Below are 63,245 nucleotides of genomic sequence, written 5' to 3' on the forward strand. Positions count from 1 at the left end.
TACTCCTTCCTCTCCTCATTTACCTATGGTATCACACTTTATGTCTAAATCATGTATGTATTTTGATGTTATTTTGGTATACAGTTGTAAGATGTTGGTCCATGCCTAGTTTCTTCCATACTGTCTTCCAGTTTTCCCAGCAGTTTTTCTCAAATACTGAATTCCTATCCCAGAAGCTGAAATCTTTAGGTTTTTCAAACAGTAGATTACTATAGTCATGTACTACTGTATCTCCTGTGCCTAACTTATTCCATTGATCCACCACTCTATTTCTTAGCCATTACCAAAAGGTTTTGATGACTGCTGCTTTATAGTATAACTTCAGATTTGGTATAGCTAGCTCACCTTCCTGTGCATTTTTTCCATTATTTCCCTTGATATTCTTGACTTTTTGCTCTTACATATGACTTTTCAAATTAATTTTTCTAATTCTACAAAATAATTTTTAGATAGTCTGATTCATACAGCACTGAATAAGTAAATTAAGGTAATTTTATTAATTACCTACCAATTCCTATTTGGGACAACTTATAAATGAAAATCAATTTTTGCCATTTCTGGAATTTTCCAGTCATCAGCCCATTCAGAGGTAATCATTTCTGTTCTCAAAGATTGCCTAGGAATCAAACAGGGTGATTTTCAGGAAATGCCAAGATCTGCCCTTTGGAGTCTCAGGCACCCTCTGCTCTAATATCCCTTCTTCTCCTACCACCTTCCTTCTCTTCCCTATGGCTATACCAGGACATGGGCTAAAACCCACCTGTTCCTGACAATTTCCATGCTCTGCTCCTGAAGATTTCCCACTCTCCCACTACTAGTTCCTAGGAACAGTGACCTGAGAGACTCTACTGCTAAATCAAGCTCAGGATTCTGGGAACAAAATTTCAATTAAGCCCCTAAAGTCTGTGTTCCAGTGCTCTTCATTGTCACTTATTCTGGCTTCACTTGCCACTCCTCATTAGGACATTCAGAGGCAGGATTCAATTTTTATCTCAGAAATTCTTTTTCTCTGCTATTAACTGCTTTCAACATTGGCACGTGAAGGGTAACCTGAACCCTAAACTTTTATTGATTTCAGGACCATAAGACATGATGTTTTTGGTTCTGAAGCCATAGCCTGATCACTTGTGTCTGGCTATTGTTTTTCCTTCAATAAATTGAATTATAAGTACAATGTACACTGGTCTTACTGATATTTTGACTTCAAATAGAATTCTTCCTAAAAAGCTCTCTGTTCTGAGCATTTGGCCTTTTGCTAGAAAATTGTCCAATATTCATTTTTCTCAGCTCAATCTTTGTTCCTCTTGGACCATAGCATACAAAGTCCTTGCCACCACAAAGAAAGCAACTTTGAATATTTTTGTCTGTGTGGGTCCATTCCCCCACATAGTCTTTTCAAGTTCTGTTCATTATTTACATAACACCATCAATTCATCTCTTCTTCTGCCATCTGCTTTTTCTTTTGCCTTCAATCTTTCCCAAAGCAGGGTCTTTACCAGTGAGTCCCATCTGCTCACTATGTGGTCCAAGTATTAAAGCTTTGGGATTAAGATTAGGGATGCCAATCAATCTTTGATGTGGGTGATATTTTATACTCTGAAACACATTCCAGAGCAGATGGATGATGTTCTTAGACATCCTAGCTATCCCGTACAGTGGTTTCTAAGCCAGTCAAAGTTCTGACCTTTGGTGTAAAAAGAGATTGCCTCTCTCTATTTTCCCTACTTCTCAGTGTTCTACCTCTTTCATTCTCTTTTCCATGGGTATTGCAAGTCCCATTATTCTATGTGGTCAAATCCCACAGATGCTGACCATTTCCTTGAACAATCCAAGAACAACTCCTTCTCTATCTGTTCTAGTAAGTCCCAGCACTGACTTTCTGGCTTCCTCACCGCTTCTGCTTGAGGATTCTGGGGTCAATATTTCCTTCTAGCTCAGACATTCTAAATTCTATGTGTCTTCCCCAATCTAATCCTTTGCCTTCACTTGCCATTCCAAATTGATGCCTTAAGAAGGAATTATTGACATGGAAAGACAACATTCTCATCTCTAAGCTCTCAGCCACCTCCCACATACTTCCTTGAAATGTGAGTGAAAGCCCACATATTCAGTGTTCTAAGGACCTTCCAAGTCCTGACATTTTGGCTTCTGACTCCATACTATTCTATGATCTGTAAGGGTTTTTTAAAAGTATTTAAAATTGATAACAATATTATTACAGTGCACAGGAGCATTGCTAATATCTGGATTTTGAAACATAAGTCTTGACCCTTTTCATTCCTCATTATATCACACTTTGGTTTTGTTTTGTTATTTTGTTTGGTTTTTGGAGAAAGACCCTCCATTTATTAGCATTAATAAGAATATCAGTAGCAGTCTTTACCAAAGAAGGAATTTCATGGAATTGCATTAGTTTTGATGTGCAAGTTTTTCGAGATTTTGAAGTGTTTTTTTTTTAGTAGAGGTTACTAGTCATCAAGTACACAGTACTTTCATGATATCCTTTTTCCTTATGTTTAAAGATTTGAGATTTTCTTTTAATCATAATATAATTTTAATTGAATTAAAAGACTGATCTCCTATGAAAAATATAAAATTTACTTGTTTTTTTCCTTCAAGTTGTCCAATATTGAACCATGAATATATATGACCATAATGCATGGAAATTATATATATATATATATATATATATATATATATATATATATTGCTCTGAGGCCCTTTCCAGACCATATGATTTATATTCTCAGAACACTCCCATATACGGCTAATCTAGGTTTTTAGGACAGTCCAGGTCTGCCCTTTTATCTTCTAAGAGCTCTCCTCTCTCTGATCTGGCTTCTTCCAAGTGCTCCTACTTCTCTCCTTCCCTTCCCCATGGCTATGCTCAAGTCTGCCATTGTCTTTGCTAAAATCCTATAGTTTTGGTGAATTGCCTTCCCAGTCTCTGAATATCTTCTACCTTTTATGGGAGTCAATCAGAGTTCATTAACTTGCTCAAGGTCAAACAGCAAGTTTCTGAGGCCATATTGAAGTCAAGTCCTCCTGACTCCAGTGCTAGTGCTCTTAGCCACTGCCCCACATCTCCCATTTTCTCTGTTCCAATGTCTCACCATACTGGCATTGCAAATTTTACATTCTAAAAAGCTCCATAATCTGCATTAGAAATGTCCATCAGTAGAATCCTAGAGAATCAACTAAAAAATTACTTGAAACAATTATCCTAACCTCTTAAGCTTTATTGATTTCAGGACCATTCAAGACATGACATCTTTGGTTCCAAAGCCATATCTGATAACTTGTGTCTGGCTATCATTTTTCATTTTATAAATTGAATTATGATTATAATGTGCTTTGTTCTTACTGATAATCTGACTTCAAATAAGTCTCCCTAGAAAGCTCTCTATTCTTAACATCTAACTTTTTGCTAGAAAATTGTTCAATATTCATTTTTCCTAATAGCAATAAAAAAGCAATCATTACTAAGAAAAGAATTACATTCAGTTTGATATGGTTTGGTGTGCAGATATTGTGGTTTTGAGGGGGGGGGTTAGCTAGTACTGAAATTGGCACTCATTTCACCAGACACTTGTCAGAGGAGTGGAGCCTCGTGGTTTTCTTTTCTGTTTCTTTGTTTTTCTTATGGAGGACTGATGTCCAATAAAAATTCTGTTAGAATAGAGCATTATCTATGAAAGTTCTACTTTTCTCTTATTTGTATAAATTAGTTAAAAATGGATCTTCAACTGGCCCATTCAGGATATACATAAAAATAAATCCTTCCTTAGACCCCTTTGCCACTACTTGATTTTTTCCCCCTGAACCCTCCAAACTATAGCATACAGTGGTTTAGACTACACCATAAGATTTGGCCCTTTTTTTTACCCTAAGGACCATCTTTTGTCTGATCCCTTCCTCTATGGGCACTGCTCACTCTCTCATTTTCATCTCTATGGCAAATCCCAGACCTGACACTCTATGTGCTCAAATCTTCCTTGTTCTGAAAATGTCCCTCCCCAGCCCCTGTACTTCTCTCTTCTCTAGGCCCTCACCATTCTGGCCTTGCAGATTCTGCTGTCTCATCCAGCTCAAGGGCCTGAATTCCACATTTCCTTCACACTCATACATTGTATGTTCCATGAGCCGTCCCCCATCTAGTACTGGTCCTCAGATTTCTACTTAAAATCTGGGCATTCGGAGGCAGGATTTATCCCCCAGTTAGGAAATTATGTATTCTCAGCTCCAGGACTCCTCCAACATATACCTGTGAAAGAACCTGGGAAGCCCAAGGCTTCAGTTTTCCAAGGGACTATGAAGACCTTAAGTTTTGGCTTTTAAGGCCATAACATCCTATCATCTTTAAGGATTTTTCTTTCTATTTTAATTTGATAATTATTAGAATGCCCATGCATTTTACTGATATGCACATTTCTAAACCTGACCCGTGGCTCCTCAAAGTGTCTATTATGCTACACCTTCACATTGTTATGCAAATATGCTCACCATTCATTGAATTCATAGAAATATCCATAAAAGGCATGAACAAAGCAGGACTAAGAAGCAATTACCTTTGTTTTGGTGTCCAAGTGATTTCAGTTCCAGGGCAGGATTTTTTTTTTCACTTGTCAAAAAGTAGACAATGCTCTCAACTCAGTCTTTTGGCTGTGTTGTTGTGAAAGGGTGATTTGTTTACAAGCATTGCTGTGGCAGAATATAAATGACATTGGCAGAAAGAATTCATTGTATCCTCCAAATTTTCCTTGTTTTTAAAAGTGTTAACCTGTAAATCAATGAAACATTCAATATGGGAGAAATAAGGTCTTTAATAGAGGCAGAGGAACTTATAGTTCCTGTTATTGCAAAGCGAGAAGGAATACCCAAAGATGGGAACCAAGGACAGAGTTTTCATGGGGTAACAGAATAAAAGGGAACTAAAAAACTACTCCAGAGTCACATACAACTGCTTAATGTAAATGAACCTTTTGCAAAAGACACTATAGAACTGTTCCTGCAGTAAGTATAAACTACTTAACCCTAAATAGAAACTATTTAATGTAGGTGGACCTTTTTACATAATAACATAAAGTCCAAGGGAGTAAGGTGGGGAATCATTGGGAGGGGATAGTTTTTTGGGGGGAGATCCATAAGTCACTCAACAGTCTGGAATTGACAAAGTTTGGTTAGCCCCAGACTAACCTGGGAATTGGCCTGGGAATGGAGAGTGGGTGGGGATCAGTCAGTTCCCAGTAAATTTGTAGTTATCATTAGTCACTAGAAATATACCACATTTGTGGTCACTTAGAATATATATGAAAAGGACTCTTTGACATTTATAATTTTTTGCATTCTAAGGCTTCTACTACAGCTGATTCTGATTCCTGTTCTCAGAAGGCTTCCAGCTTCAAAGGGTGGTTTGTAGGCCATTCCAAGGTCTGACTTTAGTGTTCTATGGTTTGGTTTGCTCTCATATCCCCATTCCAAACAGTCACATTCAGTGTTGGGACTTATGTCTACCTTCAGTTCAGTATGCTACCTCTCAATTGACCTTTTTTTATTTTATTTTTTTTAGGCAATGGGGGTTAAGTGACTTGCCCATGGTCACACAGCTAGTAAGTGTCAAGTGTCTGAGGCTGGATTTGAACTCAGGTACTCCTGAATCCTGGGCTTTAACCACTGCGCCATCTAGCTGCCCCCTCTCAATTGACCTTTTTTTGTTTTTGTTTTTGTTTTTGTTTTTGTTTTTGTTTTTGTTTTTGTTTTTGTTTTGCAGGGCAGTGGGGGTTAAGTGACTTGCCCAAGGTCACACAGCTAGTAAGTGTCAAGTGTCTGAGGCCGGATTTGAACTCAGGAACTCCTGAATCCAGGGCTGGTGCTTTATCCACTGCGCCACCTAGCTGCCCCAGAGATTTTTTTTTTAAATTTTTTTTTTTTTTGGTGGGGCAATGAGGGTTAAGTGACTTGCCCAAGGTCCCACAGCTACTAAGTGTCAAGTGTCTGAGGTTGGATTTGAACTCAGGTCCTCCTAAATCCAGGGCAGGTGCTTTATCCACAGCACCACCTAGCTGCCCCCTCAATTGACCTTTAAAGGCAACTGACAGCTCAGGCATTTAGAGTGCTAAGGACATTCAAAGACATGATACTTTTGGTTCCAAAGAAATGCCAGTCTATGATTTTAAAGTGCTTTTTTGTTTTTGTTTTTTTTAATCATAAAAGTATTTTATTATTTTCCAATTACATGTAAAGATAATTTTCAACATTTTATAAGATTTTTAGTTCCAAATTTTTCTCCCTCTCCCTTCCCTCCCTCCTCCCCAAGACAAAGCCATCTGATATGTTATATATGTATAATAACATTAAACATTTTTCTGCATTAGTTATGTTTTTTAAGTAAATATTTTTATTTAAAATTAAAAAAAAAAACCTTAGGTGAGAAGCAGCAGTACAGAACTAGAAACAATGGGTCCAAATTTTGTAGAGCGGATAAGTTGGTGTAAAGAAAAAAACATACATCATATTGACATGACAAAATGGGATGCTTTGGAAAGCAGTAGTTTCCCAATCGCTAAAGGTCTTCCAAAAAAGCTCAATTATAACTTGTTTGGGTTTTTAAATTTAATGCCGCTTTTCAAAAGCATAGAGAATTTCCATCCATAAATCAAAACATGCAAAAAATAGGACTGTATATGAAATTGTGAATTCTCTCATACCAGTTGCTCTAAGTATATAATACTATACTTTTATTTTTAAAGTTCTGCATGTCATGCTATTTGATCTTCCCTTGAGTGAATTTGAAATATTACAATGACCCCTTAAGACATTAGTATTACATTATTACTACCTACACCTCCCATTAACCTTCCTTTCTTCCTCCCAACTTAAAAACACAAATGGGGGAGGAGAGGTTAATCTACACTGTGGCCACATCAAAAAATGCTCCCCTTTCAATCTGGTGTACATCCCTTCTGTCTGAAAAAGGGTAACATGTTTACAGTATTTCCAGGTCTCCTGGAGACTTGCTTCTTTGTATTCATTGGTTTCAAAATTATTTTCTCTTTATGTTGTCCTTATACTGGTTTAAATTTTTCTCACTCTGCTTATTTTACTTTGCATCAATCAGTTCATACTACCCACAATTCTATGAAATCACCTCTCATCACTTCCTATAATGAAATAATATTCTATTTCATTCATATATAACCATTTGTTGAACCATTTTCCCAATTATATAAGAGGCTATCTAAAAGACCTTAGGTACTACTTAACTTTTAATCCCCACTTTAGGATAGGGACAAGTTTTTCTTATGACACTTACCTCCCCAGTATTTTTACCTTCTTCATGAAGTGATCCCTGTTCCCATTTGAGTTTGAGAAATCACATTTTCATTAACCTTTGTTTTATATACTTCTACACCAAAACTTTTTTACATCAATGATCAATCTCCTTTGTCTATTTATATACACTTCTCATGTACCTCAATTATGAGAAATAAAAAGGTTCACCTTTCCTTTCTACTACATTTTTTTACCCACCCTTGGTCGTATCACTCTTCAAACCCTAAGACTAGAACTAATCCACCCCCCCCCAACATCCTCTGAAGACATTAATGTTCTAAAGGCCTACCTATAAGTTTCCTCCTCCCCCTATCCCCATTAAAATGTTATCACTAAACTGATTCAATCATCCTGGAGAGCAATTTGGAACTGTGCCCAAAGGGCCATGGGGCTGAGCATACCCTTTGACCCAGCAACACCACCACTAGATCTGTATCCCAAAGAGATCATAGAAAAGGGAAAAGGACCCACATGTACAAAAAATATTCATAGCAGCTCTCTTTGTGGTGGCAAAGAACTAGAAATTGAGGGAATGCCCATCAACTAGGGAATGCAATGGAACACTATTGTGCTATAAGAAACGATGAGCAAGCAGATTTCAGAAAAACCTGGACTTAAGTGGACTGATACTGAGGGAAGTGAGCAGAATCAGAACATTGCACACCAACATTGTGTGATGATCAACTGAGATAGACTTAGCTCTTCCCAGCAATACAATGATCCAAGACAATTCCAAAAGACTCATGATGGAAAATGCTCTCCACATCCAGAAAAAAAGCATTGTGGAATCTGAATGCAGATTGAACCATACTGTTTTCTATTTTTATTTATTTTTTTCATTTTTCATTTTTTCCCCTTTTGTTCTGCTTCCTCTTCCACAACATGACCAATGGAGAAATCTCTTTCATATGATTGTACATATACAACCCGTATCAAATTGTCCCCCATCTTAGGGAAGGGGGAAGGAAGGGAGGGAGAAAAATTTGGAACTGAAAGTCTCCTAAAAACAAATGTTGAAAAATCCTTACATAGGTCATGGGGGGAAATGGGGTGCGGGGTTTGGGGTAGGGATAGGGGTTCTTAGGAATTCCTCTTTAAAGAATTATACCCTCTTGCACACAAAAGCAGTTAGAATAAGGTGGTAGTTTATTTAGGGGCAAGGGAAGGGAAGGGTGGGGGGAGGGAAACCATGAAAGAAATCCTTGGACTTCTCATGGGGAGATAGGTATGGAACAAAGCACATGGCTCTGAGGTACGTTTTATAGGGGACTGATGGGGGTGTGACCATCTGCCTGTGGAAAGTTCCTTTAGTGAGGGAGGACCATCCCCCACTGGTGGTGGCTAGAGGGGTGGCTACAGATCTCTCAAGCCTTTTCTCTCTCTTCAGGACACAAAGGCCACAGCCACACCCAAACTTATCTACCCCGGGGTAAGGGAGATCAGAATGAAGGGTGGAGGTCCCGAAGCTAGCTAGGTCAGATCTGGTTCTGCTTATCTCTCTAGGCGTATCTGTCCTCTAGTTTAGCTTCTCAAGGAGAAGATTCCTCGATGTGCCCCAGAGAACTTCTGGGGTGCTCTGCACCCTCAACACATATAACTGGAAAATAAAAAAAAATGCTTTTAAGATTAAAAAAAGTTAGCACTATATCATACAACTCCTTTCAATTATGTCAATAAATTGACCACACACACACACACACACACACATATATATTTACAGTCAAATTGTGTGCATATATATGTATATGTGTGTACAATCACAGTTATATATGTACAATCAGAACAAGCATATTACTGCATTAGTCATATTGTGAAAGAAGAATCAGAACACAAAGGAAAAACCTCAAAAAAGATGAAAAAACAACAAAAAGTAGAAACAGTATGGTTGAATCTACATTCAGAATCCACAGTTCTTTTTTCTGGATGTGGACAACATTTTCTATCATGAGTTCTTTGGAATGTTTGGATCATTGCATTGCTGAGAAGAGCCAAATTTATCACAGTTGATCATCACACATTGTTGCTGTCACTGTGTACAATGTTCTCCCGGTTTTGCTCATTTCACTCAATATCAGTACATTTAAGTCTTTCTAGTGTTAACCTGTAAATTAAGGAAACAATCAGTATAGGAGAAATAAGGTCTTTAATCAGGGCAGAGGAACTATAGCTGGTGGTATGGCAAAGCTCGGGAAGCTAGGGATACATAAAGATGGGAAATGAGGACAGGGTTTTTATGGGGTAACAGAACAGAAGGGAACCAAAAGATTGTTCCAGAGTCATGTACAACTACTTAATGTAAATGAACCTTTAGCAAAAGAAACCATAGAACTGCAGCTGAGTTAAGTATAGATACTACTAACTCTAAATAGAAACTACTTAATGTAGTTGGGCCCTTTTTACATAACAACATAAAGTCCAGGGAGTAAGGCAGGAATCATTTTGCTTGGGGGAAGGTCCATAAATCGATCAAGAATCTGGAATTGACAAAAGATTGGTTAGCCCCAGGGCAATTCACCTGCCTGGGTAGGGGGGACTGGGTGGGGAATTAGTTCTCAGTAAATTTTGTTGTTATCATTCCCTCCTCTTGGTCAAGACCCATTCTAATATTTGTCTATTGATTTGTTGATGACCAAAAAATAGTGTTGGAGCATGAAACTGGATTCTCAGGCCACGACCAGGCATATTGGGAAAGCAAAGCTGTCTACCCTGCTGCCATCCACTACTTTTTCCTGGTCAGAGGAAGCTTCGTGTCCCTTGTAGTGTGTCTGGCCATGCTTTCAGGGGTTTCAGCCTTCTTCGGATGTAATAAGTGGATCCAGCTGTCAATTCCTTTGTTTCACACCAGAAGGGTTGGTCAGCAGCACTTGGTAGGGAATCCTTTTCCAATAGACCCAGTCTCCAGATTCCAGCTGTAGGTTAGACTGAATTAAAGTTGAGCCTCTAGAAAATGACTGAGAGACAAGATGATTAAGGTGATGAAGAGTTTGGGTGAGTCTTTTACAATAGGACAGAAGGGAGGCCTTAATAGAGAGGGAGTCACTTGAGGGAGGAAAGAGAGAGGCCTAGGAAGCCCAGTGATGATTTCAAAAGGTGAAAGAGAATATTTACCAAAAGGGTACCCTAAGGTTCAGAAGAACTAGGCTTTTGGCTATGGCAGACCTTCCATAAACTTGCCAGGATTAACTTTAATGATCCCATTTATATGTTCTATCAAACCTGAGGATTGGGGGTGGTAAGCACAAGTGTAAATGTTGAAGTACTAGCCAGGAAGCTAACAATTGGGAGACAATTGAACCAGTAAAAGAAGTACCTCTGTCAGTGTGAACTTCATTAGAATTCCCCAGGTGGGAAATTATTTTTCTGATAAGCACTTGGCTACTGCTGTTGCAATAGCTTTCCTGAAAGGGAAAGCTTCTACTAAGTGGGAGAACATGCAGAATATAACTAATACAAATGTATAACTGGAAGAGGACAGAAGTTGAATAAAATCAATCTGTCAGACTTTAAAAGGGGTGAAGGAAATTTCCTAGGGGTAAGTTTTGTGGGCTTCCTTACATTATATTTAGGACAGATCTCACATTGTAGATAAATGTCATATGCAGCTCATCTCAATTTTACTACCAATATTTGCGGCCTAAACTAAGCAGTTTGTCAGGACTCCAGTAACAGAGAGTGAAGGTATTCCATCATAGGTTAATGGAAAGAGTTGTGAAGGACTGGGCATCCATTTGGCTCCTACCAGAGCCCAGAATTTATCCTTTTTTGCACCCTTCTAGTCTTGGCCTGTCTTGGATGGGATTGCACATGGTCCTTTGGACTACAGCAAGCTCTGCTAGGGTCAGTGTTAATTTGGGGCCAGGTCCTGGGGATGTAATGGAAGATAGACTAATAGGGAGTGGAGTTTGGGGTTTTCTGAGGAGCCTTCTTGGCATGCAGGTCAGCAAGGGCATTACCCCAGGCATGGGGAAAATCTTTATGGGAGTGTCCTGGCATTTTAACAATCACTGCTGCTAGCAACAAAAGGGAGTCAAGCAATCTCTAGATATGTGGGACTGCCAGAAGACATCAGGAACCCTTTATATTTCCATAACATCCCCAAATCATGTGCCACCCCAATAACATGCCTGCTATCCACGTAAATTTTTACTTGCTTTCCTTTTGTCAATTTACAAGCCTGAGTCAGGGCTTCAAGTTCAGCCTCTTGTGCTGAAGAAACCAAAGGAAGGGGTCAATAACCTCTTCTGTGGCGGTGATAGCATACCCAGCATCATTTGAGACAGGAACCATAAATGTACCAGGAGTAATCCGGGTTTTCCATCTCAGTTTTGGATAGTAGAGATCTCTAATCCTTCAAGACAGAGACTATTGGCTGATATCAGATGTCCTAAAAACTTAAAACCTGAGAACAAGATACTTTATGGCATGAGGTGAGAAAAATGGAGTCAGCTTTTGAAAATTGGAGATCCAGGGAACAAAGGTATTTTCAAGTTTTCATACCCCTAGCATGGCCCTATGATGGCCTTGTACTGGACAGGGTGGAGCCCATACAAAACTTAAGGTCAGAAAGGTCTGCTTTTAAAATTTGTGAAAAGTAGGAGGGACTTTCTGAGGCAGAAGAGTCCAAGTGTACTGCAGCCCTCCCAGGTAAAGGTAAAGTAAAAAGTAAAAACTGGCAATTCACACCAAAGGACCCACTGAAAAAGGCACCAGAGAAATCAAAAGTGAAAACAGTGGAATCATGGGGAATTATATTCAGGAGAGTATAGGGATTAGGGACCACAGATGCTCTAGGAATCACAGGAACATTCACTGCTCAGGTCTTGGACAAGCAGTCACATGAGCTCACAAAGAGGAAGGATCAGAACCTAGTGCAGGGAACTAAAAGACCAGAGGATAGGTAATTTTTTGTTTGTTTTGGTTTTTGGTTTTTTTTGCGGGGCAATGAGGGTTAAGTGACTTGCCCAGGGTCACACAGCTAGTAAGTGTCAAGTGTTTGAGGTCAGATATGAACTCAGGTCCTCCTGAATCCAGGGCTGATGCTTTATCCAATGTGCCACCTAGCTGCCCCCAATAGGTATTTTCTTAATGAGAGACCTAATTCCTTTAATTGCCTCTGGAAAGGAAATACTGTGAGACTCAAGAGATTTAGAGGGTCCAAGGGAATCTGGATTGGAGAGGCACTAAGAACCTTTCCAATGTCAGTATAGTTAAACTCCAGGGGAAGGATAGGAGGATGGGACTTCTTCCAGGGGTAGGGAAGAGCAGATTAAGACAGGAGCTGTCAGGGTATGGGGGAAAGTAGAGAGCTTTTCAGAAAGAGGGAGAGCTAGATATCATAATGGGGAGAGAATTAAATAGAGTTCTATATAGCTGGTGAAAGTCGTGGCCTAGAAGGTAGGGAGGCGCATCTTTTTTTTTTTTAAATGTATGAGGTATTTTATTTTTTCAGTTACATGTAAAGATAGTTCTCAACTTTTGTTTATACATGCTTTACAATTTCAGATTTTTCTCCCTCCCACCCCTCCCTCCCCCCCTCCCCTAGACAGCAGGTAATCTGATATAGGTTATATCTATATATCTCCATACATATACATATAGATATATATAGATATATACACACACATATATATACACATAATAACATTAATCCTATTTCTGCATTAATCCTGTTACAAGAGAAAGAATCAGAGCAGTGATGCAAAACCTCAAAATAGAAAGAAAAAAAAAAACAACAGCACCCAAAACAAAAGAAATAATATGGTTCAATCAGCATCTATACTCCACAGTTCTTTCTTTCTTTTTTTTTTCTTGGATTTGGAGATCCTCTTCTATCATGAGTTCCCTGGAACTTCTGTACCATTGCATTGGTGAGAAGAATATAGTCCATCACAGTAGGTCAACACTCAATGTTGATGATACTGTGTACAATGTTCTTCTGGTTCTGCTCATCTCACTCATCATCAGCTCACGTAAGACCCTCCAGGTTTCTCTGAACTCTTCCTGCTCATCATTTCTTACAGCACAATAGTATTCCATTGTATTCATATACCACAACTTGTCCAGCCATTCCCCAATTGATGGGCACCCCCTCAACTTCCAATTCCTTGCTACCACGTAAAGAGCAGCTATAAATATTTTTGTGCATGTGGGTCCCTTTCCCCCTTCCATGATTTCTTTGGGCAAAAGACCTAAAAGTGGGATTGCTGGGTCAAAGGGTATGCACAGCTTTATCGCCCTTTGGGCATAATTCCAAATTGCTCTCCAGAATGGTTGGATCAGCTCACAGCTCCACCAACAATGCATTAGTGTTCCAATTTTCCCACAGCCTCTCCAACATTTATTATCTTCCTTTTTTGTCATTTTAGCCAATCTGATAGGTGTCAGGTGGTACCTCAGAGTTGTTTTAATTTGCATCTCTCTAATCATTAGAGATTTAGAGCATTTTTTCATATGGGAATAGATAGCTTTGGTTTCTTCATCAGAAAACTGCCTATTCATATCCCTTGACCATTTCTCAATTGGGGAATGACTTGGATTCTTATAAATTTGATTTAATTCCCTATATATTTTAGAGATGAGGCCTTTATCAGAAGCACTGGCCTCAAAAATTGTTTCCCAGCTTTCTGCCTCCCTTCCAATTTTGGATGCATTGCTTCTGTTTGTACAAAAATTTTTTAATTTAATATAATCAAAATCATCCATTTTGCATTTTATAATACACTCTATCTCTTGTTTGGTCAAAAACTGTTTTCCTTTCCAAAGATCTGATAGGTACACTATTCCTTTCTCTCCTAATTTACCTATGGTATCACCTCTTATGTCTAAATCATGTATCCATTTTGACCTTATTTTAGTATAAGGTGTAAGATGTTGGTCTATGCCTAATTTCTGCCATACTATCTTCCAGTTTTCCCAGCAGTTTTTGTCAAATACTGAGTTCCTATCCCAGAAGCTGGAGTCTTTGGGTTTATCAAACACTACATTACTAGTGTCATTTACTACTGCATTTCCTGAGCCTAGCCTATTCCATTGATCTACCACTCTATTTTTTAGCCAGTACCAGATAGTTTTGATGACAGGAGCTGTCAGGGTATGGGGGAAAGTAGAGAGCTTTTCAGAAAGAGGGAGAGCTAGATATCATAATGGGGAGAGAATTAAATAGAGTTCTATATAGCTTTATAGTAAAGCTCCAGGTTTGGTACCGCTAACCCACCTTCCTGTGAATTTTTTTTCATTATTTCCCTGGATATTCTTGATTTTTTGTTTTTCCAGATGAATTTTGTTATTATTTTTTCTAGCTGTATAAAATAATTTTTAGGTAGTCTGATTGGTATGGCACTGAATAAGTAAATTAATTTAGGCAGTATTGTCATTTTTACTATATTAGCTCTGCCTATCCATGAGCAATTGATATCTTTCCAATTATTTAGATCTGATTTGATTTGTGTGAAGAGTGTTTGGTAGTTGTGTTCATAGAGTTCCTGGGTTTGTCTTGGCAAGTAGACTCCCAAGTATTTTATATTACCTACCGTTACTTTAAATGGAATTTCTCTTTCTATCTCTTGCTGCTGGACTTTTTTGGTCATGTATAGAAATGCTGATGATTTATGTGGATTTATTTTATATCCTGCTACTTTGCTAAAGTTGTTAATTGTTTCAAGTAATTTTTGACTTGATTTTCGAGGATTCCTTAAGTATACCATCATATCATCTGCAAAGAGTGATAGTTTTGTTTCCTCCTTGCCTATTCTAATTCCTTTAATTCCTTTCTCTTCTCTGATTGCTAAAGTTAACATTTCTAGAACAATATTAAATAATAGGGGTGATAATGGACATCCCTGTTTCACCCCTGATCTTATTGGGAAGGCCTCTAATTTATCTCCATTGCATATAATACTTGTTGATGGCTTTAGGTAGATACTGTTTATTATTCTAAGGAAAGCTCCTCCTATTCCTAAACTCTCTAGTGTTATTAGGAATGGGTGCTGTACTTTGTCAAAAGCTTTCTCTGCATCTATTGAGATAATCATATGATTTTGGTTGGTTTTCTTATTGATGTGGTTGATTATGTTAATAGTTTTCCTAATGTTGAACCAGCCCTGCATTCCTGGTATAAATCCCACCTGGTCATAGTGTATTATCCTGGTGATCACTTGCTGTAATCTCCTTGCTAATATCTTATTTAAGATTTTAGCATCAATATTCATTAGGGAAATTGGTCTATAATTTTCTTTCTCTGTTTTTGCTTTGCCTGGTTTTGGTATCACCACCATATTTGTATCATAAAACGAATTTGGTAGAACTCCTTCTTCACCTATTTTTCCAAATAATTTGTATAATATTGGAATTAATTGTTCTTTAAATGTTTGGTAAAATTCACCCGTAAACCCATCTGGCCCTGGGGATTTTTTTCTTAGGGAGTTCATTAATAGCTTGTTCAATTTCTTTTTCTAATATGGGTTTATTTAAGGATTTTATTCCCTCTTCAGTTAACCTGGGCAGTTTGTATTTTTGTAAATATTCATCCATTTCATTTAGATTGTCAAATTTATTGGCATACAGTTGGGCAAAATAATTCCTAATTATTGCTTTAATTTCCACTTCATTGGTGGTAACATCACCCTTTTCATTTTTGATACTGGTAATTTGGTTTTCTTCTTTCTTTTTTTTAATCAAATTAACCAATATTTTATCTATTTTATTGGTTTTTTCATAAAACCAGCTCTTAGTTTTATTGATTAATTCTATAGTTTTTCTGCTTTCAATCTTATTAATTTCTCCTTTGATTTTCAGGATCTCTAATTTAGTGTCTAATTGGGGATTTCTAATTTGTTCTTTTTCTAGCTTTTTAAGTTGCATGCCCAATTCATTAATCTCCTTTTTCTCTTTTTTATTCATGTAAGCATTTAGAGCTATAAATTTTCCCCTAAGCACTGCTTTGGCTGCATCCCATAGATTTTGGTATGTTGTCTCATTATTGTCATTCTCTTGGATAAAGTTATTGATTGTTTCTATGATTTCTTGTTTGGCCCATTCATTCTTTAGAATGAAATTATTTAGTTTCCAATTGATTTTTATTCTACTTTTCCCTGGCTCTTTCTTACATGTAATTTTTATTGCATCATGATCTGAGAAGGATGCATTTACTATTTCTGCCTTTCTACATTTGACTATGATGTTATTGTGCCCTAATACATGGTCAGTTTTTGAAAATGTGCCATGTACTGCTGAGAAAAAGGTATATTCCTTTCTATCCCCATTCAATTTTCTCCAGACATCTATCATGTCTAACTTTTCTAGTAATCTATTCACCTCTTTCACTTCTTTCTTATTTATTTTTTGGCTAGATTTATCTAATTCTGAGAGGGGGAGATTCAGATCCCCCACTAGTATAGTATTACTATCTAATTCCTCTTGTAACTCATTTAACTTCTCCTCTAAGAACTTGGATGCTATACCACTTGGCGCATACATATTTAATTTTGATATTACTTCATTATCTATAGTACCTTTAAGTAAGATGTAATTTCCTTCCTTATCTCTTTTAATGAGATCTATTTTTGCCTGCACTTTGTCTGAGATAAGGATTGCTACCCCTGCCTTTTTTACTTTAGCTGAGGCATAATATATTCTGCTCCAGCCTTTTACCTTTACTCTGTGTGTATCTCTCTGCTTCAAATGTGTTTCTTGTAAACAGCATATTGTAGGGTTCTGGTTTTTAATCCACTCTGCAATTCGCTTCTGTTTTATAGCAGAGTTCATCCCATTCACATTCACAGTTATTATTACTGACTGTCTATTCCCCTCCATTCTATTTACCCCCTTTGTACTTTTCCCCCCTTCTTTCACCCTATTCCTCCTCACCGACGTTTTAAAATTTGTTCTTGCTATTAACACCTAGAAGCCAAGTGAATTTTCCCAGAGTCATATATTCGTTAAACATAGATAGGGAGTATCCAGAGGAAAAACTTGAGCCTAGATGTTCCTGACTTTGAAGTCACTTCTTGGTGAATTCACAGTTTCAAGTATTTGACATTCTTTTAACAGTTGCATCTATAACAATTTATAAGCCCCAAAGAATACTCTATAATTATAAAATATCCACATTACAGATTGATAAACTAAAGTAACTTGCTTTAAGAACTTGCAATTAACAAATTTCCAGATCCAAAATTTTAAACACTTTGTCTTAATGAAATATCTCAAAATAAACTGACTTTAAAAACCCACACCTTATTAGAAGACATATTTCACTTAAAATAAAACGAATAAAATTCAGTTACAACTGGAACTATTCCTATATGGTAAAATTCTCAATTTATCTGAAGCCCATCTACTAGCATTTCAATATCAGACCATTATTATCAATAAACTCATTTTTACCTGGTGATAAACACTGGTGACTGAGAAGCCAGATAGTTCTCTAAATTTAAATAAAACATAATAAGCTTTGATTTGAGGTTCATAAAACCTGGATTTGAACTAATATTGGAGATCAATTCTCAACTAAAGTTTTAACAAATTTCTTAAAAACAGGTAAAAAAAAATCAAGCTATAATCTCTCTATCTGCCTGTCTATGTAAATTACCTTTCTGACAATTCTACTTTGAATTGCGAAGAGGATTTGCTAACCAAGTGCAAGAAAAAGGACTCAGCTTGTATAGCAAGGGACACACACATAGACATATAGAACATTTTAACACAAATAGCATTCTACAAGGACAGACACAAAAATAATAATGATAAAGATTCTTAAGATAATTTAGCATGCACAAATTAGGTCCTCTTCTATCCTCAAAGACCTATTAATTTGAGTCAGATCAATTGGCCTCTTTTTCCTTAAAAAATTAGACCTTTTTCTGAGGGACCAAATGTCTTACCAAAAATGCTATTTCCTCCCCGCCCCCACCTTTTTTTTAAGGGGAGGAGGGTTCAAATTCAGATTCTTGCTTAGTTGATTCAAAATGCCATTGAAAAAAAAAAGAGGAAAAAAAAAAACTAAGTCCCACCCCAACTTTTAGACTGGAAGAGTCAAGAATAAATTTTTAAAAAAGGAGACCCCGGGGCAGCTAGGTGGCGCAGTGGGTAGAGCACCGGCCCTGGATTCAGGAGGACCTGAGTTCAAATCCGGCCTCAGACACTTAACACTTACTAGCTGTGTGACCCTGGGCAAGTCACTTAACCCCAATTGCCTCACTAAAAAAACAAAAGGAGACCCCACTGTGGCCATCAGTGTTGTGGGTCAGACTTGAATTCTGCTAGTTTTCCAAGTAATTGCAATCATGAAGTACATGATTTGAAAACAAAACCCCGCAGCCATTCTTTCCTGGACCTGTTGGAGTGGCCACATATGGTCCATAAAAACAACCTACAGCCATCCCCTTTTGGGAAAACTGTCAGAATGGACCCATTACAAAGTCATCCATGGAAGTCAAGTGAAAAGGACACGAGTTATGAATTTGAGAGACACTTACCCAGGCCAGGCCTCCAAATTTGAGTCTAGACTGGAACACAAAAGATTCCTGCAGGCGCCGAGTGTCCAGAGGTAAAAAACAGTGGCTGGGTGGACACAGAGTCTTCAAATCCCGGAAAGAGGCCTCATATGTTAACCTGTAAATTAAGGAAACAATCAATATAGGAGAAATAAGGTCTTTAATCAGGGCAGAGGAACTATAGCTCGTGGTATGGCAAAGCTCGGGAAGCTAGGAATACATAAAGATGGGAAATGAGGACAGGGTTTTTATGGGGTAACAGAACAGAAGGGAACCAAAAGATTGCTCCAGAGTCATGTACAACTACTTAATATAAATGAACCTTTAACAAAAGAAACCATAGAACCGAACCGCTCCAGAGTTAAGTATAGATACTACTAACTCTAAATAGAAACTACTTAATGTAGTTGGGCCCTTTTTACATAACAACATAAAGTCCAGGGAGTAAGGCAGAGATCATTTTGCTTGGGGGAAGGTCCATAAATCGATCAAGAATCTGGAATTGACAAAAGATTGGTTTAGCCCCAGGGCAATTCACCTGCCTGGGTAGGGGGGACTGGGTGGGGAATCAGTTCTCATTTAATTTTATAGTTATCACCAGGTTTTTCTGAAATCTGCCTGCTCATCATTATTTACAGCAAAATAGTATTCTATTACATTTATATACCACAGCTTGTTCAGCCATTCCCCAATTGATGGGCATTCCCTAGATTTCTAATTCTTTGCCACCACAAAGAGAGCTGCCAGAAATATTTTTGTACATTTGGACCCTTTTCCCTTTTCTGTGATTTCTTTGGGATACAGAACTAGTATTGGTATTACTGGCTTGAAGAGTATGCACAGTCCCATACCCCTTTGGGCATAGTTTCAAATTGCTCTCCAGAATGGGTGGATCAGTTCACAGCTCCACCAACAATGTATAAATGTTCTAATTTTTCCACAGCTTCTCCAACATTTATTATTTACCTTTTTTGTCATATTAGCCAACCTGATAGGTGTGAGGTGGTACCTCAGAGTTGTCTTAATTTGCATTTCTGTTATGGGGAAAGCATGTGGGTCTTTAGGATTCCTCTGTAAAGAATTACACTCTTGCCCCACATCCTAGTTAGGAATAAAAGAACAGTTTTATTGGATACAAGAGAAACTGGCCAAGAGGAAAGTTTAAAACTATTTCCTCCCTGACTAGACTGGGAAGCACCCTTTTATAGGGCCAAGATGACGAGACCACCCAAGTAAGGGTGAAATTTCCCTTATTGGGTGGGTGGTAGGTTGGAAGCAGTCTGGTGGTAGGCAGTTGTTCTGTCCCCTCCTGGTGCAGTCACGTCTAATAGGATTACCTCATCAAGGGGGTGACAGAGACTGGAATGAAGGGTGGTGGTCCTGCAGTTATCCCAGTCCAGATCCAGTGCTGCTTATTTCTCTAAGTGTGTCTGTCCTTTGGCTTAGTTTTAAGGAGAAGGTTCTTTGACAACTTCTGGGGTAACCAGGGCTCATAATATTCCCATAACATTTCCCACTTCTCTATATCTAAGGAAAAGGGACAAAGGTCTTTCTTCTGTAATTGCTTCAAGCTGAGCATGGTTGTAGAGCTGTCCCTAGATCATTGGGGGCATAGTAGAATTCTTTATGGGCCTGGTCCAGGCAGTGAAGAGGCATGTAGGCAGGAGTAGTAGCCGCTATGAGGTTGAAAGCCTTGAGTCTGCTTGAGACAAATTTTACCAAGAGGTTAAAAAGACAAGAGCCAAAAATCAAAATAACAAGGACTAATATCACTATTGGAATAAAGGGGGTTAACCAAGAAAAGAACCAAGAACCCCAGGAACCCGAGTGAGGAGTGAAAAGCTGTTCACGAGTATCCTTCATCCAGTAAGAGATATCATGGAGATTCTATACTCAGGTCTCAACTTTCCTTGAATTGTTAATATATACACAACAAGGTGTATTCTGAACCATACACACCCCACCTTTAGCTGCAAGAAGATAGTCTAAGGCTATTCTGTTGTCTAATACTACATTGGCTAGGGTATCAAGGGATTCTTGTAAATCTTCTAGCCCAGATGCTGTTTCATTTGAGAGTCTCTCGATTGCCAGAGTAAGATTAGTTAATATAGCCTCCTGTTCATTATAGCCTATAAAAGGGATAGTGAGAGCTACTGCCTTCTTAACCCACCAGAGAAAATTATTCCAAGAGCCTCATTTAGTTGTTGAAAGATGATTAGCTGGAAGGGTTGATGGATTGTGAAAAACCTTTACTCTGGGGTCCAAAAATTCCATTGTCCATTACCCATAGTGTAGGGCTGAGACATGAAGTTGTCATGACTTTCTCAGGGTATTCATCAGGAGTTAAGCTTGTAACTAAGATAGGCAAATTCTGGTGTCCACAAATAAAGACATACCCCTGAGGGGCTCACAGGGAGTCCTTGGTGTTGCCGAGCAATGTCTCAATCTCCTTGCCCCATTTTGAGGTTGTATTGCATGAGGGTATAATGCCAGGCCACATATGACTGTTCTTAAGGGTCTTTAATATACCCCAAGAAGTTGGAGGCTGAAAGGGTTGCTGAAGGGTGGAATAATCTTTAAAAAACTGTCACCTGGAGTCAGGCCAGTGTAATCAGCTTACCAGTACATGCACCTGGATAAGTAAAATGGACCCCCTGTATTATTGGAAGTAACAGGTGATCCTGTACAATTTATGCACAAGGCATGAGTGAGGTTAAATGGAAAGGAGATGTCTTTCCAGCTAGCCTCGAGACGGGAAAGCTGGTGAGGTCCATTGATCACTTTCCCTCCCTTAATTAAGATTGTCCCTGTGTGCTGTTTCCTGGGGTAGGTAATATTGATGAAGGGAGGAAGCATAGAAATAGAGAAGTTAGCACCATGAACTATGGGAAAGGATCCATCACTATCCTGGGGGTGTCTCTTCCACACCCAGCAATCTGATGGTCCAGCCCTGGCAAGTACATCACCTAGTTGGACTATTGCATTAGCTTGCCAGGTGCCAGGGCTAATAAGTGAAGAATGGTAGGAGGGAAAAAGGGCAAAGAGCACGAGTAAGGGGAGTAACATAATGGAGGGAACAGGGTGATACATTATGATTAATACTAAAGGAAGGATAGTGAGGGAAAGGTACACTGTTTAGTAAAAGGTATCAGACTAGTCTTTTTCTTAAATAGAAACTTAAGGTCTTCCACTGGCTCACATGAATAATCAGCAGTGTCTTTTGTATCAGGTACCATAGGGACAAAAGGTTTGATCTGAGAGAGACGTGTCCAGGAATGCTTCCCCTCCAGTTTTACTGCTGTAGGGGTAGACAGAATTACTCAATAAGGGCCCTCCCAGCAGGGGCGTTAACTGGTCTGAGGGCCTGCCTGTGTCCCAGACTTTAAGGAAAACTAAGTCTCTGGGTTGGGCCATGTCATCCTGAGTCAAAGGTTTAGGGAGTATTTGGTCTGCATATTCTCGGATGGCCTTATGCACAGACCCCAGCTGCCTAGAAAAGCTGGTGATGGCATGGGTGTCTGGATCAAGGAAGGGATCCAGTTTAAGAAATGGTCGGCTGGGGGCAGCTAGGTGGCGTAGTGGATAGAACACCAGCCCTGGAGTCCTAGAAGCCATCCGTATTTGAGTTAGAGCAATGGGGAGTGCCTGGACCCAGTCTAGTTTTGCTTCTGTACAGATCTTAGTAAGGGTTCTTTTTAGGGTCTGGTTCATGCATTCTACTCTTCCTGAGGACTTGAGGTACCAGGCAGCGTGGAAGTGATGAATAATGCCAAATGCCTTTGTTATGAGTTGGGTAACCCAAGAGGTAAAGGCTGTGCCATTATCACTCTGGAGAGATTTGGGGAGACCAAATTGGGGAATACTTTCGCTTAGGAGGGCTTTGGCTACGACAGAAGTTTTCTCAGATCTGCTAGGGAAGGCCTCCAACCCGCCAACGAAAGTATCAACAAAAACCAGAAGGACCTGTACCTCTGACAGGTGGGCAAATGAGTGAAATCAGTATGCCAGTCTTCTCCAGGGAGCTCCCCACTATGCTGGACTGGTTTCAGAAAAGGGGGAGGTTTTAAGGCTCCAACTGTATTAATCTTGGCACATAGGGAACAGCAGTGACAAATTTCCCCCAGTTTTGGTAATGCCCTTCCTGGTGAACAGGGTTTTGGGGTTTTTTTTTTTTTTGGTTTATTTTTGTTTTGTTTTTTTTTGTGGGGCAATGAGGGTTAAGTGACTTGCCCAGGGTCACACAGATAGTAAGTGTCAAGTGTCTGAGGCCGAATTTGAACTTAGGTCCTCTTGAATCCAGGGCTGGTGCTTTATTCACTGCTCCACCTAGCTGCCCCTGAACATGGTTTTAATCAGGGTAATTAATGACTCCCTTCCTAAACGGGTGGTCTGATGCAGGCCTGAAGCTAACTTTCAGACCATATTGCCTGGAAGGAGAAGCTGCCCAGTGGGAGATCTAAACCCCAGGAGTTTTTCCTGTAGATCAAGGAACCTTCTCCTAGAAACTAAACCAAAGGACAGACACACCTAGAGAGATAAGCAGCACTGGATCTGGACTGAGATAACTCCAGGACCACCACCCTTCATTTCAGTCTCTGTCACCACCTCGATGAGGTATTCCTGTTAGACGTGGCTGCACCAGGAGGGGACAGAGCAACTGCCCACCACCAGACTGTTTCAAACCTGCCACCCAATAAGGGACATGTTACTCTTGGGTGGTCACACCGTCTTGACCCTATAACAGGGTGCTCCTCAGTCCAGTTGGGGAGGAAAGAGTTTTAAACTTTCCTCTTGGCCAGTTTCTATTGTATCCAATAAAACTGTTCTTTTATTCCTAACTAGGACATGGGCTAGAGTGTAATTCTTTACAGAAGAATCCTAAGGACCTACGGACTTTCCCCATAACAAATAAATAGCTTTGCTTTCTTCATCTGAAAACTGCCTGTTCATACCCATTGACCATTTCTCAATTGGGGGATGACTTGCGTTATTGTAAATTTGATTTAGTTTCCTATATCTTTTACAAATGAGGCCTTTATCAGAAACAGTGGCTTTAAAAATTGTTTCCCAGCTTTCTGCCTCCCTTCTAATTTTGGCTGCATTGGATTTTAAAGTGTTTTAATGGATGTTTATTAAACTCTACCTAATGAATTACATATACCATGATCTGGAAATATTTTTTCTGTGTCTATTGGGGCTACAGTAATTAAAAGCTGAGCTATTTTTATTTAAAAATATACTATATTCACTTTCCATAGTAATCATATCAATGGTTAGCGAAAAAGGATCTTCATAGAATTGCATTCATTTCACAGTGCTTGTATATTTCATTGTCTAGGATTTTTCAGCCAAAAATTTATCAGTCATTTTATCAAAATATTTTTGATGTAAGGTGGGAAATGGTTTTTTTTTAGTTCCCCAAGTGTTGTAATATAAAGTAAATTGAAAGAAATGATTGATATCATCCAGAAATTCTAAATTCTTCTCTTTTCATTATTTACCTATAATAGGAAAATATTTTCCCCCACAAAGAACATATTTAAAGTATTGCTTGAAATTGGTGACATTTTGCATTTGAGGACCCATTCCACAGAAGATCATGTAGATTCTCAGAGCCCTCACAACTATGGTTTTTTAAAACTGGAGGTCACTCCAGGCCTGACATTTGGTAATCTCTTCAGGAACAGATAGATATCCCTTCTTCTAAAGTCTGTCTTCCTTCTCTTAATATGTTCTCTAAGGCTCCTCAGAAACTTGACCGTTTTGGTTTTGAAATGCGAATTTTTCACACAGTTTTCCTCTTTGGCTTCTGAATGTCTCCCACTCCCTCTCTCTGTGTGTTCTAGTCAGTCACCCGACTGACACTCCTGTTTCTATAGCCTCACTGGGCTTAGGAATCTAGATTGTTTATTTACAACATGCTCAGATATTGCAGCTTTGCAAGTCAGGTATTTGTTCCAGAATTCTGACTTCACAATGAATTCCTGATTGTACCACACAGAGTTGGGAATTTTAGTATGAGGGGAAAGTACATCTTCTAAGCCTTAGTCTACCACAAGTTGACTTGCTCTCATGGTACCTGGAAGGCAAGATGTTCAGTTTTCTAAGGATCATCACAGATAGGAGATTCTCATATCTAAAGGAGCCACCTTCATTTTTTTTGTCTTGTTTTTACTTACATTTAATTTATTATTTTATTTTAAGAAATCACTGGCATGTTCCCTATATACTGATTTCCAAACAAATGTCTTCTCTCTTTAGAAGTCCTTAATTCATATTACCAAAATGTTAATGTCTCCAAATACTGAATACTCATTGTCACAAATACTACTATCAAGAGGAATCTTTATCAATAAAGCAATTGTAGAGGCTTGCATTGGATTTCATATACAGATATTTGGGATTTGTAACATATTTGAGGCGGACATAAAATTGATAGTGTTTTCACTGAAATCTTAAAGCTCTGTCAATAAGGATGTTGGATGTTTTCTTTTTTCTTTTTGCATCTCCAATACATCCTAAAAATTAAATTAGAATTTAGGTTTGATATCATAAGAGGACTCTGCCTTCTTTTTTTCTTTTTTAAATGATCTAAATAGTTGAATATTTGGGCCAAGTAAGAATCTATCTGAGAATACCTCCTTGACAAATGTGTCATTTTTTCTTCCATGACCCATTCAGAGCCGGTCATTTCTGTTTCAAGACATTCCCAGATCTGCCCTTTGGAGTCTCAGGTCATTCTTGGCTCTGATATCCCTTTTGCAAAGCGCTCTCCTACCTCCTTCCTTCTCTTCACCATAGCTAAACCAGACTGTGTGCTAAAACTTTCCTATTTCTCAGCGTCCATTCTCAGCTACTAACCTCTCCCACTCTCCCAGGTCTAGTGCCTCTGACACATGACATTGGAGATTCCATGGACCAATCAGGCTCAGGATTCAACATTGAAAGTTACCATCCAGCCCACATTCTCTTGAGTTCCAGTGCCCTCCATGATCACCTACTCTTTTGGACATTCAGGGGCAGTTTTTAACTCCTAACTCTGATATTCTTTGTCTGTCTGTCTGTCTCTCTCTCTGTCTGTCTCTCTGTCTCTCTCTACTCTCAACTACTTCCAGCATTTCTACATGAAAGGTTCCTAGAAGCCTAAACCATTTTTGTTCTAGGGACATCTAAGACATGACAATTTTCATTCTAAAGTCATATCAAGAGAACTTGTGTTAAGTTCTTATCGTTCATTTTATTAACTGAATTATTATTGCAATATACATTGGTTTTACCAATATGACTTCCCAAGTGAAGTCTGTACTTGTTCTGGTGTTCAGTTTTTGGGGGATTTAGGCTGGGTTTTTTTGCCTTGGCAAAACATGCACAATAATCTCGGCAAAAGTTTTGGCACTTTATTTAAAAATGTCCGGGGGCAGCTAGGTGGCATAGGGCAGCTAGGTAGCACAGTTGATAGAGCACCAGCCCTGGAGTCAGGAGTACCTGAGTTCAAATCCGGCCTCAGACACTTAACACTTACTAGCTGTGTGACCCTGGGCAAGTCACTTAACCCTAATTGCCTCACTAAAAAAATTTTTTTTTAAAAAGAATATAAAAATGTCTGGTGTTTTGTTTTGTTTTGCTTTTTGCTGCCATGAAAAAATCTCTCTTCCTATGTTTTAAAGTAATCAGAGAATGCCAATATTTGGAGTACTAAGAATATTTGTTGTTGCTGAGTTGTTCAGTCCTGTCCAACTCTTCATGACCCCATGGACCATAGCAAACTAGTCCCTTGCCTTTTATCCACCATTGTCCCACATGGTCTGTCCAAGTCCTGTTCATTTTTTCCATGACACTATCAATTCATCTATTCTTCTACCATGTGTTTTTTCCTTTTGCCTTCAATCTCTTCCAAAGCAGGGTCTTTATGTGGCCAAAGTACAGAACCTGCAGCTTCAGTATGTGGCCTTCCAGTGAATAATCTGAATTCATTTCTTTAAGTCTGGAGTGATTTGATTTCCTTGCTGTCCAATGGCCTGAGACTAGAGATAACAATCAATCTTTGATGTGGGTGATTTTTCTACTCTGAGAACCATTCAAGAGCAGATGATTTATGTTCTTAGAACCCTTCCAGCTATTCCCTACAACACCTTCTAGGCCAGGTCAATTTAAGATCTTTGGTGTTCTAAGAGATCTCCTCTCCCCTGCATCTCAGTGTTCTTGTACATCTCTCACTGTGTTTTCCATGCCTACCGCAAGTCCTATTATTCTGTGTGGTCAGATTCCATGAATTCTGTCCATTTCCTTAATCAAGCCAAGAATAACTCCTCCTCTCTTTGTTCTAGTAAGTCTCAACACTGACTTTCTGGCTTCTCCACCTCATCTGCTTCAGGATTCTGGAGTCAGTGTTTCCTTATAGTTTAACCATGCTAAGTTCTATGTGTTTTTGCCAATCTAATTCGTTGGCTTTACTTTGATTCCAAATTGGAACCTTGAAATTCATGAGGGAAAATGCTCTCCACATCTAGAAAAATGAACTGTAGAATCTAGATGCAAAATTGAACCATACTGTTTCTCCTTTTTTGAGGGTTTTTTCCCTTCTGTTCTGATGCTTCTTTCATGACATAACTAATGCAGAAATATATTTAATGTGACTATACCAGATTGTGGGAGAAAAATTTGGAACCAGAAATCTTATAAAAACAAATGCTGAAAACTATCTCTATATGTAACTAGAAAATAATAAAATGCATTTATGATAAAACCCCCCACCACATTGGGACCTTGAGAAGGAGGACTTGACTATGAGAGGACATTCTAGAGTCTAAGCTCTCAGCCACCTCCAGCATACTTCTTTGAAATTTAAGTGGAAGCCCAGATAATCAGGGTTTTACAGACCATCCAAGTTTTGGCTTCTACCTCACACCCTTCAATCATCTATAAGGTTTTTTAAGTATTTAAAATTGATACCATTGTTATTACTTTGCATAGGAACATTACTAATATCTGGATTTTGAAACATAAGTCTTGACACATAACAGTCCTCATTATAACACATCTTTTTCCCCCTTTTTTCCTTTGAAAAAGATCTTCAATTCATTAGCATGAATGGGAATATCAACAGCAGTCTTTCCCAAAGAAGGAAGAGCATGGAATTGCATTGTTTTTGATGTGCAGATTGTTAGGGTTGTGGAGGGTTTTTTAGGGGAGGTGGCTAGTCAGAAACTAGAAAGTATTTTCCTCATATCTGTTACCACTTGATTGGTTCTGAAAATATTCCTCTTTCAAGGAATTTCTCACCCACATGATCCAATCAAAATTTAAGAAAAAGTTACTATTATGCAGCATACAGAGGTATGGCCAGGAGAAAAAGCCTAAACTTCAACTCTTGGAGAGGAACAGGTTTATGGCATGCTCCTTAACCAATCAGCACAGAGAGGTATGGCTGGGAGAAAAAGTTCTAAATTTCAACTCCCTGAACAAAGGATAAGATGACAATTTTTTAGAGGAGAGAAGGGAGTAAGGGGGGGAGAGTTAGGACTGAAAACTTAGAGCTATTTGGAAAATGATTTTAGCTATTTGGATATATGAATAATAAAAATTCTGCATTTCTAACTTGAGATTATTGTTACTCTCTGGTCCTAATTATGTAGCAAACACAACTGGCTCCCAACTAAGCTCATGCTGTAAATTCAAGGCACCCAGATTTCTGGGTGTCCCTGACATGTCTGCTTTATTATCTGTTTGCCTAACCACTACCTGTTTAATTAACTACTTTGCTTCTCCAAGGAAAGAGTCATCTATAACTGACCCCAGCAAGCTGATTAATCTTATTTCTCCATTGTCAGAGTTTCCCCTTCAGGGGCAGAACATCCCTAATGGACCCAGGCCTACCAGGCTGCTACTACATTTCCCCACTTTTTCTTTTAATATCTAAGGGAAAAGAGTTCAAAGATCTTCTGTAGCTGCTTCAAGCTGAAAAGGGTTGTAGAACTGCCCCTAGGTCTTAGTGGAAGGAGTAGAAATACATGCAGGCCTGGTCTAGAGGGTGAAGAGGTGTATAGGACAGAATTTTTTTCTGCCATAAGGTTGAAAGCCTTGAGCCTAGATGAAACTACTGAGAGGTCAAAGAAAGAAAAGCCAAAGACTGAAAGGACAAGAACCAATATTACTATAGGGAGAAAGGGGGAACACCAAGAGAGAGAATCCAGGAACCCCAGGATCCTGCATCAGGAGTAAAAAGCTGTTCACAAATGTCCTTCATCCAATGAGAGATATCACGAATGCCCCATGCTGTTCACAGCTTTATCTAATACTGTATCTGACACATTGTTAATATCATGCCAAAGCAATACACATAAGACATACAAGCTAAATATTTCATAATACTATAGAAAGAAGAACTCTTAAACCTTTCCCAATTACATGTATATCCACTTGAACTTAATTTTTCTCCAAAAAAAATTTATACTCGATAGTTTATGATCTAGTTCTCCAATAAAACTTAGGTTACACATTATTTTTGTAAGAAGATGACCTCAGATGAACTTATGTAAAAGTTACCAAGTTAACTTCAATTGTATTAAAGGACTTAGGAGGACACTTAAATAATTAATTTCAAAACAGTGCATGTCAAATAAGTTGTCCACAATAAACCATGTTTGTATTATAGGACAAGCATGTCCTACAGACAGATGTTATTTCAATATTACATAATAAACTCAAAGTTGACCTTTCCATAGGTGTAACAAAACCATCTGTTAGTCACTCTCCTCTAAGAAAACTGGTTGCATTGAAATTGTTTTCTTCAAAACTAACTTCAGATGTTTCTGATTCAGTTTTAAAATGCATAACTAATAAAAGATGACAAAGTCAGATGCTTATACACTCTCGTTTTAAAACACAAAAAGGACTAGAATTTCTAGGTTAAATAGTTGAATCTTATACCTGAATCTCACCCAGATATTAATGTTAACCTAAGGGTTGAAGATCCAATATTGTGTTCATATTGATCACATGACATGATTATAGGAATTTGCCATAAAAGAAGAGGTATAAATTTCTGAGGGAATAATGCTCCATAACTTCATGTCCACTTCAGGCAGAACTTATATAGACAGAAAATGCAGTGTGCCAGGTTTAACATCATCCATGTAGGAGAGTTTATATTCCATGTGTAACATTTGGGGACACGGAGTCAGGAGACACCTACCTTTTGACACCTACCAGCCTTTGCCAAAAAGTCGGTCTCCCAGCCTTTCCCAAGAGAATTCCACTTGCAGTACATACATGGAACAACCCCATAGGGTTGCTGGCATCATGGGTCTCAGACTCAGAATAATAGTTTATAGTTACATAATGTTACATAATGTTTTAAATAGCAAGTTCCAATAATCATTACTGCAAGTGAACTCACTTCTCAAGGATCACATATCCTAGAGAGCAAGCATTAGCTATACTTGTATTTAAGTTAAATAGATGCTTGTCATCCCTAAGTTAACACTAAACAAATGGATTTGCTTTAAGATGCTTAATAACAAACAACAAGAGTTGGAATAATTGTAATGAATCCCAAATTGCATACAGAGAACAGACTAGAAAATGTTTCACACAATAGTATATAGTAAAAACAGGGTCAGGTATTAACCATGTAAGCATAAACATAGGCTACTGCCCTTAGAATTCCTTTAAACAAGGGGAACATCTTTGAAGTGAAAACTAGTTTGCATGTGTTTCTACACATGTTCCAATTCCAATTAAATAAAACATCTGTAAACTCAGATTCCCCATTAAGGTGATATAAGATAGCTCATAAGTCACTATTATTCACTAACATATCTTATGCACATGACAAGTTCAAGCACCAATATAACTGTTGTTTAAGATCAATAAATTCAGATCAAAACATCAATAAATTCAGATCAAAACATCAGTAAATTCAGATCAAAACAGCAAGATCTTCCTTACAGTTTGTTACAGTAATTTAGATGCTCTAGTATTAATTTAATAACCAATTAATTCAGTATTGCAATAACCAACTTATACTTTGTCTACTCATATAATAGAAATATGCCATGAGACTTATAAGTAGGATACATCAAACCTGAAAATGAAACTCAAATATTCAGGATCCCAGGAAAGCTTTTTTCCATCAATTAATAAAGTCTCACAAATCACAGTAGGTTTGGACATAACTATTATCAATATCAAATTGTCATTGCAACAAATTAGCTTACAAATGAGTTAGCAGGCCTTCTAAATCACACAAGTGTTCCTTGAACATGTGCACATTATATCTTGAAAATATTTTTTAAGAGCCAGCTTGAAATTTATCTTGATGTTAACAGGAATATTAACCAAAACTTCATGAGATAAAATACCTTTTAAATGCTAAATCTCTCTCTTTTTTTCCAAAACATATCACTAGAAGTAAAATAATAATAGCATGACAACATAAGAATTAGCAGGCAGGTGACAAACCTGAGCATTAATGTACCTGGTCATTTTGCATATTGAGTAATGACATAATTAGACTGAAAACAGTAAAATATTACATACTTGCCTTCTCATATCTTCTAGGTTATAATAAGAAATAAAAATTTAACAGGAGACACACACATGAGGTTTCACATAAGGACTTTCTCCATAGCTGATACAATTGTTCACCAATTTATACTTTTTAAGAAAATTTAGAAACATAATACCATAAAACAACATTAGGAAAAAAATTTTATACACACACACACACACACACACACACACACACACACACATACATACACACACACACACATTTTTCTTTTTTCTTCAGAATATACTCCATTTCTCCAAAGAGCAGAGGCTTCTGCCCATACCTTAGAAACCAATCAGATAATGAATTGAGTTAAAGTGTACATGCTTTTTGTTGTCCCCAGCAGGTCTCCCAGGCTTTTGTGGCCTGCAAGCCTTAATGCAGATAGGCATGGCCTGCTTTACCAGAAGTACTTAATTCAAAGCCAAAGGCTATCCTGAGGCAGTGAAGTTAAATGGTTAGTGACTTTAAAAAAAACCACATATTTTTCTTTGAAACTTTTACACATTACAAATAATTCTTGATTTTAAACTATTCTACTAGAAAATGTTTTAAGAGTAGCAATATATATATATATATATATATATATATATATATATATATATATATATATATAATATCAAAATCTTAGGCACTAAATGCTTATCAGATGGCTCTCCTTCCCCCTGCCCCCCATAGCAGAAACTGCCAAGAAGAAAATGTAGAGGGGGGCTTTAGCACATATGGTGACCTCCATTTGATTTTAGACCCCTGTAACCATTTTGGCTGTTACAGTTCCAACATATTTTATCATTTTAAAAATTATTCTGGTGCAAAGATCAATCATTAAAGATTACTTCCATATAATAACTAACTTTATAAATTCTCAGTAAGAACATTCTTATTTAGGAATTTCACAAGCTCTTCCTGGCAAATTTACAAATTAAGGGGACTCTAGAAGGTCTTTTTCTCTTATTTTTTTCTTTGTTTCAAACAATGATTTACCAGTTTTCCCCTTTATGTCCACAATCAATTAACATAGTCTATTAACAAAAATGGGTAGGAATCTCATATGATTTACAGTTATTTCCAATTTTAACACATACACTAATTTAAAAGTTACTTACCTGGGGCAGCTAGGTGGCACAGTGGGATAGAGCACCAGCCCTGGAGTCAGTCAGACCCGAGTTCAAATCCGGCTTCAGACACTTCAAGTCACTTAACCCCAATTGGCTTACCACCCCCCCAAAGTTACTTACCTTATACTTTGCAAGATTCCATAAGCAAATAAATCTCCCAATCAACCTCAACTATTTTCAGACTCACACAAACCTCTTTTTTTCTTTTCTTTTTCTTTTTTTTGTTGTGAGCCAAGGAAGTGTTAAGTGTTGTTACTGCCAGGTTTTTTAAAGCCACAATATATCCCCCCCCCTTTTTTTTTCTCTCAAAAGTTTCCAAATGTTTACTCTCATTTATCTGTTCACTCTGTCAGTGCAAACCCGGGCACACCATTCTTTTCTGCCCTTTACTCTTTTCCTTCCTACATACTTAAACTTTCTTTCTACTTTCTTAACTTTCTTAACTACTTAACTCTTAATCACATTACTTCAGACCATGTTGGTCAGCAAACAGCTTGTTAAACCACCCATTCCCCCTTTTTATTTAAAACAGAATCAACTTCCTCACACATTCTCCACGTGCCTACATCATCTGAAATTAGCAAAATGAAAGTAAAGCCAATATTTTACTAAAAACCCTATTTTTTTCCAAAGTTAGACCCAGGGGATGCTCTTCATTAATCTGGCTATTACAAAATTCATCTGCTACCTAGGAACTCCATGATTGCTTACTGAACAGTTTTAGAAATTAAGGCATCATATACTCAGCCTTTTCAATGTCTTCCAGCTATTAACCTTGTAGGATTAGAAGGGTTAATGTAAAGCATAGAAAAGCAATCACATTCTAATGCCCAATTCAGACTCTGAATAGATCACAATGTAAAAACATCCTGCAGTCAGATTCTGACCTTCCCAGCTTGTCTATAGCATGGGAGGCAAAAGGATCTTAGAATGAGCTTTATCAGTTGAAAGGAAAAAGAAAGGAGACTTTCTTTCCAGAGAGACAAGTACAATGCTTGCCATACACAGAACACAATAAAACACACAAACAGACAAACACCTGTGAGACAGCACTCTCAATGTTTAGGTTATTTTTTCCTGTCTACCTTACTAGAGCCCTGGGTGTGAGAGAGATCCCTGGGAGGAGGAGAAGAGGTAGTGAGGAGACATGGAATTTACTGACAGCCAGGCTCACAGGCTAGGCTTCCTTATAACAGAAGGAAACTTCTGAAGGGGAGAGGCTTTTTTTTTTCCTTCTGCATGGTTCCTTCAAGTCAGAGTTCAAATTTAAGGTCAACAAAGATAACATATAGGGGATCTCTTTGAATTTTCATTGTGCCTGCAGGGTAATTCCTAATGCAAAATCTTGTTATAATTTAGGTTTCTATTTAATGGCCATAATTCTTGGAATTCCAACTGATAGTACTGCTAGGCAGTGTTTGTAAGGTTGAATTAAGCCTAATTGTTCAATTTGCGTCTCAGAGGGGAATCCTTCAGCATACTGCCTCCCTGTCCCAAGAGAAGTAGGGTTGTGTGAGTTGCTACCTGGATATTGTCCCTGTGTCCAGGGAAATATCAAAAACTGAATCCATCATTCTCTTTGATAAACTCCCATATCTTTGATAAATTGCCTTCTCAGGTTCTGAATATTTTCTACTTTTTGAGGCAATCATGGTTAGTTGACTTGCCCAGGGTCACACAGCTAGTGTCTAAGGCCGTTTTGAAGTCAGGTCCTCCTGACTCCAGGGCCTGTGCTCTGTCCACTACCCCATATGTTCCACTTTCTCTGTTCTAGTGTTTTTCCATACTGCTGTTCCAAATCTTATCAGCTAATGTTAATATGAACGTAGGCATCACCTAGATTGAATGGAGGTACCTTATTATCCAAAAGTATTTTTTTATGAAACCCTAGGTTAATAGCAATTAGGTTAATAATAAAATGCCCTTCGTCTGAACTCCAAACTGAATCCAGATAGGTAGCTGATAAAAGTCCTACTTGATGACTTCTTTACTCAGGATAGTAAGTCCCCATCTTATGGGGATATCTGAGCGACCTCATCCTTTCCAAACCATTTTTTGGAATCCTGAAATCTTATAATGATGCTTCCATATTCCCCCCATACTTGTTAAAACCAAAATTGTTAAACTGCCTTTGCCTGTATCATACTATGGAAACTGATAACACTCTGTTACCCATGGAAAAAAAACCACCTCATATACCCTCAGGAAGAGGGAATCTTTGAGCCCTTTTGGGAAGGGTCTCCACATGATCATGGTTCTTTCTTCTTGGGACAAAATAAATGGTTATTATGTTTTTCCTCTCCATTCTCTGATCTGGTTTATGTGAGGTACTTACTTCTGGTAGGAGAGGCAGAAATAGCCTTCTCTGATCTGGATAGGAGATATTACTGATGTCTCTGACCTGTTTATTATCTTATAGGAAGATGGGTATGAAAACTGTATTTCATTTTTCAACACTAGAAAGCCCCAGAGTTTGGATTAGAAACGCCCCTCAGGTTCTGATGTTCTAGGTTCTAAGGACCCTCTCTGATCCCATATTCTGGCCTCAGTTTCCATTCCCTATTAGGACATTTACACAAAGGATGACCTCCCAGCTCTGATAATAGAGTATGCATGTGATCTGCAGGTTCCAACATAACCAGGAAAGGTAACTGGCAGCCTCAGCCTTGAGTGTACTAATAACCATCTGAGCCGTGCCATTTTGGGTTCTAATGACAATCACCATAAATTGGGTCAAGGTATAATTTTTATTTCTTATTATTTCAGTCATATATAAGGCTCGAGGTCTTTCATATCACGATATCAAAATAGAAGGTGGACCCCTTGAGAGCTCTTTACACATTTGTTTTCCCAGGGTGATAGAGACCCCACCTCTGTCCTTGCTGTAGAGGCCATGGGCGGGCAGCAGAGGCAGCAGCACTGGAGACAGAGGCTGCCCAGGAAGGCAGGAGCAAGAGGCAGAGGCTTAGGCAGTGGGTGGTGTGTGCGCATGCGCGGGATGATGCCACCCTCTTCCCCTCCGCACACACTCACGTGCCCACACATACGTGACCACACCACGGCACGTGAGGCTTACAACTCCACGCCCCCAGACCCCTCTCCCTACCATCCCAGAGCACTAGACCCGCAGCTCAGCAGTTCTGGCCATTCGCTGCCCCCTCTGAACTGAGCCTGAGAGGGGGCCGGGGCCAGGGCGGAGGTCAAATGGTAAAGGTCCTGCTCCCAGCAGCCTCCTCGGTTGATACAGCGCCATCTTGGATGCCTTAACAAGAAAACTCTTGCTGGGGAGCACTTGGTGGGAGGAGCTTCCGGTGACACGCCCCTCGAGTGACAGTTCTGTTGAATCGCCTCCAGTACTGAGAGGAAAGGACCCGCCTCTGCGGTGAGTACTGATGGACAGACCTTGTCTGAGCCAAGACACTCCCACGCGTGCCCTTCCCAGTGTCCAGATCTGCGTGTGGGGACAGAAGTGACAGAGGTGACCAGCAGCATGTTTGGTGCCTCCAGAAGCAAGTCCGTAGAGGGGGTCAACAGGGACAACCCTGAGGAGAAGAGGTCCTACAGCCAGCCTGGGCTCTTTGCTCAGGGGCCAGGAGAAGGCGTGCTGGCATCCCCATCCAGGCCAGTGCATCTGTCTACCTTTGGGGCGAGCTTATACGGGCCGCATAGGACAGTAGGCCTTGCGGGCAGGGGAAGGGGCAGCAGTACCCATCAGTTAAATCGCAGCTCATCCCAAGGCACTGGGTTACCAAGCCACCTCTCCCCAACAGCAGGGGTCCCAAGAGGGTTGCTCCAGTGGCCTCCACCTCCCAGCAGGGGCATATTACCTGTGAATCTCAGGAATAGGAAGAACCAGTCCCAGGTGGGCCAGGGCACTGGAATGGCCAGCAGGTCAAATAGCATGAGCAGCTCAGGGTTGGGTAGCCCTTACAGAGGCTCACCAAGCATGATCTCCATGCCAGGGCAGCCACCCTCCAGACAAGCTTTTCCTGTGAAAACCAAGTCTGGGTTTCGAATGAACAGGAATAAGGCATTTGGAATGAAGAACTCTCTGTTAAGTGACATTTTTAATGCCAAAGCTAGAAGTGAAAATGTTGCAGGATTGGACCTTTCAGATTTCCCACCACTGACCAATCCAAACAGAAAGGAAGGAAGTGGTAACCCAACTCCATTTGTAAGCCCCTTAGCTGCAGGAGCTCCTCATGTTAGAAAGGTAAAAAAACCAGCAAGCGAGCAATCTCAGGACATTTCATTACACAAAGAGGATTTTCCTGCATTGCCAGGCTCCAGCTTTAAAGATCCAACAGAGAGTAATGAGGACAGTGAATCTAATTTGTATACACCTGGGAAGACATTTTCAAGTCCAGATGGACCTAAATCCCCTGGAGATGAAATTTCAACAGCACAAAGCTACAACCAGCAGGAAAAAGGGATCCAGGTGTTACCTGATGGTCTGGTTACTAACATTCCTCAAGGGATGGTGAAGGACCAATTTGGGATGACTGGCTTGTTGGCATTCATTAGAGAAGCAAAGACAAACCCAGGAATGGAACATCATGCATTAGGAAGTGACTTTACAACACTAGGCCTCAATCTCACCTCTCCTGAAAATCTTTATCCCACATTTGCATCACCCTGGGCATCTTCACCTTGTCAGCCTCAAGACATAGACTTCCATGTTCCATCTGAGTACTTAACGAACATTCACATTAAAGATAAGCTGCCTGCAGTAAACCTGGGCCTATATGGAGAAGATCTGCTCTTCTATCTCTATTACACGAATGGAGGAGACATGTTACAGCTTTTAGCAGCAGTAGAACTTTTTGACCGAGGTTGGAGATATCACAAAGAAGAACGAGTATGGATCACCAGGGTCCCAGGCATGGAGCCAACAGTGAAAACCAGTACGTCCGAGAGGGGAACATATTACTTCTTTGACTGCCTTAGCTGGAGCAAAGTAGCTAAGGAGTTTCTTCTGGAATATGATAAATTTGAAGGAAGGCCTCATATGCCCTCATCTGTCAAGTACAACCCTGCTCAGCACGCCTTCTAAAGACTTCCCTTTTCTTGGGCTGTGGCTGTCTCAGCACAATACTCAACAGAACTGCAGAACTGATGGGGCTCATTCCTTGAGCTTCTGGCAATTGGCTTATGCGAAAGGTCACCTTTTGAGGTCCTGTCTTACAACTAAATTTGTCATTGTTTTTCTCTATTTGAGCAGGGTCTGAATGTTTCCACTTCTTTTGGACAGCAGACATTGATATGTAATGATAAAAAAAAAGTACACTGATAAAAGTTTACCACATAGTTTCCAAAATGCAAAAAAGAACAAAAAAAAAAAAGAAAAAACACACAGAACAAAACCAAACAAAAATTTGACAACAACATTTGTATTGTTCATTGTAGCACTATTAGTAGTTTTCAAGAGTTTGTGCATTGTTATGTGAAGATTCTTCTTGTATTTCATTATGAAACATGAGCAATGTCTCCTTCCTTCCTTTTGACTCCCATTTGTTTTTAAAATGTAGTTTTTCACCAAGGTTAAATGCAAGTAGTGCAAACTGTTTACAAGAAAGATATGGCCAAAATCTCAGGATGGTTTCATTGGGTGTGTAATTATTACTGAGCTTCACCTTTCCCTAATGAGGAAAACACTGTCCAGTCTTTGTTATGATATTCTAATAAATGTCTACATTTTTTTTCAAAATTTTTGGACATCACATGAATTAAGGTATGTGTGTACAAATGTGTATATGTTGTCATATATATATATAACATCTGTTTTGGAAAATGTTGGTAACATTTTAATTTCTATGGCCTAGTATTCTGCAAAAAATCTTATCATTAAAAAATTCATGTAATACCTTTGTGAAAGACACCTATTCACAGTTTCCCTGCTGTGTAAAGATTTGTTACCTCCTTTTCTCTATAGAGCTAGGACCTCAGCCCCTACCTTTGAAACTGATCAGATAACAAGGTTTAAGTTAAAATGGGAAGCCTTTCTTAGGTCCCAAGCCTTTTGTTGCTTGCAGGTAAAGAATCTGGCTAAATGCTGACAAGGGTGTGGCTCTTTTCACAGGATTTAAATAATTCTCAGTTTGGTTGGCACAAGGAGATATGTATTCTTCCATATTATTAGCACATTAACCAATATCCAATATTTTTATCATATCCAATCCTTATGTAACATTAGATTTATTGTCTTCCTAGAAATTTATTCTAAAAGGTTGGTAGACATGATTAAATAGATTATTATCTAACTTTACTAGTTGGAAACTGAGTTTTCCCCTTCTCAGGTCCCTTGTTCCAGAAAATGATTTCTGTTGTCTGAACCCTCCCACCTATAGCATATCTTGTTTTCCAGGACACTGTAACATCTGACCTTTGCTACCTTGAAGGCCCTTTTTAATCTGAAGGCCCCGTGTCTCCCATTTTCTCTGTTCTAGTGTCTTTCCATACTGTCATTCCAAATTTTCAGTCTAAAAAGCCCCAGAGTCTGCATTATAAATGTCTGTCTGTGTTAGATGTTTTAGGTTTTAATAACTCTCCCTGATCCTATATTCTGGCCTCAGGTTCCACACACTATTAGTACATTTAGAGACAGGATTAACTCCTAGCTCTGATATACAAGGTGAATGTGATTTGCAGGTTCCAACATTGCCCCATGAAAGGTAATTGACAGACTCAGCCTTGAGTGTGCTAGGGACTATCCAAGATATGCGATTTTGGGTTCTGAAGCCAATCTTGCTAAATTGGGTTCAAGGTATAATTTTTATTTTTATTATTTCAGTTATAATTATAATGCACATAGCTCTTTCAATGTCATGGAATCAAAATTAAAGTCATCTCACTTATCTCTTTCAATATTTATGTTTTTATGAAAAATTTCTCAATAGTAATTTTTATTAATAACAATAGGAACAACAGTTTCCACTCAATAAAGAATTACTTGAAATTGCATTTGTTTACGCATGTGTTGTAGTTTGGGGTTGGGGGCTTGCATGGCCTTAAAATGGCCAGTTCTCACTAATTGGCCAATAGTAGATCCCAACCCAATCCTCTTGCACATTTTGGGTGAGTGGATGGGCTCAGAATGAGTAAGTGTTTCAATTCTGGACAGAGACCCTGAAGATCATACCCTCCCAGACTGGTTCTTTTTGTTTGTTTGTTTGCTTTTGTTTTTGTTTTTGTTTTTTTTTTGTACAGGGCAATGAGGGTTAATTGACTTTCCCAGGGTCACACAGCTAGTAAGTGTCAAGCATCTGGAGCCAAATTTGAACTCAGGTCCTCCTAATCCAGTGCTGGTGCTTTATCCACTGTGTCACCTAGCTTCCTCATACAGATTCTTTTAAGAAGGGAAACTAGGCCATCTTTTTCTGGAATTATTTGTACCCTTTAATAACTGAAAGGGCATTTCCTTGCTAAGACCTGGTAAAGACCTAAGCTTAGAAAGGCCAAGGTCTCCCCCTGCATCTCGAGCCATTTCCAGTTGTACTGATCAATGTCTTGCCACTGGATTCCCATGAGCCTGGAGGAGAGAGTGATGCTAGTGACTGCATAGTTCTACCTCACTCAAATCCAATTCACTTGCATGTCAAGACATCACCCTCTTGAAGTCACTGGTCCTCTTCTAGAAGGAAGGATGAACCCCAACAATCTCACTGAGTTCTTTAAAAAGTCTAGTTGGAGACATAAGGGTCTTTTGCTTTTTTTTTCTTTTAGTGTCTTTATTTTTGTACTTGTCCTTGTCTGATGCCCAGTAACATTTGTGTTGGAATAAGGAATGATGTCTTCTGAAAAATGTACCTGCTTATTTTTTTGATTAGTAAAAACTGTCCACAATTTGGGCCCACACAATGTGTTTGTGTATAAAAATTATTTTATGAAATTATAAGTATTAATATGAAAATATGTATGAAAGTATATGTGTATGTATATGTATATATATGTATGTGTGTATATATATATATATATATATATATATATATATATATATATATATATATATATATATGAAAATGTGATATTTGAGTTTTCCCCTTCTCAGGTCCATTTGCCCAGAAGATGATTTCTGTTGTCTGAATCCTCCCACGTAGAGCATATCCTGTTCTCTAGGACACTGTAACATCTGACCTTTGCTAACCCTGAAGGCCCTCTTCTATGGGTACTGCTAGTTCTCTCATATTCAACTCCATGGCAACTCTGAGATCTGACTCTCTGTGATTACTGAAAATCCTCCTGTTTCTAAAAATGTCCCTTCCCAGTCCCCATACATCTCTCCCCTTTTGTTCTCTAGGCCCTCACAATTCTGGCCTTGTACATTCTACAGCCAAATCGAGCTTAAGCTCCTGAATGTTAAATTTTGTTCAAACTGGTACTAACAATGGGCCATTCCACATAGCAAACATTCTCTAAGGTTTTTGTTGTTGTTGTTGTTTTCTACAAGAGATAAAATTCTTAATTTCTTTTTAATTTTTTAAAAATAAAAGTATTTTATTATTTTCCAGCTACATGTAGAGATAGCCTTCAGCATTTGTTTACATAAGATTTCCGATTTTCAAATTTTCCTCCCCCTCTCCCCCTCTCCCCCAGACAGCAGGCAGTCTGATACTGATATAGGTTATTTTTATATATATATATATATATATATATATATATATATATATATATATATATATATACACACACACACACACACACACACATATATATATATACACACATATATATACGCACATATATATGTATATGTGTATGTGTATGTATATACATACATATACACATTTAAACATGTATACATATATATGTGCATATACACATACATAATATTAAACATATTTCTGCATCAGTCATGCTATAAGAGAAGAATCAGCACAGTAAAGAAAAACCTCAAAATAGAAAACCAGCAGCACCAAAACCAAAAGAAATAGTATGGTTCAATCAGCATCCATATTCCATAGTTCTTTTTTTTTTTTTTTTCTGGATTTGGAGAGCCTTTTCCATCATGGGTCCCCTGGAACTTTATTGTACCATTGTATTAGTGAGAAGAATTCAATCTATTACAGTTGATCAACACATAATGTTGATGATACTGTGTATAATGTTCTTCTGGTTCTGGTCTTCTCACTCATCATCACTTCATGCAAGTCCTTCCAGGCTTCTCTGAACTTCTCTCTAAGGTTTTTAATCAGAATATGGAACTTCAGAGGGAGGACGTGTCCCCCAGCTAGGAAATTCAGTGTTCTCCGTGCCACCAAGTAACATCGATCCTTGAAAGGTCTCAGGAAACCCCAAAGAGTCAGTGTTCCAAGGGGCAGGTATTTGAGATTCTGAAGTCAGATCAGAAAGGATTTTTCATTTTCTTTTTATATTAGAGGGCTATTACAATGAACATGAATCTTATTACATCCAAACTTTAAAAAATAACCAGTGTCTCTTCTAGGTCCCTAGCATTCTACATGTTATTTACATGTAATTGAATAGTGTTTTTCCCCACTAAGTATATATTTGAAGTAACTTTTGGCTTTTGTGACATTTCGCATCTGAAGGCCCATTCCATAGTATATAATAAAGGTTGTCAGAGCCCTCACAACTAGGGCATATGGGAAACTGGAGGATAGTCCAGCCCTGACCTTTGGTGTTCTCTCATTGATATATCTATGATTTCTTCTAGAGGTTTTCCTCAAACCCTTCATTTCTTCTCCATGGCTTCTCCAAGACCTGAAAGTGTCCATTTTCCAAGCCCATTTCTTCAAAGAATTATCCCCTTTATCTTCTGAACATCTTCTATTGTCTCAAGAGTTGTCCTAGTTGAGTTTTTAGTTTCTTTGTTTTTCTTAGATAGCACTGATGCCCAATAGGCATTTGATTGGCACCAAGAAATGATGTAGAACAAACTCGACCTTCTGACTCTTCTAGCTCAGGATTGCGGGATTATCTGGTCCAAGATTATAGTCAGGATCTATTCAAAATTGTATATTTCCCTCAAGATCAGATATGCTAGCTTCCAAGTCAAAGACCTGTTCAAAGATTCTGACTTTACAATCCATTCCTCATTGTTTTATTCAAAGGTGGGGCCTACTTCCGTGCTTGGAAATACCGTGTTCTAAGCTCTAGCCTTCCATCAACTTACCCACCTTCAGGATACATAGAATCCCAGATAATGTTTTCTAAGGACCTTCAGAGAGAGGAGATTCTCATATCTAGACTAACATCCTCTTAGTAACTATTCTTGGTTTGGTGGGTAAGTTTTTTTCATATTTTTATGTGAACAAGACACTTGAGTTTTACTCATAGACTGATTTGCAAAGAGTTATCTTCTCATTTTTCAATTCTATGTTACATAACTCCTTGTTTAAATAGTCTAAACTGCTACATGGTAAATATGGAGAGGTGTCTCCATCAATGGAGCAGCCACAACAGATTAAATCTATACACTGTCTCTCAACTACTTAGAACATTCCCACAAGAAAGGTCTTTAGAATTAATGCATAGGTAGAATAAATGCAATAGAATTATAAAATATATAAATTCTATTAACCTATAAAAAGAGAATAAATGCAAATGTAGAAAATTCTACCTTTGTCTTATTTTTTGTAAATTAAATGGACAATCAATTGGCCCACTCAGAGTATACTTAGAAAGAAATTCTTCCTAAGACCCCCTTCCCTGGTAGATGGTTTTTGTTCTCTGAACCCTCCAAAGTATATTATACAGTGACTTGGACCGCACCATAAGATCTGGCCTTTTTTTTTTTCTTTTTTTACCTTAAGGGGCATCTTTTGTCTGATCCCCTTCTCTATGGTGTAAGGGCTAAAATTCTAGCTATACTGTCTAAAATATCTAATGAGTGGTTGCCAATAAATTATAAGCTTTAGCAAGAGTTAGACTTTTAAGCATTTATTGAGGAGAATAAGAAATTGGTAAAGAGAGAGAGAAAGGCCTAGTTTCATCTATCTATTAAAGGGAGAGCACATTTCTAGCCGCCTTCTCCACCAGAATCTTCAGGAAAGAGAGTGAGCCAGTGCTCCAGCCTCCCCCTTCCTCCTCCCACAAGCCAACTTCACTTCCTGACACCAAAGAAAGCTGCATGGTCCTGCCCTCAGAGGCCCTCTCCTCATGGCGGAGCTTTTCTACAGTAAGTCTCCAGCAGGTGGCATCATTCCAATCGTTACAGTGGGCATTACTAGCTCTCTCATTTTCATCTCCATGGCAACTCCCCGACCTGACACTCTGTGTGCTCACATCCTCCTGTCTCTGAAAATGTCCCTTCCCAGCCCCTGTACATCTCCCCCGCTCTCTTCTCTATGCCCTGACCATTCTGGCCTTGCAGATTCTGCCATGTCATCCCGTTTCTGATCCTGAATTAAAAATTTCCTTCACACTCATACATTGTATGTTCCATGAGCCGTCCCCCATCTATTACTGGTTCTCAGCTTTACAATTAAAATCTGGGCATTCAGAGGCAGGACTTATCCCCCAGTTAGGAAATTCTGTCTTCTCATTTCCAGGACCCCTCCAGCATATATACTTGAAAGGACCTGGGAAGCCCCAGCTTCAGTTTTCCAAGGCACGATGACGACCATAAGCTTTGGTTTTTAAGACCATAGCCTCCTATCATCTTTTTTTTTTTTTTTTTTTTTTGGTGAGGCCAGTGGGGTTAAGAAGTGACTTACCCAGGGTCACACAGCTAGTAAGTGTTAAGTGTCTGAGGCCGGATTTGAACTCAGGTCCTCCTGAATCTAGGGCCGGTGCTCTATCCACTGCACCACCTAGCTGCCCCTCCTATCATCTTTAAGCATTTTTCTTTCTATTTTCATTTTTAATAGAATTTTATTTTCCAAAATATATGTCAAAACAAATTTTCAACATCAATTTTTTTAAAACTTTGTGTTCCTACTTCTCTTCCCCCCTCAATTTCCACTCCCACCCACAAGAACTCAAGCAATTAAAAATAAATTATACATGAGTAGTCATGGAAAATTTCCCATATTTGCTAGTTGTGAGAGAAAACAGTCAAAAAACCCCCAAAACTTCAGAGCATTTTTCTTTCTATTTTCATTTGATAATTATTAGAATGCCCATGCATCTTAATGAAAGGTACATTTCTATTATTATTATTATTATTATTATTTTTTTTTTTTTTGGTGAGGCAATTGGGGTTAAGTGCCCTACCCAGAGTCACACAGCTAGTAAGTGTCAAGTGGCATGTCTGAGGCCAGATTTGAACTCAGGTCCTCCTGCATCCAAGACTAGTGCTCTATGCACTGCGACATCTAGCTGCCCCTGAAAGGCACATTTCTAAACCTGACCTGTGGCTCTTTTTAGTATCTGAAGGGCTACACCTTCATATTGTTGAGGAAATAGGCTCTCCATTCATTGAATTCATAAAAATATCCATAATAGGCATGAACAAAGCAGGACTGATAGGCAGTTGCCTTTGTTTTGGTGTCCAAGTGAGCTCAATTTCAGGGCAGGTTTTCTGGCTTTCCAAAAAGTAGAGAGTGCTTTCAACTAAGTGTTTTGGCTGTGTTGTTGTGAAAGGGTGATCTGTATACAAGCATCGCTATGGCCGAATAGAAATGAAATTGGCAGAAAGAATTGATTGTCTCCTCAAAATGTTCTTTGTTTTTGAAAGTCACTAGAAATGTGCCATAATTGAGGTTACTTAGAATGTATATAAAAAGGTCTCTTTGCCATTTATAATATTTTGCATTCTAAGGCTCCTCTCAGACCTGATTCATTCAAAGGTCAGAAGTTTTGTGTCCTCAAGTTTGGTTTACTCTCATAGCCCCATTCTAAACAGGGACATTCAGAGTTGGACTTATGCCTACCTAAAGTTCAATCTACTAATGCTCAATTGACCTTAAGGGGAACTGTCATACCAGGCATTCAGAGTGCTAAGGACATTCTACCACATGACATTTTGGTTCCAAAAAATGCCAGCCTATGATTTGTAAAGTTGATTTTAAAATGTTTTTATTGGACATTTATTAAACTGTATGTATCAGTTTACATTGATCTGGAAATATTTTTTCTTTGTCTAATGTAGCTTCAGTAATTGAAAGCCGAGCTTTTTTGTTCAAAAAATGTATGATGTTCATTTTCAGTAGTAATCATATCAATGGTTATCAGAGAAGGATAGTATGTATGGCATTTATTTCATGGCGATTGTATATTTCAATGCCTGGGATTTTTTCAACCAAAAATTTTTCAGTCATTTCATCAAAAATTTTTGGATGTGAGGTGGAAGATGTGATTTTTTTTTTGTTTCCCAAATGTATCTTATAAAGTAAATTGAAAGAAATGATTGATATCATTCAGAAATTCTAAATTCTTCTCTTTTCCTTATTTACCTAGGATAGGAAAATATTTTCCCCACAAAGAATATATTTAAAGTAATGCTTGAAATTGGTGACATTTTGCATTTGAAGATGCATTCCACAAAATATAATGTCGATTCTCAGAGCAATCACAACAGAAGTCTTCTGTCTTTAGAAGTCATTAATTCATATCACCAAAATGTTAATGTCCTCAAATAATACTATCAAGAGCTATCTTTATCAATAAAGCAATTGTAGAGGTTTGCATTGGATTTCATAGACAGATATTTGGGCTTTGTAAGATATTTGAGGGGCACATAAAATTGATAGTGCTTTCATTGAAATTTTAAGGCTCTGTGGATAAGGATGTCAGATGTTTTCTTTTTTCTTTTTGCGTCTCCAATGCATTCTAAAAATTAAATTAGGATTTAGGTTTGATGTCGTAAGAGGACTCTGACTCCTTTTTCTCTTTTTCAAATGATCTAAATAGTTCAATATTTGGACCAAGTAAGAATCTATCTGAGAATGCCTCCTTGACAAATGTGTCATTTTCTCTTCCATGGCCCATTAAGAGCCAGTCATTTCTGTTGCAGGACATTCCAAGATCTGCCTTTTGGAGTCTCAGGGCATTCTCTGCTCTGATGTCCCTTCTGCAGAGTGTTCTCCTACCTCCTACCTTCTCTTTACCATGGCTACACCAGCCTATGTGCTAAAACCCTCCTATTTCTCAGTGTCCATTCTCAGCTCCTGAACCTCTCCCCCTATCCCATGTCTAGTCCCTCTGACAAATGGCATTAGAGATTCCATGGATGAATCAGGCTCAGGATTCTACATTGAAAGTTACCATCCAGCCCACATACTCTGAGTTTGAGTGCCCACCATGATCACCTACTCTGACTTCACTTTCCCTTCTCCTTTGGACATTTAGTGGCAGCTATTAACTCCTACATCTGATATATATATATAAATATCTATCTATCTATCTATCTATCTATCTATCTATCTATCTATCTATCTATCTATCTATCTATCTATCTATCTATCTATCTATTATTCTCTCTCTCTCTCTCTCCCAATCTCCCTCTCTCCCTCTCTCCCTCTCTCCCTCTATCCTTCTCTCCCTCTCTCCCTCTCCTTCTCTCCCTCTCTCTGTCTCTCTCCTCCCAACTCCTTCCAGTATTCCCACTTGAAAGGTTCCTAGATGCCTAAACCATTCTTTTTCTAGGCAACATCTAAGACATGACAGTTTTCATTCTAAAGTCACATCAGGAGAACTTGTGTCAAGTTCTCATTCTTCATTTAATTAATGGGATCATTTTTACCATGTAAATTGGTTTTACAGATATAGTGGCTTCCAAACTGAAGTTTTCTTTCTAAAAGACTCTCTGTAATGAACATATACCTTTTGTGTCCAAAATTGCTGAAGATTCAGATTTCTTAATAGTAATGGAAAGAGCAGCCTTTAGTAATAAGGTACAAATGCAACTCCACTTGTTCTGGTGTTCACATTTTGGGGGATTGAGGCTTTTTGCCTTGCTAAAACTTGCACAACAATCTTAGCTAAAATTTTGGTAATTTATTTAAAATGCCTAGTGCTTTGTTTTGTTTTATTTTTGCTTTTTGCTGCAATGAAAAATCTTTCTTCATATGTTGTAAATTAATCAGTGAATGCCAATATTTGGGGTACTAAGAATATTTGTTATTGCTGAGTTGTTCAGTCCTGTTTAACTCTTTATAACCCCATGGACCATAGCAGACCAGGTCCTTGCCTTTTATCTCCCATTGTTCCACATACTCTGTCCAAGTTATTGCCATGACAATTCATCTCTTCCTCTGCCATCTGCTTTTCCTTTTGCTTTCAATCTTTCTCAAAGCAGAGTCTTTACCAATGAGTCCAATCTTCTCATTATGTGGCTAAAGTATGGAAGGTTCAGCTTTGGTATATGGCCTTCTAGTGAACAGTATGAATTAATCTCTTTTCGTATTGAGTGATTTGATCTTTCTGCTGTCCAATGGACTAAGACTAGAGATGACAATCGGTCTTTGATGTGGGTAATATTTTGTACTCTGAGACCCATTCAAGAGTAGATAATTGGTGCCCTTAGAGCCCTCTCAGCTATCCCCTACAGTAGTTTATGTGACATTCAAAGTTCTGACCTTTGTCTTCTAAGAGATTTCTTCTCCCTCTAATACCACTACTTCTCAGTATTCTCCTTCATCTCTTTTATATGGCTACTGCAAATCCCATTATTCTGTGTGCTCAGATCCCATGGGTTCTGACCATTTCTTTGATCAAGCCAAGAACAAGTCCTTCTCTCTCTGTTCTAGTAAGACCCAACACTGACTTTCTGGCTTCTATACCTCATCTACTTGAGTATTCTGGGGTCAATATTTCCTTCTAGCTCAGACATTCTAAATTCTATGTGTGTTACACAGTCTAATGTTTGGGCTCCATTTGCCATTACAAATTGAGGCCCTGAGAAGGAATTATTGACCAGGAAAGAGGACATTCTCATATCTAAGCTCTCATCCACCTGGTGCATACTTCCTTGAAATTTGAGTGAAAGCCCAGATATTCAAGGTTTTAAGGACCTTCCAAGTCCTGACAGTTGGGCTTCTCAGACCTCACCCTTCAATGATCTACAAAGTTTATATTTCTTAAAATTGATACCATCAGTTTCACAATACACAGGAACATTAGTAATATCTGGATTTTGAAATGTAAGTCTTGACCCTTATCAGTCTTCATTATATCACACCTTGTTTTTTTGTTTTGTTTTGTTTTTTCCCTTTGGAAGAAGACCCTCTATTCATTAGCATGCTTAGGAATATCAATAAAAGTTTTTAAAATTTTATTTTTAGCAGTTTTTTATCTAAGAAAGAAGACTATGTAATTTCATTTTTATTGATGTGCATATTTTTTAGGGTTGTTGACTTTTTTGTTTTTTTTTAGGAAAGATGGCTAGTCAAAAACTAGAATGTGCTTTCATGATATCCTTTTGCATTATGTTCAAGGATCTGAGATTCTCTTCTCTTCTCTTCTCTTCTCTTCTCTTCTCTTCTCTTCTCTTCTCTTCTCTTCTCTTCTCTTCTCTTCTCTTCTCTTCTCTTCTCTTCTCTTCTCTCTGTGTTCTAGTGTCTTTATATATTGACATTCCAAATTTTACAGGCTAAAAATGCCCCAGGGTCTGCATTAGAAATGGTCATTTGTGTCAGATGTTCTGGGATCTAAGAACCCTTCTTGATCCCATATTCTGGTTTCAGTATCCACTCCCTATTAGTACATATAAAGACAAGATTGATTCCTACTTCTGACATAGAGTATGCGCGTGATCTTCAGTTTCCAACCATCTTCAGGGTTGAGTGCTCTAGAGACCGTCCAAGACATGCCCTTTTGCTTCTAAAGCAATATCATTCTAAATTATGTCAAGGTACAATTTTTATTTTTTATAATTTCAGTTATAATCACCTGGGTCAAAATTGAAGTCTTTTCGCTTATAAGCTCTTTAAATATTTGTGTTTTCCTATGAAAAATTTCTTGATAGTCATTTTTATTAATAGCAATAGTACAACAGTCTTCACTGAATAAAGAATTACATGAAATTGCATTTGTTTAGCTGTGCACGTGTTGTAGTTTTGGGTTGGGGGATTGTGTAGCCTTAATATTGCCAGTTCTCACTGATTGGGCAATACAAGATCCCAACCCAATCCTCTTGCACAATTTTTGGGGGTTTGATGGGCTCAGAATGAGTGTAAATAGCAAACGTTTCTATTCTGGCCAGAGACCCTGAGGATCTTGCCATCCCAAACTGATTCTTTTAAGAAGGCAAGCTAGGCCATCTTTTGCCTGAATTTTACCTAGCCTTTCATTACTGAAGGGGTATTGCCTTTCTAAGACCTGGTAAAGACCTGAGCTTAGAAAGACCAAGGGCTCCCCCTGCATCTGGGGCCATTTCCAGTTCTCCTGATCTGCGTCTTGCCACTGGACTCCCGTGAGCCTGGAGGAGAGAGTGAGGCTGGTGACTGCATAGTTCTACCTCACCCAAATCCAATTCACTTGCATGTCAAGACATCACCCTCCTTAAGTCACTTGTCTTCTTCTAGAAAGAAGGATGAACCCCAACAATCTCACTGAATTCTTCAAAAAGTCTGGATGGCGATACAAGGGCTTTTTGCTTTTCTTTCCCTTTAAGTGTCTTTATTTTTTTTCTTATCCATGTCTGATGCTGTGTTGAAATAAGGAATGATGTCCGTTTAAGAAATGTACCTGATAATTTTTAAAATTAATAATATCTGTTCAAAATTGGGGCCCATGCAGTGTGTGTGTATATGTGAAATTATTTAAATTTTTTTTGGTTGTTTTGTGTTTAAAATATATGTTATTGGTGTAGGTAGGTGGCGTAGTGGATAAAGCACTGACCCTGGATTCAGGAGGATCTGAGTTCAAATCCGACCTCAGACACTTGACACTTATTAGCTGTGTGACCCTGGGTAACCCTCATTGCCCTGCAAAATATATATATATACTTTATTCTATTAATTATTTCCCAATTCCATTAAAAAGATTTAATATCCACTTTTTAAAATGTTGAATTCCAAATTCTCTCCCTCCTTTTTGCCCCTTCCCTCCCTCTTGAGAAGGTAAAGCAATATGATATTGATTATACATGTGAAGTCATACAAAACATATTTCCATATTAGTCATGTTGTAAAAGAAAACACATACAAAAAATAAAATACAAATAATATATTTCAATATGCACACAGAGTTCAAAAGTTTTCTTTCTGGAGATGAGCCTTTCTCATCATGGGTTCTTTGGAGTTATCATTTATCATTTTCTAGATCAAAGTAAGTAAGTCTTCTAGAGTTATTCATCATTACAATATTGCTGTTACTGTGTACAGTGTTCTCCTAGTTCTGCCATCTTCATTTTACATAATTTATATAAGACTTCCTAGGATTTTCTGAAACTATTCTGCTCATCATTTCTTATGCAGCTATAGTATTCTATCACAATCACATACCACAGCTTGTTCAACCATTCCCCAAGTAATAGGCAAACATCACCTTCCAATTCTTTGCCACCACAAAAAAGAACTGATATAAATATTTTTGTAAAAATAGTCCTTTTTGCTTTTTTTTTTTTTTTTGCTGCTTTTGGGATATGGAAGTAGTAGTGATATTTCTGGGTCAAAGGGTATGCATGGCTTTATAACCCTGTGGTTGTACTTCCAAATTATTTTCCAGAATGATTGGACTAGTTCAACTCCACCAGTAGTGCATTAGTATCCCTGTTTTTTCATATACCCCTCCAATGTTTGTCCCTTTCCTTTTCTATCATGTTAGCCAAACTGACAGATTTCATCTGGAACCTCAGCATTGTTTTAGTTTGCATTTTTCTTTCTTTCCTTTTTAATCATAAAAGTATTTTATTATTTTCCAGTTGCATATAAAGATAGTTATCAATATTTGTTTTCATTAGATTTTCAGTTCCAAATTTTTCTTCCTCCCTCTCTTCCTTTCTTCCCTCCCTTCCCTACCCCTTCCCCAAGACAGAAAGCAATCTGATATAGGTTATATATGTATGATTTTAATGGATTTTATTAAATTGTCCATAAGCACTTACAAATACCATGATCTGCAAATATTCTGTGTCTAATAAGGTTTTAGTAATTAAAACCATATTTTTTTTTTGTTAAAAATACACTATATTCATCATCGATAGTAATGATATCAATGGCAGTCTGTATCAAAGAAGGATCTTCATAAAATTGCATTTCCTTCATGGTGCTTCCATATTCATTGTCTGAGAATTCCTACATCAAAGAGTTATCAGTCATTTGATCAAACATTTTGCATGTGAGGTGGAAGATGTGATTATTTTTTTTATTAGTCTCCCAAGTGTATAATATACAGTAAATTGAAAGACATGATTCATATCATCCAGAAGTTCTAAATTCTTCTCTCTTCATGATTTGCCTCAGACTGGAAAACATTTTCTCCACAAAGAATATATTTAAAGCAATGCTTGAAACAGGTGACATTTTGCATGTGAAGGTCCATTCCACTGCAGATCATGTAGGTTCTCAGAGCCCTAACTGCTATGATATAGTGAACTTGGGAGGGCACTCCAGTCCTGATGGTTGGTGTTCTCTCCAATATCAGGTGTCCATTCTCCTAAGGGCTGCCTTTATTCTTTTTTTTTTTTTTTTAGTGAGGCAATTAGGGTTAAGTGACTTGCCCAGGGTCACACAGCTAGTAAGTGTTAAGTGTCTGAGGCCAGATTTGAACCCAGGTACTCCTGACTCCAGGGCCGGTGCTCTATCTACTGCGCCATCTAGCTGCCCCCAGGGCTGCCTTTATTCTTTCATTCTCTTGACTACAATTCCTCAGAGACTTGACCTTGTTGCTTCTGAAATCATATTTCTTCAGTTTTCCTCTTTAGCTTTTAAACTTCTCTCTTGGTCTGTCTGTCTCGCTGTCTATATATTGTAAAAAAATATAAACTGCTGCTAATCTGAAAAAATTTAACTATAAGCTATCTGTAAGCTTTTAATTTAATATGGGAAGAACCAATTGGGAGGCTCCCCCTCTCCCACTGCCTCTCCCAGCCTGATTAGGAAAAGATCAGGAAGCTTCTTTTCAATTTAAGCAAATACCAGGGTTCACTGAGGTGAATAACCTTAGAAATAAGAATAGAAAAGAAGTAGGATAATATGACCTGACTGCGTTTTAACTTTCTCCCTGCCAATGTGAAATCTCCTCCCATGTCTTTGGGTTGTGGGTTTGACTGGCCACTGCCAGTGCCACCAGCGCTTACACCCCTGAACTCCGTCTCTGTACGGCTACTTGCCTTGCACTCACTACCACTCCCCTTTTAGTTGAAAGCTGCCCTCATTCAACTCACTGGAAACCCCTTCTTTTCTCATCAGCAGCCTCTTTCCTTCTCCACTCCCCTGTACTGCTTCTCTTAAGACTCCTTTTTCTACATCTTCACTATGTCCTCTTCACTACCTCCTTTCTCAGTCCTCCTTTCACTGCTCCCTTTCTCTGTAGCGTCCCCCTGCATCTCCTTTCTCAGTCCTTCTACTGACCACCACTCCTCTTCACTACTTCCCACTATCAGCTGCGCCCCTTCCTTCACTCTAGCTGTCTCTCACTCTGTAGCTGCTTGCCCTATAGCGGCCACGTTGCCTTCTCCACTCCTTTCACTCTTCCTCTCTCACTGTAAGCCACCTCCACTCTCCATAGCATCCCCCTCACCTTCTAACTTCCCTGGTATATAAAAGGCCTCTCTCATTGGGAATCCAGGGCCAAGCCCACACACACACCAAGCTAATTGGTTGGCAGCCCCAGGCCAGGGTTAAGGCCCGCTTGGGGCACTGAGACTCTGTGCTGGGTGCCCTGGAGCCAGGTGCTGGGTAGAGGAAGCTGTGCATATCCCTGCTGAGCTGGGCACCAAGGCCTCCATGCACATTCCTGCAGAGAAGGGCGTGGCCATGCGAGGCTTATGTGCTTGGGGCCGTTTCCAGGAGAGCAGTCATGCTGGGGGAGGGGCGGCCCCTTCAGGGCACCTGAGGATAATTTTAGCAGCTTACGGTATCTATCTTTGTATATATGTATCTATCTATGTATCTATGTATCCATCTATGTATCTGTCTATATACTTATCTAAATCTATATATCTGTATCTGTATCTGTATCTCTGTCTGTCTGTCTGTCTGTCTGTCTGTCTCTCTGCTTCAGTCAGTCCCACCAGCTGACATTCCTGTTTCTATAGGCTCACTCAATTCTGGAATCTATAGTGTTTATTTACAATATGCTCAGATATTGTAGCTTCCTTGTCTTTTTTTTGTTTGTTTGTTTTGTTTTTTTTAGTGAGGCAATTGGGGTTAAGTGACTTGCCCAGGGTCACACAGCTAGTAAGTGTTAAGTGTCTGAGGCTGGATTTGAACTCAGGTACTCCTGACTCCAGGGCCCGTGCTCTATCCACGTAGCTTCCTTGTCAAATACTTGTTCAAGCATTCTGGCTTCACAATCAATTACTGAGTATTCTACTCAGAGTTGGGACTTCATATTATGGAGGCAAATTCCATCTTATAAGCCTTAGTTTAGAACAATCTTGCCTGATTTCATGCTTCCTCAAATTCCAGACAGTCAGTTTTCTGTGGAATATCACAGATAAGAGGTTCTCATATCTGAGGCAACTGCTTCCAATAATCTGGGTGAGTTTTTTTTTTCATTTGTTTTCTTTTTTTGCTTAAATTTGATTTATCTTATTTTTTAAAAATCACTGGCATCTTTCCCATACATTGATTCCAAACATAAATCTCCTCCCCTGATCAATGCTTAATTAATATAGCCAAATTGTAATGCCCCCAAATACTGAATATTCATTATCATAAATACTACTGTCATGACCTATTTTTTTCAATAAAGCAATAGTAGAGCTTGGCATTGGACCCATGGCATTAGAGATTCCATGGCCAAATCAGACTCAAGATTCTACATTGAAAGTTACCATCCAGCCCAAATAGTCTGGGTTCCAGTGCCTTCCATGATCACCTACTCAGGCTTTACTTTCCCCTCACTATTCAGACATTCAAAGGCAGTTTTTAACTCTAAGTGATAGTCTCTATCAATGCTCTCAACTATTTCCATCATTCCCACATGAACTCCTTCCAGCATTTCCCCATGAAAGGTTGCTAGAAGCCTAAAATTTCTTGTTCTAGGGAACATCTGACACATGACCATTCTCATTCTAAAATCATATCATGAGAACTTGTATCAAGCTCTTTTCTTTTCTTAATTGGATTATTATTGCAATGTGCATTGGTTTTGCCAATATGGTGACCTTCACTGAGAAGCCTTCTTCCTAAAAAGCTTTCTGTACTGAACATCTAATTTTTGTTTCCAAAATTGCTAAAGATACATTTTTCTTAATAGTAATGGAAACGACAATCTTTACTAAAGTAAGATACACATGCAACAGCACTTTTTCTGGTATTCATATTCAGTGGGATTTAGGCTATTTTTGTATAACCAAAAAAAAAATCACAGTAACCTTACCATAAATGTTTGCCAGTTTATTTCAATATCTATGGTGTTTTGTGTATATTTTTTGCTTTTTGCTTCCATAAAAATCTAGCTTCTTTCTATATTGTAAACTATTTAGATAATGCCAACATTTGTGGTACTGAGAATTATGTGTTGTTGCTCAGCTGTTCAGTCCTGGCCCACTCTTTATAGCTCTTGGATCATAGCATATTAGGTACTTGCCTTATATCTTCCATTGTCCACATAGTCTGTTCAAGTTCTGTTCATTATTTCCATAACACTATCAATTCTCTTCTTCTGCCATCTGCTTATTCTTTTGCTTTCAGTCTTTCCAAAAGCAGGGTCTTTACCAATGAGTCCCATCTTCTCATTATGTGGCCAAAATATTGAAGCTTTGGGACTAAGATTAGAGATGACAATCAATCTTTGATGTGGGTGAAATTTGCTAATCTGATACACGTTCAATATCATGGCATCAAAACAGAAGGCATCTGCCTAGAGATGGAAAAAACAAAAGGTCAAACATGTCAAGGTAATTAATGAAAAAATACCTCTTTGTTCAATACAGAGGTCGGGCCTACTTTCTTGCTTAGAAATACCTACTTTCTAGGCTACCACCATCTTACTCACGTTCAGGATACACAGAAGCCCAGACGTGATGTTTTTTTCTAAGGACGTTCACAGAGAGGAAATTCTCATCTAGGGGAACATCCTCGTAGTAACTATTTCTGGTTTTTTGCTTGAGTTTTTTTCAGTTTTATGGAAGAACAAACATGAATTTTACCCATAGATTGGTTTATAAAATGTCGTCTTCTCATTTTCCAAATCCATGTCACATAACTTCATTTTTTATGCAATTCTGTGTAGGAAAATCCCAATACTTTGGTAAATTTCAATCTCAGCCTATGAACATCTCCCATGGTTTTTTTTTTTAATAAAATATTTTAATATTTTCCAGTTACATGTAAGGATAGTTTTCAACATTTGTTTTCACAGGACTTTTAGTCCCTAATTTTTCTCCTACAGTACTTTCCCTTTCCTCTCCACAAGATGGAAAGCAATCAAGTATAGGTTATATATGTACAATCACATTAAATATATTTCTGCATTAGTTGTATTTTGAAAGAATAATCAGAGCACAAGGGAAAAACCTCAAAAAAGAAGGAAAAAAGAACAGCAGAAAAGTAGAAACAGTATTGTTTAATTTGCATTCAGAATCAACAGTTTTTTTTCTAGAATGTTGAGAACATTTTCTGTCATGAGTTCTTTGAAGTTGTTTTGGATCATTGCACTGCTGAGAAGAGCCAAGTATATCACAGGCGATCTTCACACAGTGTTACTATTACTGTGTACAATGTTCTCCTCTTTATGCTCCTCTGAGTCAGCATCTGTTCAAGTAAGTCCTTCTAGGTTTTTCTGAACTCCTGCTCATCATTTCTACCAGCACAATAGTATTCCCTTACATTCATATATGACAACTTGATTAGCCATTCCCCAGTTGATGGGCATTCCCTCGATTTCCAATTCTTTGCCACCACAAAGAGAGTGGCTATAGATATTTTTGTACATGTGGGTTGTTTTTCCTCTTTTATGATCACTTCGGGATACAGACCTAGTAGTGGTATTTGTGGGTCAAAGTATATGAACAGTCCCATAGCCCTTTGGGTACTGTTTCAAATTGCTCTCTAGAATGGTTGGATAAGTTCACAGCTCCACCAACAAGGAATTAGTGTTCCAATTTTTCCACAGATTCTCTAACATTTATTATTTTGCTTTTTTGTCATATTAGCCAAAATAATAGGTGTGAGATGGTATCTCAAAGTTGTTTTAATTTGCGTTTCTCTAAGCAGTAATGATTTAGAGCATTTTTTCATATGGCAATAGATAGCATTGATTTCTTCATATGACAACTGCCTTTTAATATCCATTGCCCATTTTTCAATTGGGGAATGACTTGTATTCTTATAAACTTGATTTCATTGCTTATATATTTTAGAAATGAGAGTGTTTCTACACTGGTTATAGAATTTTCCCCCAGTTTTCTGACTCCCTTCTTATTTTGGCTGCATTGCTTCTGTTTGTACAAAACCTTTTTAATTTAAGGTAACCAAAGTCATCCACTTGCATTTCATAATATTCTCCATCTCTTGTTTGGACATAAATTGTTTTCTTCTCTATAGATCTGAGAGGTAAACTACTCCTTCCTCTCCTAAATTACCTATGGTATCACCCTTTATGTCTAAGTCATGCACCTATTTTGACCTTATTTTGGTATACAGTGTAAGATGTTGGTCTGTGCTTAGTTTCTGCCATACTATCTTCCATTTTCCCCAGAAGTTTTGGTCAAATACTGAGTTCCAATCCCAGAAGCTGGAATCTTTGGGTTTTTCAAAGAGTAGATCACTATAGTCATGTACAACTGTGTTTCCTGTGCCTGACCTATTCCATTGATCCACCATTCTATTTCTTAGTGAGTACCAAAACGTTTTGATGACTGCTGCTTTATAGTATAGCTTCAGATTTGGTACAGCTAGCCATCTTCCTGTGTATTTTTTTTCATTAGTTCCCTTGATATTCTTGACTTTTTCTTCTTCCAGGTGACTTTTTAAATTATATTTTCTAACTCTACAAAATAATTTTTAGATAGTCTGATTCATATGGCACTGAATAAGTAAATTAATTTAGGTAGAATTGTCATGTTTATTATATTATAGCTCAGGCTATCCATGAGCAATTGGTATTTTTCCAATTACATAGATCTGATTTTATTTGTGTGAAAAGTGTTTTGTAATTGTGTTCATAGAGTTCCTGGGTTTCTATTTTATATTGTCTACAGTTACTTTAAATGGAATTTCTCTTTCTACTAATTGCTGCTGAGCTTTGTTGGTTATGCAAATAAAAAAGCTAGAAAATGAACAAATTAAAAGTCCCCTATTAGATACTAAATTAGGAATCCTGAAATTTAAAGGAGAAATTAATAAAATTGAAAGCCAGAAAACTATAGAATTAATCAATAAAATTAAGAGCTGGTTTTATGAAAAAATCAATAATATAGATAAACCTTTGGTTAATTTTATTAAAAAGAAAGAATAAAACCAAATTACCAGTATCAAAAATGACAGGGGTACATGTACAAAAATATTTATAGCTACTCTTTTTGTGGTGGGAAGGGATTGGAAATTGAAGGGTTGACCATCAATTGGGGAATGGCTAAACAAGTTGTGGTATAGAATGTAATGGAATACTATTGTGCTGTAAGAAAATTGAGCATGCAGATTTCAGGGAAACCCGGAAGGACTTACATGAACTGATGCTGATTGAGATGAGCAGAACCAGGAGAACATTGTACACAGTATCAATAACATTGTATGTTGTTCAACTGTGATAAACTTGACTTTTCTCAGCAATACAATATTCCAAGATACTTCCAAAGGACTCATGATGGAAAATGCTCTCCAAATCCAGAAAAAATAACTATGGAATCTAGATGCAAATTGAGCCATACTATTTCTATTTTTTTTTTGTTTTTCTTTTTTTTTGTTTTTCCTTTTTGCTCTGATTCTTCTTACACACCATGACTAATGCAGAAATACAATTAATGTGATTGCACACATATAACCTATATTAGATTGCTTGTTGTCTTTGGGAGGGTAGAGGGAGGGAAGGAAGGGAGAAAACTTTGATACTGGAAATATTATAAAAACAAATGTTGAAAACTATTTCTACATGTAATCAGAAAATAATAAAACACTGTCATGAAAAAAAAGGTAGGGCTGAATTTACCACCAATGAAGTAGAAATTAAAGGAATAATTAGGAGCTATTTTTCCCAACTGTATGCCAATAAATTTGACAATCTAAATGAAATGGATAAATATGTCCAAAAATACAAATTGCTAAGGTTCCCTGAAGAGGAAATAAAATCCTTAAATATGCCTATTTTAGAAAAGGAAATTGAACAAGCCCCCAATGAACTCCCTAAGAAAAAATCTCCAGGGACAGATGGGTTTACAAGTGAATCCTACCAAACATTTAAAGACAATTAATTCCAATACTATATAGATGATTTGGAAAAAGAGGTGAAGTAGGAGTTCTACCAAATTTCTTTTATGACACAAATACAGTGTTGATACCTAAACCAGGTAGAGCCAATACAGAGAAAGAAAATTATATTCCCATCTTTTTTGTATGCAATTGGGTTAAGTGACTTGCCCCACATTCCACACCTTGTAAGTATCAGTATATTCATTTGAACTCAGGTGCTCCTGACTCCAAGGCTCTATCCACTGTACCACGTTAATGCTTTATATCTCCTACTTTCTCTATTCTAGTGTCTCTCCATACTGACATTCCAAATTTTGCAGACTAAGAAAGCCACAGATTCTGATGTAGAAATGTCCATCAGGGTCACATGTTCTAGGTTTTAAGAACCTTCCCTGATCCCATATTCTGGTTTCAGTTTCTATCCCCTATTGGGATACAGAGGTAGAATTGAACTCCCATCTCATACATTCTGAATCCATATTATCAATAACTTCCAATGTTCCCCCCATGAAGCCTGGAAGCCTCAACTTTTAGTCTTCTAGGGACCATCAGAGACATAACCATAGCGTTATGTCTCATGCAAAATTGGGTAATGGTATTCTTTTTATTCTTGATTTATTGGATTATGAATACAGTGTACATGGATCTTACCAATAGGATGATTTTAAAAATAATAATGATTTTTCTTCTAAGCTCTTTATACTTCACCTGGAGTTGTACTGTCAAAAATTCATGAGTAGGAGCAGCTAGGTGGCACAGTGGATAAAGCACTGGCCCTGGATTCAGGAGAACCTGAGTTCAAATCCAGCTTCAGACAATTAACACTTACTAGCTGTGTGAGCCTGGGCAAGTCACTCAACCCCAATTGCCTCACCAAAAAACAACAACAACAAAAATTATTAGTAGTCATTTTTATTAATAGTGATAGAAACAACCATGTTTATTACAGAAAGAAATACATGCAACTGCATTTGTCTAGTTGTTGTTTTGAGGAGTTGGTTGGCTAGCCAGAAAATGGACAGTCATCTCACCAAATTCTATGAAGATTCTGGTTGAAGATAGAAGGTCTTTTGGTTTGGTTGGTTTTTCTTATCCATCACAAAAGCCCTAAAATATATTGGAATAAATAAATGATGTCCTATGAAAAATCTGTCTTATGACTTAAATTAGTAAAAAAAAAATGGATAAAATGTGGGTTTACCCAGTATATATATGCAATTAAATCCTTTTGAGTTGTGTGATTTTCCACTGGGAGGCCCCTTGCCCAGGAGATGATTTCTGTACTCACAGCCCTCCCACCTGTAGCATATCCTGTTTTCCTGGAACCTGAAAGATCTGACCTTTTCTTCCCTAAGAGATTTGTTTGTTCTCATTTCCCCTCTTTTATGGGCACTGCTGGTTTTCTAATTTTCATCTCCATGGCAACTACCAGGCCTGAGACTCTGTGTGCTCACATCCTACAGTTTTCTGGAATGAGATTTTTTTCTTTTTTCTTTTTTTTTTACATCACCTACGCATGCTAAAATTTTAATTTTAATTTAATTTTAATCTCATAGGAAAATGTACCTTTCACATGTTTTATAAATGACCTACAACAAAGTTAATTTTATTCATTACCTACCAATTCCTGTTTGGGACAACTTATATATAAAAATCAATTTTTACCATTTTTCAAATTTTCCAGTCATCTGCCCATTCAGAGGTGATCATTTCAGTTCTCATAGATTGCCTAGGAATCAAACATGGTGATTTTCAGGAAATGCGAAGATCTGCCCTTTGGAGTCTCAGGCACCCAATGTTCTGATATCCCTTCTCCTACCACCTTCCTTCTCTTCCCCATGGCTATACCAGGCCATGGGCTAAAACCTTCCTGTTCCTGACAATTTCCATGCTCAGCTTCTGAAGATTTCCCATTCTCCCACTTCTAGTCCCTCTGAACAATGATATGAGAGACTCCACAGCCAAATCAAGCTCAGGATTCTGGGTATGGAATTTCAGTTAAGACCCAACAGTCTGGGTTCCAGTGCTCTTCATTGTCACCTATTCTGGCTTCACTTGCCACTTCTCATTAGGACATTCAGAGGCAGGATTCAGTTTTTATCTCAGAAATTCTGTTTCTCTGTTATTAACTGCTTCCAACATTGGCACATGAAGGGTATCCTTAACCTTTGAACTTTATTGATTTCAGGACCATAAGTCAGGACATTTTTGATTCTGAAACTGTAGCCTGATCACTTGTGTCTGGCTATTGCTTTTCTTTAATAAATTGAATTATAAGTACAATGTTCATTGGTCTTACTGATATTTTGACTTCAAGTAGAAGTCTCCCTAAAAAGCTCTTTGTTTAGAACATTTGGCTGTTTGCTAGAAAATTGTTCAATATTCATTTTTCCTAATAGCAATAAAAAACAATCTTTACTAAGGAAAGAAATACATGCAATATAGTTTTTTGTTTTTTTGGCTTTTTTTTTTTTTTGGTGTGGAGGTATTGTGGTTTTCTGTTTTGTTTTTCTTTTTGTTGTTCTTGGATTTTGCTAACACAAAAATTGACAGAAATCTTGCCACCAATTTTGGCAGTGAAGTGGAGTTTGGAGGTTTTTCTTTTCTGTTTCTTTGTTTTACTTCTAGAGGAATGATGTCCAATAAAAATATATTAGAATAAATGCATTTTCTATGAAAATTCTGCTTTTCTCTTATATTTTAAAATTAACTAAAAATGTATAATCCATTGACCCAATCGGTATTTAAATAAAAATAAATCCTTCTTTAGACCCCTTCTCCACTGGTTGATTTTTGTTTTCTGAACCCTCCAAACTATAGCATACAGTGGCTTGCACTGTACCATATGATCTGCCGAAAAGAAAGAATGTAAGTACTGTGGAGCCCCAGTCAGGATAGCACAAGAGCTAGCAGCTTCTACATTAAAGGACCAGAGGGCATGGAATATGATATTCCAGAGAGCAAAGGAATTAGGATTACAACCAAGAATCACCCACCCAGCAAAACTGATCATAATCCTTCAGAGAAAAAAATGGGACTTTAATGAAAAAGAGGGCTTTCAGGTATTTGTGATGAAAAGACCTGAACTGAATGGCAAATTTGACTTTCAAATACAAGACCCTAGGGAACCATAAAAATGAGTTGGGGGACATAACTGGGGTCGTGCAGTGGGTGACTGTCTTGTGTCTGAGGAAGGATTTGGGCTGGGATCCCCCTGCACGACCCCAGTTATGTCCCCCAACTCATTTAGATCCAGTAATGTCTGTTTCAGGACATTCCAAGATCTGCCCGCTGGAGTTTCAGGGCACTCTTAGCTGGGATTTCTCTTTTTCCAAGTCCTCTCCTACCTCCTTCCTTCTCTTCCCCATGGCTATACCAGGCTGTGTGCTAAAACCTTCCTGTTTCTTACAATGTCCATTCTCAGCTCCTGAACATCTGCTCTCACACTTCTAATCCCTCTGAACCATGACATTAGAGATTCCAAGGACTAATCCAGATCAGGATTCTCCGTTGAAAGTTACCATCCGGCCCACATACTCTGCGGTCCAGTGTCCTCCATGATTAGTACTCTGTCTTCACTTTCCTTACTCTCTTGGACATTCCGGGGCAGTTTTTAACTCCTAACTCTGATATTCATATTCTCATTCTCTCTCTCTCTCTCTCTCTCTCTCTCTCTCTCTCTCTCTCTCTCTCTCTCTCTCTCACCCCCCCTTCCCCACCTCTCTCCCCCTTCTCTTCCCTCTCTCTCCCCTCTCTCCCCTCTCTCCCCTCTCTCCCCTCTCTCTCCCCTCTCTCTCTCCTCTCTCTCTCTCTCTCTCTCTCTCTCTCTCTCTCTCTCTCTCTCTCTCTCTCTCTCTCTCTTTCTCTCTCTCCTCTCTCTCCTCTCAACTCCTTCCAGCATTTCTACATACAAGTTTCCTAGCAGCCTAAACGTTTCCTGTTCTAGGGAACATCTAAGCCATGACAATTTTCATTCTAAAATCATATCATGAGAACTTATGTCAAGTTCTTATTATTTATTTAATTAATGGGATCATTATTGCCTGTACATTGGTCATCCTGATATGATGGCTTCCAAAATGAAGTCTTCTTCCTACAAAGCTCTCTGTACTGAACATCTGCTTTTTCTGTCCACATTTGAGGGAGATCCATTTTTAAAAATAATATAGGAAACGTCGTTCTTACTAAAGTAAGGTGAATATGCAGCTTCCTTTGTCCTGGTGTCCTGCTTTTTTGGGATTTGACCTGTTTGGGGCAGTTTTTTTAACAAAAATTTTGGCAGTGTATTGCAATATGCATGGTGTTTTGCATATATTTTTCTTTTCAA

At 38.2% G+C, this 63,245-nt stretch overlaps 1 protein-coding gene across 2 annotated transcripts; it reads left to right on the forward strand.

Moving 5' to 3' along the window:
• The first annotated feature begins 35,862 nt into the window (after positions 1–35,862).
• Positions 35,863–37,548, forward strand: LOC122734113 (CCR4-NOT transcription complex subunit 2-like). 2 transcript variants are annotated; one of them, XM_043974815.1, is made up of 2 exons: positions 35,863–35,922; positions 35,974–37,548. In XM_043974815.1, the coding sequence occupies exon 2, from the start codon at positions 35,986–35,988 to the stop codon at positions 37,546–37,548; it is 1,563 nt and encodes a 520-aa protein (XP_043830750.1). In that variant the 5' UTR covers positions 35,863–35,922; positions 35,974–35,985. The 2 variants fall into 2 exon arrangements, with proteins under 2 accessions (XP_043830750.1, XP_043830749.1); XM_043974814.1 differs by having other exon boundaries at positions 35,890–37,548.
• Positions 37,549–63,245: the final 25,697 nt, after the last annotated feature.

This window comes from Dromiciops gliroides, chromosome X (assembly GCF_019393635.1).
Source record: "Dromiciops gliroides isolate mDroGli1 chromosome X, mDroGli1.pri, whole genome shotgun sequence".
NCBI lineage: Eukaryota > Metazoa > Chordata > Mammalia > Microbiotheria > Microbiotheriidae > Dromiciops > Dromiciops gliroides.

What these genes read in the sequence shown, in the direction of transcription:
- LOC122734113 (XM_043974815.1), top strand. Translation starts at nt 35,986, where the DNA reads ATGTTTGGTGCCTCCAGAAGCAAGTCCGTAGAGGGGGTCAACAGGGAC.